This window comes from Marmota monax, unplaced genomic scaffold (assembly GCF_021218885.2).
Source record: "Marmota monax isolate L192 unplaced genomic scaffold, Marmota_monax_Labrador192_F-V1.1 WCK01_AAM20220418_F8-fsc00061, whole genome shotgun sequence".
NCBI lineage: Eukaryota > Metazoa > Chordata > Mammalia > Rodentia > Sciuridae > Marmota > Marmota monax.
The window spans coordinates 15,079,254-15,151,342 of NW_026695230.1; the positions used below are offsets into that span (position 1 = coordinate 15,079,254).

Here is a 72,089-nt window from a genome sequence, read left to right on the forward strand (position 1 = left end):
CTATTTATCATTGATTTCACCCATTCCTTCTCTTGTTTGTAACTAGTGTATTTATTTTGTCTTTGTCTAAATTGTGAGCTCCTTGAAAACAGGTTACATCTAAGCTCCTTGCTTAGCCACTAGTATAGTAACTAAATGTATTTATTTTTCTTCCAGATGGGCAAAGACCAATAAATTTTAATCATATAATATTTAACACTGGTGTTAAAATGGAGCAAAGTTTGAGTATCATAAAATTAGATTAGAGTTAACTGTGGGAATGAAGGAGAGATGAAGTAGTCTGAAGCCAGATTACAAAGGGCCTTTTATACCAAACTAAGGAATTCAGATGCTATTCAGTTAGGGGAGAGCTAATGAAAAATTTTTAAAATATTTTATAGATGTTGATGTACCTTTATTTTTTTATTTATATGTGGTGCTGAGGATTGAACCCAGTGCCTCACACATGCTAGGTGTACCACTAAGCCACAACCTCAGCCCCGAGCTAATGAAATTTTAACACTAATATCTGTGTCAAGAATGAATCAGTAGAAGGAATAAATGAGAGTAGCCTCAAATTGCAAGCAATGGGACATTAGTAGGAATGAATTTTTAGGGGTAGCCATACCAATCTAACAGGCTCCCCAAAAGAAGATTGGGTGTCTGGGAGTGGTGAAAAATAAGACCAATGAAAGAGGAACAGAATATGAAGGACTTGAAAGCCAAGTAAAAGCATATGACTTGAGATCCCTGGTTTCTAATGCCTGTTTCCCTCCTTGGGGAACACCCCTTTTCTTTTCTGGAATGCAGTTTCCTTTTCCTAAGGTTTTCTTCAACAATAATGTTAATTTTCTATAATGCTCTGACCTGATATAGAGATTCTCAACCCTTGACTGCACGTTAGAAATTCAGCAGATTAGACAAAGGGGAATGAAAAGAAGGAAGGGGGGTTGGGAATAGGAAAGACAATAGAATGAATCAGACATAACTTTCCTATGTTCATACATGAATATATGGCCAGTGAAACTCCACATTATGTACAACCACAAGAATGGGATCCTAATTAGAATAAGTTACACTGTATGTTTGTACAATATGTCAAAATACACTCTACTGTCATGTATACCTAAAAAGAAAAAAAGAAAGAAATACATGGAGACCTTTAAATACTATTGATTTCTAGATTCTGGATTTCAGATATTCGTACTTGTCTGAACTTGATTGTCTGACCTTAGATGCAGTCCCCAAGTGATTCTACTGTACAGCCAAGGTTGAGTTCAACAGATGTAGAAAACAGTGAAGCATCAAGATTATTAAATATAGTAATGATATGTTGGGAGGGAATGTTTTAGGGAAGACTAACATGAGTATATAGACTAGAGGGAAAAGACTGGAGCAAGCAAACAAGGATTTTTCAATAATTCAGGAAAAAAACTTCTAAGGCCTGGATAAGCATGCATGCAATAACACTATAGGGAAGAAGATGAGTGAAAGAAACATTTAGAGAAAAGAAAAGTAATACCAGAACTCAATAGTAGATTGAATATTAAACCTGATCAAAAGGAAAGAGAAAATATAAAGTCAAATTTCTAGCATAATACATTGTGAAACAGCTGGTTACTCATGATTATTGACAATATGATAACCAACATTAACTACTATGTCAGGGTCTTCTCTGTGTGCTTTATCTCATTTAATCTTTACAACTCTATAGATACCATCATCATTACCATTTTATAAATTCAAAAACTGAAGACAAGAAAGCAATTAAAGAAGTTGCTCAACGTTACACAGCAAGTTGTAGAGAAGATATTCCACCTCAGTGGGTCTGACTCCTTTTCCTTAAAATAGGAAGATGATCCGCTACATATTGAATCTGGTGAATTTGAACAAGCAACTAAGAAAAAGCAAAATGGCTACAAAGAAGTCCAGACAAGAACATAAATGACTGAATCAAGTTAGATTTGACTATAGAAAATAATCTTTTTCTTCAATGATAGGGATCAAACCCAGGGCCTCCTCACATATGCAAGGCAAATGCTCTACCACTGAGCTACATACCCAGCTCCAAGAGGAAAACATACAAGAGGCTCCTATCCTGCTATACTGTTGCCCTGTGTGAATTTCAGGCCCATTATTGCCACTTCTTAAGACTTTTTCTGAAAAGATGGAAATCTGGATTCATATATACAATCTCCTAATACTTAAATGTCAATTAATTCAAGCGTCAACACTACTGGGTTGTGAGCGCAATAGCGCTCATCTGTAATACCAGTGGCTGGTGTGGCTGAAGCAGGAGGATAGTAAGTTGAAAGCCAGCCTCAGTAACTCAGAAAGACCCGGTCTCTAAACAAAACAATAAAAAGGGATGGGGATGTGACTTACTGGTTCAAACTGGTTTTGTACTGGGTTCAATCCCCAGTACAAAAACAAAAAACACTAATGTGGCCCAAACTAAATATGGCTGCAGATTTGCCTCTCTGATCAATAAGCTGTTAGAAATTCAGTATTGGATTTAGATTGGAAGATGTATGATTAGGGAATCCTTCAGCACAGAGGATAGAAATGCTGTAGAAGTAGTATGCACTGGAATAACTACCAGCATATAACATTTGTTAAAACAATGCAAAAATATATGTTAACAAGACAGGACTCTTTCATGTTTTTTCTTTTTTTTTTTTTTTAGCCTTATAGAAAGCTGACAAAATAGAAGTGTAAAACTAGCAGTTGGAAGTATGTTTAGTTCAGTTTTCTATGAACTAAATTTTTAAATTCCAGACAATGACTTGAATTTTCAGGTATCCAACATGTGATGGAAACATTTGAAATTGTGAAAATATTTTTATCCCCACTGATTGAAAGGTAAATAAAAAATTGTGTTTTATCTACATTTTTACTTTTTCTTTGCTACTTTGGGTTACTCCTTCCCAGTCCAGTTTCTCACAAACACTCATATTTTAAAAGCCTATAGCAGAGGGATTTACTAGTAGCAAACATTAAAGATTAAGTAAAATCTTTTTCATTTTTAATCATTCAGTTTCAAGTTCCTTAATTATTAGAACATTCAGGTTTTAGGGCTAAGTAACTACTCACTTTGATGTCTAGGTTACTATAGTGTTTCTGAAGCCCATTCTCACTATCAGATAAATGTATTCATTATCAGATATGAGGAATGTAAACCAGTTGTGTAAAAATACACATATGAAAGTATTTTTTGCAACTGCAAAATCCTACCAAAAAGTATAAACAAATATTATTCTGGTATTATTTTGAAGCTAGAAGTATCCTGAAATTATAACATGAAACCTTTTGTATTTGAAACAAAATTTGCATCTTTCCCAAAAATGTTTCCTTTTTTTTTTAACACACAACTAAGTTTATGAATAAAAATGCTTTTTTCTGGTTCTTAAAAATAAAGTGAAATTGATTTAATAGCAATAATTATAGTAACAATAAGGTGGGGAATTTTTCCTATTCCATAGCAAAAATCTAAAAATGCAGAATTGTGTCAAAAACCTTCAGAACCACACCACTCCCTTCTATTATCAGATGTTATGAAAACGGTATTCAGGACTAGGTACTTGGAACACCTAGAGCTGTTTTGACATGTCAAACCTAAGTTTGGGTCTTTGAAAATCCTGCCCTCCATTGGACACTAAGTCATTCACGATAACACACAGTTTTTCTTTTGATTACATTGTATCAAGAACTGTGCTCAAAATGGAGAAGGGGACATTTCTGTTGTTAAAATATATAGAAACATGACTCCATTTTTGTAAAGCTAACATGTCGCAAACGGTGGAACACTTACCCTCTCCTTTAATATATTACCTGAGAAATATAAATAGTTCAACCTGCCAGCTTTGAAAAGCCTAACCCTGTGTCTTAACGTGGACTTTATATAAAATGGAAATAAAACTGCTAACAGTTTTCACTGTGCTTTAAAGAAAAAAACAAAAACCAAGAGTGAGCAATTTAAAACCCTCCAAGCGCCCCGCGCTCTACCAACACTTCATCAGAACAAGTCTGGCATATTCTGAGCATTCCTCGGTGACCGGTGACCGGACGTTCCTTTGCGGAAAGCTGTTTCTAACCAGAGGTACCAGGACAATAAGCCCCTTCCTTTCATCTCTTTCTCATTCACTTTGTAGACGGCAGGCCAATAAAGAGCTTAATGTTTTCTTTCCGCACTGGGGCTTTTCGCTTTCGTCTCCTCTCCTCAGCCCTATCCCCGGATCCCCCACCCCTAAGCCTGCCGAAACCGAGGACCTGAAGACAGGTAGCGATTCCCCGCGCGGCGCCCCGGGGGCGCCAGGCCTCAACGCTGCAGGCTGGTCCCAGGACGCCTGGCCCGCGCTGGTCAATCTCAGCTCCCTAGGGGCGCCAGGGAAATCAGTGCTCAGACACGCCACGGACAGGGGTTGGGTGAGGTAGGAAAATCGTGCGTTTTCTTCCCAGGTTGCAGCAGCAAAAACGAGGAGGGAAAAGAATCGTGTACAACTCGAGCTCGGGATCCGGATTCTGGGAACAAAGAGCCTATGCAGGAAGACGAGGCAACCACACCAACGCACTCAAAAGGGCTCTCCAGCTTTTACGCAAGCGGCCCGCAACTCAACAACGCTCGGCTCCCCTTACGCCACTGGCTTGGTCCCAGAGCCTTCGCGAATAAGGCTTTGCGCACTGCGGCGGGGCTGCGCCGCAACCGAGCTTGGCCCTCTGGCTCCTCCCCGCCGCCCTGCGCGGATTGGTGGCAGATGGCAGCAAGGCTGCTGATTGGGTGGCGAAGGAGCCATTCGGGGCGGCTCTGGTGGGTTCGGCTGCCCCAGAGTGATAAGTTCGGCTTCTGACACGCCTCAGCGCCAGCAGCGAGTCGGAGCTCTATGGAGGTGGCGGCTGGTACCGGGTGGTGGCTGCAGCAGGGACTCCTCTGAGCTGAGAGTTTCAAGCCGTCCCCGACTCCTTCCTCCCCCTTCCCTCCCCCTTTTTTGTTTTCCGTTCCCCTTCCCCCTCCCTTCCCCGTCCCCGACGACCGGATCCTGAGGAGGCAGCAGCTGGTGGCAGCTGCTGAGTTCTCGGTGAAGGTGAGTGGAGTCGCCGCCGCCGAGCGGAGCGCTCTAAAATGGCCGCCGTCCCCGGCCGCTTCTTCTCGAGTGGTACAAAATGGCGGCCGCAGGCGGAACCGGGCGGGGCGACCCTATTTTAGTGTTTCCTCTGCACTTGGGGCACCTGGAAATTCCTGGCTTTTGCTCTCCTTTGCCGTTTCTGATGGAGTAGAAGAAAAACTGCAGCTTGACTACGCTTCGTGTCGGGTGTTGGCAGGGTGCGCCGACGTAGGCCAGGCGGGCCGAGGCACGGTGTGCTTGGGCGGCGGGCGAGCGTGGCGCGGGCGCGGGCGCGCGCCGTGGCGGGAGGGCGATGGGCCGCTGGAAGGGCCCAGCCGTTGGCGCGGGACCAGCGACGCGCAGGAGTCCCGGAGCCCGGCCTCCCGGCGGGGCGAAGTTAAACGGGGCCTGTCGGCCGGCTGCCCTTCGTGGGGGGAGGCAGAGGGTGAGGGCTTGGGCCCCTTTGTCGGCCCGCGGAGGCAATGGCGAGGCGGCTGTCAGTCTCGGGGGATTTATGGGTGGGAGGGGGCCTACCCAGAGGCGGCGGGTGGGCCGGAGGCCGCCTTCCTGCCCCGAGAACAAAGAGCCGGGCGCTGAGCCGGCGGGGGCGGCCTCCGCCGCTGCTCCCGCCGAGGGACCCACGGCCTCGCGAGGCGCCTGTCGGTAGCACTTACCTAACTCCAGCTGGGGTGGGAGGAATCCGCTGCCCTATTGTTCCCAGTAAGGGAAAACGGGGCGGAGGTTTTGCTGCCATGTTGTGGCCCTGGTCTTCCGTCTGCCGAGTGCCTGCACGCCTGGGCCGTCGGCGAGTCTTAACACAACATGCCTTCTGCGAGAAGGGACGGGCCGTGAGGAAAGCAGCGGAGCCGCCTTAGGCCTTGTCCAGGCGGTGCGGCTCGCCACCGAGGCAGCACAATTATGAGAGCAGACATTTCCCATCTAGTGCTCTAGGTGTTGATAAGTTATCTTTTAAGTTTTAAAGATAGTAGCATGTGGCTTGGTTTTGAGCAGTTTGAGTTCTTGTGTGTCTTCGAGGGCTGGTCTTGCGTCCTTGAGCAGCCGGCAGTTTCTTAAACAACAAAAAAAAATTCTGCCCATTTGTTTTTTGAGTACGTTCTATTTTTAGTGTTATGAGACCTGCAATGCAGTGAAAGTTAAATCAGCTGCAGTGCCAGGATCTGAAATAATTTATTGAATGAAGGTTTATAGATCTGTGTGTTAGAAGTGTCTAATTTTGATGCTCTTTCTCATTCTAGGTTTTTCATTTCTACCATCCCCTCCCTTCCCCACCCTATCCATTAATATTATTCTTTTGAAGATTCTTCGTTGTCAAGCCGCCAAAGTGGAGAGTGCGATTGCAGAAGGGGGTGCTTCTCGTTTCAGGTATGTGTAGATTTCTTTAGGGGGATGGTTTGGAAAAGTGATCACAAAATAAGAAGTTACTACACTAAATAATTCTGACTTAACATGCTACAATTTTTAAAGTTCTTAAGTTTGTTGTTTTTTGTTTTTGTTTTATGACAGTTTTCTCAAAGAATAAATGCAATTATTAGTGTTTTCTCAAGGCCCAAGTTCATCTGTGGTGTAATTTCTGAAGTATTTTTTAAAAAATAACCTTTATTCCTTTAGAATGAGGCATGATTGGTATAATGAAGAAAAAAAATTTTTTTTTTTAAATAGTGCTTCTTCGGGCGGAGGAGGAAGTAGGGGTGCACCTCAGCACTATCCCAAGACTGCTGGCAACAGGTATGGTAAACATGTAAAAACATCAACTTAATAGTAGATTAACTCTTGATCATCCCTTAAATAGATCATCTAATGTGAGTTGGGACTCTGAAACTGCTTATTCTTGGGTTATTTTTAATGATGTTATTTTTTGAGATCAGTTATTATTCATGCAAGGTGTTTTATATGGAATATGATCACAAGATATTAGTGTTCTCAAGGTGTGGCTCCTGGACCACCTGCATTAACATCATCTGAGAATATATACTGGAAATGAAAATTCTTAGGCACTACCCCAAACCTGCTAAAGCAAAACTGGGAGTGGGCCCAGCAATCTGTTTTATGAAGCCCTGTGAATGATTCTGATATACCATACTATTTGAGAATCAATGATTTCCAGAGTTACTTTGTGGTGGGGCAAGTAGAGAAAGCATAGCATAGATTTTTCTGTTTGGTAGAGTTTCTGATCAGTGTGAGATTTGGTGTGTAACTGGCTGCTGTTTCACATTTTCTTGATTTATGAGTCTCTTTTTTGACGTTAATCAGCGAGTTCCTGGGGAAAACCCCAGGGCAAAACGCTCAGAAATGGATTCCTGCACGAAGCACTAGACGAGATGACAACTCCGCAGCAAACAACTCCGCAAATGAAAAAGAACGACATGATGCAATCTTCAGGAAAGTAAGAGGGTAAGTTTTAAATCTGCTTTCATAAGAAGACGTATAGATTAGCTGTATTTACATAGTGTATATGTTATACTATTCATAAGGTAATGTTCGTGCCCATACCTTATTTTTTCTAAATGTTTATTTTTTTAGTTGTAGTTGGACACAGTACCTTTATTTTATTTATTTATTTTATGTGGTGCTGAGGATCGAACCCAGGGCCTCGTACGTGCTAGGTGAGCGCTCTACCACTGAGCCACAACCCCAGCCCAAGAATATATTTTAGTGAATGTTAATGTTCACAGTATCCCAAATAGTCTTAAACTGAAGAGAATCACGTCAGTATTTGTACTGTTGGTTCTAGTCAGTTGGTTATAGCCATAAGCCTGTTGTCCTGGCATTTGCATCTTGGCTTAGTGTGTAACCCCATTATAGTAGGGAGTATAACTATAGAAGCTAATGGTCTCTATTTAGTCCCTGATAATGAGAGGCCTTTGTGCTCTTAGTTTTGAAAAAGGTTTGTTGTCAGACAGCTGGGAACCCCCAATTTGACAGATACTATAGTCTAAATAACAGTGACAAGGAAGAACCTTTATTCTGTTTGCTGATATTTCAAATGTGATTCTTTTTTCCCCAGCATACTCAATAAGCTTACTCCTGAAAAGTTTGACAAGCTATGCCTTGAGCTCCTCAATGTGGGTGTAGAGTCTAAACTCATCCTTAAAGGGGTCATACTGCTGGTAAGTTTTAAATGTTGGAAACTTGGGAAGACAAAAATATTAACCCTAGGTTGTTTTTTTGTTTGTTTTTACCTTTAATCATATCATAACCCTGAGGTCTGAGTTAGATGGACATGTGTTTCTGAATGCTGATAGTAATAAAAACAGAACTATTAGCTTTGTCATGAGATTTAAGAGTGAAGTTTAAATTGTTTATACTGTGTTCAAAGGGGCTATCAGCAAGCTATTTGTTTTCCTTTTGTAGAAATTAATTGTATGATAGCAAAAGATTATTAGTGCCTTTTTCCACACATACACACACCCCAGTACCACCACCACCCCTTTGAACCTCTGGCCTCATATGTGCTAGGCAAGTGCTCTACCACTGAGCTACATCCCCAGCCTTCCAGTGTCTTTTCCAACTTGGTGGTAGGGGAAGGAATGAGAATACATGAGGTCTTTTTAACAATAAAAGAAGCAAAGAGAAATAAATAATCTGTCATGAAATTTAAGACTACCCCCAAAAAATGGTCATAAAAGGACTTGTTTGAAAAGCTGCCAGTTGATTTATTTATTTTTATAAATGACTTTCTCTGTAGATTGTGGACAAAGCCCTAGAAGAGCCAAAGTATAGCTCACTGTATGCTCAGCTATGTCTGCGATTGGCAGAAGATGCACCAAACTTTGATGGCCCAGCAGCAGAGGGTCAGCCGGGACAGAAGCAAAGCACAGTATGTGGTGACTTTTATTTGCTTATTTTAAAATTGATTTGAAAGATATCATTAATAAAGCCTGTGCCTTTTATTTTCAGACATTCAGACGCCTCCTAATTTCCAAATTACAAGATGAATTTGAAAACCGAACCAGAAATGTTGATGGTAAGAATTTGTTTATATTTGAGGGCTGGGATGTAACTCAATGTAGAGTGCTTCTTTAGCATAAGCAAGGGTCTGTGTTTGATCCCCTGCACCACACCAAAAAATTATATTTGATACTAATTACGTACAGTATATTTTCAACCTAATTCTAAGTGTTGGCTTTATTCTTTTCCCCCTTTAGTCTATGATAAGCGTGAAAATCCCCTCCTCCCTGAGGAGGAGGAACAGAGAGCCATTGCTAAGATCAAGATGTTGGGGAACATCAAATTCATTGGAGAACTTGGCAAGCTTGATCTTATTCATGAATCTATCCTTCATAAGTGCATCAAAACAGTAAGTATTACTGGGAATTTACACTTAAATTAAGATAATCAATGAGAGCATCTTTGGGAGGAATTGAGTCAATTATAATTGTTTTGTGCCATCTTAGAAAGTAGATTCAGTGGGGCTATGGCTCAGCAGTGGAGCACTCGCCTAGCATGTGTGAGGCCCTGGGTTTGATCTTCAGCCCCACTTAAAAATAAATAAGGTGTTGTGTCCAACTACAACTAAAAAACAAGTTAGTGGATGGTTAGTGAAATATTTAGATGGCCAACAAAACTAAATGCCGTAGAACAATATTTAATATGAAAATATGGCATGTGTTTTATAAAGTAGATGTTGAACTGATTGCCCACATCAGAACTGCTTCTTTTGAAGGGATTGCCTTGAAACAAAACTGTACTAGATGCTATAGGAACTATGAATGGATCAGTGCAAAGCGAACTACTACATAACCCAGAATAACTAAAATTTTGTCAACATGTGGCCTTTCATTCTTTTGGTAGCTTTTGGAAAAGAAGAAGAGAGTCCAACTCAAAGATATGGGAGAGGATTTGGAGTGCCTCTGTCAGATAATGAGGACAGTGGGACCCAGATTAGACCATGAACGAGCTAAGGTGTGTACGTTGCTGATGAAAGCAGTATATGTACTTTATTTTTTGACATTAAAGGGGGTTGCCATGGTCATTTACCTTGGTGATACTTTAGGAGTCTTAAAAGCCTAAGACAGTACACATTTATTTTAGTTCTTTCAATTACGTATTTTTCTCTTTTATCAGTCCTTAATGGATCAGTACTTTGCCCGAATGTGCTCCTTGATGTTAAGTAAGGAATTGCCAGCGAGGATTCGTTTCCTGCTGCAGGTAAAACTGGTTTGTTTGAATACGTTGTTAAAGCTGAGTTTTTCTGTTCAGGAATATGAAAATGAAATTTACACTTTTAAATTACAGGATACCGTAGAGTTGCGAGAACACCACTGGGTTCCTCGCAAGGCTTTTCTTGACAATGGACCAAAGACGATCAATCAAATCCGTCAAGATGCAGTAAAAGTAAGATGATATGTGTGTATTTAATCAAGTAGACTTGAAGTATTTTTATAGTAGCACAGGGACACAAACCCTCTTATTTGAGATTGTCAGTGGGAAGTTCTTACAGAAACATAGCAGTCTAACATTCTATAGGTTTTTCTGTTTTCCCCAATATTAATTTTAGTTTTCAGTAAAATAGTGTTCAAAAATGAAAGTACTTATTCACCTCATTTTCAAAGGATCTAGGAGTGTTTATCCCTGCTCCTATGGCTCAAGGGATGAGAAATGACTTCTTTCTGGAGGCACCGTTCATGCCACCCAGGATGAAAATGGATAGGGACCCACTTGGAGGGCTTGCTGATATGTTTGGACAAATGCCAGGTAATTTTTGAACAGAAGTTTGGTTAAACTAAAAAATTAGTCTAAATTTTTTAATAGTGGAGTTTTTAAGAGTTGCCCATGTGTGTGTTTTAAGGTAGTGGAATTGGTACTGGTCCAGGAGTTATCCAGGATAGATTTTCACCCACCATGGGACGTCATCGTTCAAATCAACTCTTCAATGGCCATGGGGGACACATCATGCCTCCCACACAATCACAGTTTGGAGAGATGGGAGGCAAGTTTATGAAAAGCCAGGTAAGAAGGCATTAGGAAACAAGTGTTAATATTGCAATGTCAACTTATTTTGCTTCTTTATATAAAGATACAGCTATTTTAGGTGTCCTTTCTAAACTAAATTTACATCCTTGGCAGTTATTTCAAATTGAGTGAAATATTTATTAAGATTAGTAAAGTCACATTACTTTGATAGTTAGGCTAGATTTTTATTCTTCCCTGTTTCATCTTTTACTTTCTCTGGGCAAATTCAATTAAGCTTTCCCTATGGCTTGGCTCATCCCTTTGGTACTTGATTACCATAATTTGTGGACCCCCTTTTTATCTAGACTTTCTTTCTCCCTTTCTGAAATAGGGGCTAAGCCAGCTCTACCATAACCAGAGTCAGGGACTCTTATCACAGCTGCAAGGACAGTCGAAGGATATGCCACCTCGGTTTTCTAAGAAAGGACAGCTTAATGCAGATGAGGTACATTTGCCTATGTTACTTATATATGGTAGTTTGTCGATTCAGAAAATCTATTGCCCGATGATTATAAAAAGACGCGTTATTAAGAGGACTTATGCTGGAGTTCTTTTCTTTTTTTCTCTCTTTTTCTGTCTTTCTTTTTCTTTCTTTGAATGTCCAGCGTCCTATGAGCGAAGATTATGAGATATGAGGGCAAGACTTTATTAGTTAGGGTGAGGAAAATGGTTGTCAGTATGTTGTTCCTCGTTTCCTTTTAAGTAGAGTGATTTAAGAACAAAGCAAGATGTTTTCTGAACTTCATTTAATATGCTGGGTTTTTATTTTAATAATGCTAATCCTAGGAGAATTCCAGTGGAAATGTAAGGTTTATGACAATATCTTATTTTTCCGTGGATCAGGTCTTCAATTTTCTTAGTTTGTTTTTAAGAAACATTTCTGCCCTAGATTATATCATGTCTATAGAATTAATTTTAGGATATTAGAGTGTTAAATTTAACGTTAGCCAACTATATGTATTAACTTGGGTGTCTGGTATGGTTTGTTTTTAATTCCAGATTAGCTTGAGGCCTGCTCAGTCGTTCTTAATGAATAAAAATCAAGTGCCAAAGCTTCAGCCCCAGATAACCATGATTCCTCCTAGTGCACAACCACCACGCACTCAAACACCACCTCTGGGACAGGTATGAGCCCTGTAGTATGACATCATTCTTCCTTTTTAACTTCATGTTTTCTTCCACTAATGTCACATGTTCCTTTTATCTGTCATGTTGCTTATCTTTTAGACACCTCAGCTTGGTCTCAAAACTAATCCACCACTTATCCAGGAAAAGCCTGCCAAGACTAGCAAAAAGCCACCACCGTCAAAGGAAGAACTACTTAAACTAACTGTAAGCATCTAGTGATTGTATAAATAATCTTTAGTTCTTGGGGTATATTTGGAATAGAGAAAACAAACAGTAATTGGATTGTATTCTTTTTAGGAAACTGTTGTAACAGAGTATTTGAACAGTGGAAATGCAAATGAGGCTGTTAATGGTGTAAGAGAAATGAGAGCTCCTAAACACTTTCTTCCTGAGATGTTAAGCAAAGTAATAATCCTGTCACTAGATAGAAGTGATGAAGATAAAGAAAAAGCAAGTTCTTTGATCAGTTTACTCAAACAGGAAGGGATAGCCACAAGTGACAACTTCATGCAGGTAGAATACTTTTCCTGATTGTGTAATAAGAACTCTCCACTCATTGAAAACTGTAACAAACTGACTGTTGTGTGTTCCTTCTAAGGCTTTCCTGAACGTATTGGACCAGTGCCCCAAACTGGAGGTTGACATCCCCTTGGTGAAATCATATTTAGCACAGTTTGCAGCTCGTGCCATCATTTCAGAGCTGGTGAGCATTTCAGAACTAGCTCAACCACTGGAGAGTGGCACCCATTTCCCACTCTTCTTACTTTGTCTTCAGCAATTAGCTAAATTACAAGATCGAGAATGGTTAACAGAACTTTTTCAACAAAGCAAGGTCAATATGCAGAAAATGCTCCCAGGTAAGAGAATGCTAGTTTGTTAATACTAAACCTAGAGGTTCTTGGTAACTTGAGTGGATTTATATGGATCAGACAACTTTACCTTTCCAAGTAATAATAAACATTTCCCTGGATACATCTTAAGATCTTATTTTAAAAGGGGATTATTATATCTTTTTACTTGATCCATGTATTAAGAGTTCATTTTGCGGTTGTGGGGTTGTAGCTCAGTGGTAGAGCACTTTCTAAACAGGCCAGTTGGATAAAGTGAACTGCTACTCAATGATGTGAATGATTTTATCTCTTCAGAAATTGATCAGAATAAGGACCGCATGTTGGAGATTTTGGAAGGAAAGGGACTGAGTTTCTTATTTCCACTTCTCAAATTGGAGAAGGAACTTTTGAAGCAAATAAAGTTGGATCCATCCCCTCAAACCATATATAAATGGATTAAAGATAACATTTCTCCCAAACTTCATGTAGATAAAGGATTTGTGAACATCTTAATGACTAGGTAAGATGAGTGGCCTTCTATAAACAGTAAAATCCATGTTTTATTTGCTAGAGAATAAGTCTGCGAGGCAGGGAGCTAAAAGTTGTCTGTTTCTTGAGCCAAAAAACTCACTTTGTGGTTCTAAAAAGGCTTCTTTTTGTCCAGCTTCTTACAGTATATTTCTAGTGAAGTAAGCCCACCTAGCGACGAAACAGATTCTTCCTCTGCTCCTTCCAAAGAACAGTTAGAGCAGGAAAAACAACTGCTTCTTTCTTTCAAGCCAGTGATGCAGAAATTCCTTCATGATCATGTGGATCTACAGGTCAGTGCCCTGTATGCTCTGCAGGTGCACTGTTACAACAGCAATTTCCCAAAAGGTGAGATGACAGGTGTTAAAGGAATGAGGAGTTCAGGGGCAGTGCATGATGAGATAGCCCACTAAGTGGGGATTTTGGGTTTTTTTTTTTTAGGCATGTTACTCCGCTTCTTTGTTCACTTCTATGACATGGAAATTATTGAAGAAGAAGCTTTCCTGGCTTGGAAAGAAGATATAACCCAAGAGTTTCCAGGAAAAGGCAAGGCTTTGTTCCAGGTAAATTTTTAATTTGGTTTGGGGTTTCTTGGTTTTTGTTTTTCCAGTTTCGTTGGTAGTATTTCAATGAGTAGTGTGCTAGCGCGCGTGCGCTCGCTCGCTCTCACTCTCTTGTAGCCACACAAAATACCTGTATTTTATTTGTGTTTATGTAATGCCAAGGATTGAACCCAGTGCCTCAAATGTGCAAGGCAAATGCTCTACCAGCTGAGCTACAACCCCAGCCCCCACTAGTTCTCTTTTTAAACTAAAATACAGGCAAAAGATAGTCCTGAAAGTTTCTTAATCCGCACATATCATTTTGTACTGTTCAAAGCTATTAAAAGTGGGCAGTTAGCAGCATGAAGTAAAGCTAGGAGGTGAAATTATGCTTAAATCCTAGTGGTTTTATAAGATGTTGAATTAGAGGTGATTGACAAAACTTTTTGGTATTAAAAGTACTTAAACAATTTTGGTGATTGGAAGTTTAATTTATTCTATCTGTAAGTAAAGAATTTAGTATAAAGGTTCTGGTTTAGTAGTTTTCCAAGGGACCAGCCTTTGGGAAACTTACCTTACTCCTAAGGGTTACAGAGTAGCCTCACAGGGATCATCTTGAGACTAAAAAGATTTCCTGAAATATAAGTGGACAAATGTCATACTAACCTTGAATTAAAACTTAAGGCTGATTTACACAGTACATTTGCAGCTGTTTGCAGTAATCAAAATGTGGTTTAAGACTTTTGCCCTTGGGTAAATGTTTGGTTTTGGTTATGTCTTGAACCTGCTGTTGAATAATAATTACAAATCTAATTTACAGGTGAATCAGTGGCTAACCTGGCTAGAAACTGCTGAAGAAGAAGAATCAGAGGAAGAAGCTGACTAAAGAACCAGCCAAAGCCTTAAATTGTGCAAAACATACTGTTGCTATGATGTAACTGCATTTGACCTAACCACTGCGAAAATTCATTCCGCTGTAATGTTTTCACGATATTTAAAGCAGAAGCACGTCAGTTAGGATTTCCTTCTGCATAAGGTTTTTTTGTAGTGTAATGTCTTAATCATAGTCTACCATCAAATATTTTAGGAGTATCTTTAATGTTTAGATAGTATATTAGCAGCATGCAATAATTACATCATAAGTTCTCAAGCAGAGGCAGTCTATTGCAAGGACCTTCTTTGCTGCCAGTTATCATAGGCTGTTTTAAGTTAGAAAACTGAATAGCAACACTGAATACTGTAGAAATGCACTTTGCTCAGTAATACTTGAGTTGTTGCAATATTTGATTATCCATTTGGTTGTTACAGAAAAATTCTTAACTGTAATTGATGGTTGTTGCCGTAATAGTATATTGCCTGTATTTCTACCTCTAGTAATGGGCTTTATGTGCTAGATTTTAATATCCTTGAGCCTGGGCAAGTGCACAAGTCTTTTTAAAAGAAACATGGTTTACTTGCACAAAACTGATCAGTTTTGAGAGATCGTTAATGCCCTTGAAGTGGTTTTTGTGGGTGTGAAACAAATGGTGAGAATTTGAATTGGTCCCTCTTATTATAGTATTGAAATTAAGTCTACTTAATTTATCAAGTCATGTTCATGCCCTGATTTTATATACTTGTATCTATCAATAAACATTGTGATACTTGATGTACTTTTATGTGACTTTCAGTAGCACCTGCAGCTTTGTGGGGAATTGTTAGCTTTTGAGGGTTAGAAGATGCATCTCAGTTTGAAGATTTAGGAACTTTTAAACGCAATCTATTTTTTTATGATAGGACACAAAATGAGTAATTTTTCAGGTCAGTTTATTAGAATTATATAGAACTATCAACAGTTTCTGTAATCAAAGACCATAAGTCTCATGAATTTAGAAGAATGTTGCTATCTATGCATAGCAACCAAAACTGATATCTTCTCATCAGGCTGAAGTAGGTTGATAATCTGTTCTCAGGAAGATTTCACATCCCCTCTTGAAAAATCTATTGTCCCAGTAAAATTATCTGGCTTCTTTATTCAACTAAATGTTCATCATGGGGGTTAAGATGTATTTTTCAGAAACTCCTTAAGGATTTACCCATGCTCCCAAGCCTTGGAAGATTTTTCACAATCCTGGGCCTAATGTTAAAACTTGGGCAGGGACACTTCTGCCACCTGAGAAGAATAACCTGGTCTTGGTTTACAGAAACCTTCAAGGCAGGCAGTAGTACATCATGCTAATGGGCACTGTTGAAAGAGGCCCCACCTACTAGAAAGGGGTGATAGGTAAAGCCAATATTTTTGTGTTCCGTTGGGATCAGAAAGGCTAACCCTTTGTGGGAATGGTCATCACTAAAATTCTAACAATTTATAGCTTTTGGTGGCTATCAGAGCAAAAATGGTAGGTGAACACAACCTACTTTAGATTTCAGAAGACTTGAAGGGTGCTCCGATAAAATTGTGTTATTCTTAGCCATCTGCTCAGTGTTACATGCCAAGGGTGAAAATTGATTAACTCAGCAAAGGTAGCACGTGGTTAGAGGTAATGTGTTGGCCACTGGGTTCATTTTATAGCCATAAATAATCCAATTTGGCCAGGGACTAGCATATACAGAGACTTAGAAATCTTGTTCCAAATTTCTGATGTTGTATTCACCTCCTTTTCTCCCAATCTCAAACCTCAATACCCTTTGTACCTCTACTCTCAGGGTCACCAGTAACTCAAATGTTCTGCAGTAGATTTTTGATCATCCCACTCATTCCCACCACTACATCCCTTTTATAGCATAAATGCCCCACTGTTAAAGTGTGACAAGCCTCTTACAAGGCTCAGGAGTTTGTACCAAATTCTTGATTGGGAAGAAAAAAAAAACAGGACAACTAAGTAGAAAGTAAGTTTACTGGAACCCAAGTAACCAAAATGGAGCCTAGAGAACCAGGCTTAAATATGAATAGCAACTAAGGGAAGGAAGTTAGGCAGCCCAAGCCACAGAAATTGGGGCAGATTTTTAACTAGCCCATTAGTCCTTGCAGCTTCCCTTACAAGTATCTTGAATGAATTCTCCCGGAGACAGAAGCCCCAGTGTCAGAACCCCAGGCAGAAGCTCATAGTTGCTAGTGGACTGTGTTAGTGTCATGCCTCCACCCTTCACTACCTTGGCTTCCTGTAGCAGAGCCAGAATATGGCTTTTGGGGTCCCTGTTAAATAGGTGTTGACTTCCTCCAAGGCTTACAGTGTGGGAGAAAAACTTTGGAAGAAATTTGGGTGGGTAGTAATTAGAACTGCCCATTCTCAGGCCCCTCTGTACTCCACTGCCTGATACCCCTGCTCTCAGCTTTCTCCTGTCTCCGGAGAGGACCATCTCCCTTCCACTGTCCACCAAAAGAGCATTTTCCATCCACAGTTTTGAATGAGAGGACACACTTCAAAATCTGTGGGAGGGGGCAGCAGGGGCCAGCTATGATTCTCAGCTGTCCAGTGAGGCCAGGAGAGAGACCAGGATTTACAAACGTCCCTACTCACCTCACTGGCTTTAGAAGCAATCTTCCAAGGAAAAGCAACCAAAGAGATGCCCAAGCATGGAGTGGATTGGTAGAAACAGAACACAGAGCTACATGGGCTACTTAGACCAAGACATCTGGTTTAGGAGGATAGGCAGGAGCCCCATGACCCTGAAGAGACCTGACTCCTGCGCCCTCTGCTTTGTAGCCTTGCGGGTGAGAGACCACTTGGCAGGTGAGATTCAAGGTTCTCGTCCTATACATCCCAAAGGAAAGCAAGAACCCCTGTTACAATTACTCTCAGAAATGTCTTGGGATGTAGACAAATGTCAGTGGAAGACCTAGGATTTTAGGTTTTGGGTAAGCCCGAATCTTTCTGGTTAAACAGCTCGTTGAAATTGGAGCTGGTTTCTAAGTGTGGTGAAAACAAAACAAAACATGGCTCCTTCTAGGTACTTCCCTAAGCTTCCTCTAGCTCCCACCAGCCTCTTGATCTGGAAATGCCCTACCTTTCCACACCCCTCCCCTACTTGATGACATCACCTTCTTTAAGCCCAAGTGAAAAATGTGATGGTGCCCTCTAGCAAGGGCACATTTGTCAGGCTATAGATCCTTGCTACTCAAAGTCTAGGCTTTGATCTAGTACACTTGGAAGTTTGTTAGAAATACAAAGTAATAGCTGGTCTCCCTCCACACCTACTGGATCAGAATCCCCAGGTGATCCAGTAGCCCCTTAGAGTTTGATGAGTTCTGATCCACAAGACAACCTAGGCCTGCCACAGTGGTCCACTTTATGCATTGAATGTAGCCTTGCGGCTTTGCCACTGCAACTGATTTTTTAAATGGATGTCTTTCTTTCTCTTTCTCTCTCCCTGCTCCTCCCAAACCTCTTCCCCTCTGTAAGTAATCTCCAGGGAAATAGGATTACCTTTCTCCCCCATCCTAGGCAGATTTATCTGTCCTTGAGTACACACCCACCATAGGAATGAAATTCCAGACTTTGAGGATGGCACCAGAAGATCTCAGAAATGACTACCTTCCAAATTAACAAGTGAATTACAACTCCAATAGAGGACATGTGGAATATAGCTTTTGAGTCACCTCTTTAAAGGCCCCTGTTCCTGCTGATGAGGAGAATCACAGCCTCTGGGACAGGAGTCCCTGTGTTTCTCCTTTGCTAACAAAGCAGTAAACCTTCATTTTCCTTTTTCTCAAAACTGTGTCCTCGTTATTGAATTGGCATCGGGGACAAGGACCAAGCTTTCAGCCACAGGCCCTCTTACTGACTGCCAAGGATTATCTTCCCAGCTAAGTTGACCCTATGTCTCAGCTTCTACTTCAATTTAGAAGCAAATTCTCTACTCTTGTATCTTCCTACCATCCAAAGTATTGACATGCCAAGTAGTGTACCTGAGACATGACTTCCTTCTCTTTATAAGGATGACAGGTTCCAGCTCTTTCCAAAGACAAAACCTCCTTAGGCATGGACTCCATTCCCTAGAGCCAGATCACAGCAAAGCATCTGCACCCTCACCACAGAGAACCAGGGCTCACTGGCCCCAGCACAACTGTCCTGTGGCCCACCCCCACCCTCCCAGCTCAGGGGACAACTGAGAACTTCAAAGCAGCCTTGAAGAGGTATTTTTTTTTTTTTTGAGAGAATTTTAATACTTATTTTTTTTAGTTTTTGGCGGACACAACATCTTTTGTTTGTATGTGGTGCTGAGGATCGAACCCGGGCCGCACGCATGCCAGGCGAGCGCGCTACCGCTTGAGCCACATCCCCAGCCCCCAGAGGTATTTTGTTTTTGTTTTTAAATATTTGTTTTAGCTGTAGTTGGACACAATATGTATTTTTATGTGGTGCTGTGGCTCAAACCCAGTGCCTAACGCATGCTAGGCAAGTGCTCTACAGCTGAGCCACAACCCTAGCCCCTGAAGAGGGTGGGGGGTTGGGACAAGATCAGCTGTTTGCAATGTGAGATTCCAGAAGTTCGAGTCCCTGGCTCTTCCTAGAGAACAAGAGGATGGAAACCTGTGTTCTGCAATTTCTGTGAACCACGAAAAAGGCTATGCAAGGCACTGCTAGAGAGTTCAGAAGAGGACCTCCAAGAGGATTGTGGGCCGCTGTGGCAGGGCTTTTATGTCTACTAGACCAGCCCCAGCCCTGGTCCCTCACACAATTGTTCATGGTCAAGGAGTGTAGCAGGGCTCCAGTCTCCCCCTTCCTTGGCCCTCAGATGCCCCCTTCACACTGCCTTAGCTGCTACTCCAAGCTGGAAGCAGCAGGAGGTGAGATAAGCCAGGAGCATGTCTGAAGGTTCCAGCGGCCAGGACAATGGGCAGTGGTTAGGCAGGAAATGAAGTCTCCCCTTCTTTCCAGTTAAGGAAATGGAGCACTAGCTCCCATGGGAGAAATCAAAGCAGTATTGTTTCAAAGAACAAAACAGTTCAGAAGAGAACAAAGTTTTTGGCATTGACTCCTCTCTGGAGAGGATACTATCATATACACCACCCCACTTGGATGAATGCAGCCTGTCTGGCGGGGATTAACGACCAATGTACATGTTCATTTATGAGAATTATGCTCAAGGGTAGGGATCTTTCAGTGTCTTTTAATACTCCATACCTTCACAACTGTCAAAATGAGAACAAAATCTGGCCAGCAATGAGAGCCGGTTTCTAAGCTGGGAAGCAGGAGAGTCTGCCAGTGCATTTGCTCAGACGCCATATCTGTGAAGGGCCCTTGGACTCATGCCACGTGGTTGCCATTGACATGATTTCCAATTTGCTGGAAGGGTAGAAGAGAAGGATGGAGCTACCAGAGACGGAAGAGCCTAGAATCTAGTCCCTTTCCACAACTTCCACTTTTAGATACAAAGTTAAATTTTAGGAACAAAATATAGACATTAGCGTCTATTTCTTGCCAGGTCTTATGGCTTGGCCATTGGAAAATTTATGAAAAAATGCATAAACCCTGTCCTTAGGTACACTGTGTGATGGGAATATATACACAGAACATTTTCTGGGGCCTGACATTGATCAAATTATATTGTTACATTGTTTGCATGTACGAATATGTAACAATAAATCCCTCCATTATGTACAACTATAATGTACCAATATAAAATGTGGGGCTGGGGCTGGGGCTCAGAGGGAAAGCTCTTGCCTGGCATGTATAAGGCACTAGATTCAATCCTCAGCACCACATAAAAATAAATAGGTAAAAATGAAGACATGTTGTCCACCTACAACTACAAAATTTAAAGAAAAAAAAACTGGAAATGTGACAGGGGTTCACTTGATGCCTTGACTATACCTCTTATGGCTTTGAAACTTACATGATTTTTCTTTTCCCAATCTGTTTTCCCCTAAATTTCTCCTCCTTCATCTTTTCCCCCCAACCTTCTCCTTCCTGATCTCCCCTTTGATCTTCTTTTCCCTGATATTCTTTTCCTAAACTTATTCTCCCTCATCTTCTTTTCTCTGATTTTCTCCTTCCTAATCTCGTTTTCTTTGAATTACCTCTATAAAAGCCCCCTGTTTCTGCAGACAGACAGAATCACAGCCTTGGGGACAGGAATCCCCTGTGTTTCTCCTTTAGCAAAAGCAATAAGATGTCTTTTTCTTTTTTTCTTAAAACTGTGTCCTTGTTATTGGATTGGTATCAGGGACAGGGAACAAGCTTTCAGCAACAGAAAGAGAAAAAATAATTTCCAAGGATAGTGTGAGGGCATGCAGGGCAGAGACACACTTTAGTTTTTATGGCAGTGCATGACGATAACCAATGTCAGATTATAATCCTGGGTTAAATCTCCAGGTAGGTTTAAATGCTTCCCTCAGAAGTGTCATATGTGGGAAGAAGAGAAATGAAATTGAGAAAGAGTACACAGCAATCCTTCAGCAGGAGTATAGGTATGTTATTTTTACATTTTATTACATCACATATTCTGAACCCATTTATCATGGTAACATTTAAGAATGAATGAAGCCATATCTTTGACAATACTGAGTCTTCTGATTGAAATGCACTTTCCTGTCACCAACTGCGCCTCACTCCCCACATCCAGTTAAAGGATGTAATTACCTTCTTAAATCAGTAGTGGGAAACAGTTTCTGTGATTTGTCACCAAAAGCTTCTGATTGCCAAAGGGCATAGCTTATCTAACTCTGGACCATTTTGTGATGGAGTAACTTTGGGGAGTAGGGTGTGCTGGAAAACACTCTGGGAACCACATTGGATTAGAGATCCAATTAGAGTTTTGGAAGATAGAATGGACAAGAAGGTGAATTCAAATTAAGGTGACTTCTGGGAGAGACAACTGAAAACCCAGTCCCCTTATTCTGTATATTCACAAGTGTTCTTTACTAGTCAGCTGGGGGATCCATGAACAAATACAGATTTGCCTCCGGAATGTTACAGTAGTTGCAATTCTAGGATTGATCAATCATATCAAGACAAATGCATAAAATGTTATTATTTTCCAAAACTCAATATTTTCAACATGAAAAATGTTACCAAAACATTTCTTGTATAAAGCAGAATAAAGAAAAGCCAAAAAAAAAAAAAAAAAAAAAAAGCCAAAATTTAGACTTGAAATAGCGGACATTTTGTTTTCATATACTCAAAACAGAAATACCTCAAGTTACTAATGCAGTTGGGATAGAGACACACTATTTAAAATTCTCTTGAAAAATGCTGGAATGTCAAAAGATTGCTAACGACTTTATTTTTATTTGCTAATTTATTTGTACTGGGGATTGAACCCAGAACATTTTTGTCACTGAGCTACATCCTCCAATTTTTAAAAGTTTTGAGACAGAGCTGGATGTGGTGATTTCATGCCTGTAATCCCACTGGCTCTGGAGGCTGAGGTTGGAAGAATGTGAGTTCAAAGCCAGTCTCAGCAAAAGCAAGGTGTTCAGCAACTCAATGAGACCCTGTCTCCAAATAAAATACAAAATAGGGCTGGGGATGTGGCTCAGTGGTTGAGTGCCCCAGAGTCCAATCCCCAGTACCAGAGAATCTTGCCAAATTGTTAAGGATTTTGATAAATTGCTGAGGCTGGCCTCAAACTTGCAATCATCCTGCCTCAATCTCCCAAATACTGGGATCATAGGCATGTGTCACTATGCCTGACAATAACCTTTATTTATATAGATAGGTTGAAAGTGAAACATTTTGTCACACCAATGTGTTAGGGTGGCTGAAAGCTGTGGCAACCTTCCCACCACCAGAGTCTGATGTGAAGTGAGAGTATTTGAGGGAGGCTGAGCTGCTCATTCACTTGACCACACTTCATAAGGTACACTGAGATTTTGCATGTGGTTTGCCTTTGGCATTTGCCCTCTCCTGTGTTCCTATGCTGTATGAGAAGCATTACCAGCAAGCTGATCCAACACACCCAAAGCCAGAGCACCAGAAGCTACCTTTAGAAGGCTGCAGTAAGCAAAGTCTCCGAAATCCAGTTCGTTGATCTTATTCTCTTTCAAGAGGTCTTTCTTGCCTCTGATGGCTACTTATACTCCCAGGGATGAAAACAATTCATTAGTGGAATCTAAACAATGGACACCTTAAAAGCCCCAGCAAAAAATCATATTTCCTGAAGATTCTAACGAATTTTTCTCAAAGGGAACTAGGAAGAATTAAGAATTTTTTTAAGGACGACCTTAAGAAAGAATAACTGGCATAGTCTCCGTTTGATCCAGACAAGTTGAGCAGGATAAACAAAGCCCTTCAGAACTGATTTGATCACATGGGCACTGTTTTATTGAGAATTTATATTGTGCTCATCAATTAGTGTACCTTAAGTTGTAATCTTTACACCAATCCTATGAGTTAGGTGTAGTGTTTTGCTATAATGAAATAACTAAGTTGTCTGCTAAGAACACCTGTTATAAAAATAGCAATTTCAGGGGGAAGGGGTTTAAAGTTTCAAATTCAGAATAAAATGGTTTTGTTTTTATGCAGCATTCCTGGACTCCATCATCCCTGCTCCTTATTCTACACCGCCTTCTCTGCAGACATTGACCCACTAGAAGATGGAAGGCTGATCCACGTGCATAGAGAGGCTGTGGTACCAGAGGATGGGCTGCTGAGTTCTAGGGGCAGCAGGAGTGGAGCCTTCCACTTCGTCAGAGGAGCACTTTCCACTTCTGGGTCATTCCTGTAAGTGGTCTGCCTCAAGCTGCAGCCCACAAGGAAGCAGTACCTGGAGAAACATCAGTCTCTTCTGGTGTGGGCAGGACGGTGAGGAACATTACTGCTTTGCTTACCTAGGGACAAGGGGGAGGGGTGGGGGGTGGAGGCAGATCTTCCCATACAGAAGAGTTTGTACTCAAAAGGTACCTCTGTAATCAAAACCTGGAAGAGGGGGTGAATCACTGGAGAAACCACCATATACATTAGGTAGAGTCTTCCAAGGAGGCCCAACAATGTTCATTAAGTTACTAAAGTGAGCCGGAAGTTCATTGAGCCTGAAGTGATGGGAGTTGTCAGTTGGGAAATGCTGTTTTTTTTTTTTTTTTTTTGTTGTTGTTGTTGTTAGGGGGGATTGAATTCAGGGGCACTTGACCACTGAGCCACATCTCCAGCCCTATTTTGTATTTTATTTAGAAACAGGGTCTTACCGAGTTGCTTAATGCCTCGCAGTTGCTGAGGCTGGCTTTGAATTTTTTTTTTTTTTTTAAATATTTTTTAGTTTTCGGTGGACACAACATCTTTACCGCTTGAGTCACCTCCCCAGCCCTGGCTTTGAATTTTTGATTCTCCTGGCTAAGAAACATTAGTCATCAGTCTCTGTAATTCCAAACCACTGGGATTACAGGTGTGCACTACTGGGCACTGCTGGGAAATGCTTAATTTAGATGGATTCTTGTCATTTGGGGATTAATCCACCTCAGGTAGTATGGGCACATTGGAAAACACAGGCAGACAACAGAAGATCTGGATCCTAAATCTGAATGTCACTGGTACTAGCTGCACCACCTGCATGCATGTCACTGAACCTGAGGCTCTGCAGGGCACCCCCTGCCTGTAAGGACCTCCTTGACTCACAGCTTGTCCTGAGAGCTGCAGGAAGCCTCTTTGGTGCTACCATACCCCATGACATCAGCAGCCAGTCCCTCACATCAGAACGACTCCTCTTCATGAAGTTTTTGAGGACAAGATGAATTGAATGTACGATGAATTGAAATGCATTCTGCTCTCATGTACAACTAAGAAGAACAAATAAAACATTAAAAAAAAAAACAATAATGGTAGAATTTAAATACTGACTGTACCTAACTATACCACTTTTGAAGAAGTCAGGATGCTTCCTGACAGCACTAAAACTCACCAGGGATTATCTCTGTAATTTCAATACCTTAGTGTTTAATACTTGTGGATTATAGTAATTAAACTTTTTTTTTAAACAGTTACATAAAATATTATTATTATTGGCAATAGGGATTGAATCGAGGGTGCTTACCCACTGAGCCACATCCTCAGCCCTTTTTATCTTTTATTTTGAGATAGGGAATCACTAAGTTGCTGAGGGCCTCACTAAATTGTTGAGGCTGGCTTTGAACGCACAATCCTCCTGAGCTGCTGGGATTACAGGCATGTGTTACCATGCCCAGCATAAAATATTATTCTTAAACTGTTAGTTACTGAATAACAAAAAAATTACAGAGACACAGTTTTCTCGAAAAAAATCTGTAAAGAATTAGAGGAAACTACCTTTTGGTGTAATACAGGTTTCTCAAAATTATCTGTGTAATTTATTTATGTTAATTTTCATACACAAATGTTATCAAGCAAAAATTGGACACAAAGTTACACACAAAAGTTGGTAAAAGAATTTATTATGTGGCTTGGGAGGTCTTTGCATTCTAACAGAAAAGCATGTTTTCACACCTCATTTAACCTAACAAAGTATCTATTTGTGACTTTACTGCATGGCTGCAGCACTATACCATAAACACCTGACTTTCACATGTACTTCGGTGCAATTATACAGTAGACACCTCTTTTTCCAGGAAATAAAAATATTCTCATTCTAAACTCAAAAGGGGACAAAGACATTAAAAATGAACAATTTAAAGTTTCTGCACCACTTCATAAAAGACTGCAATAAAAATCAAAACAGTATGCTGCTTCACATACAAAGAAGAGACATCTGCCACAGTCCAGTCAAACCTTTGTAGGAATGATTTAACATCTGGGTTTATGTTTACTGCACTTTCACATATGACAGGTGGAACTGTACCACGATGAAGAATACTCTCATTTGCACAAGAGGTTCAAATACTGGACTCCAGCACAGGAAATGTCTCTTGGGGCTTAGTAATATACAAACGGGTAGAAAAAAAATTGCCTTAAGAAAAATTTCACAATTGTTTGACCAAACATCTGAAACGTTTTTATCACAGCTTTCATATATTAAAAAAAAAGTCTCCTCCAGAGATGAAGCTCCTTTATGAAACAACCTAGTCGCTATCATCTGACCCATGTTCTGAGCCTCGATCCGAGGCCTCGTTGTTGGATCCCTCTGGCTCGGATTCGTTGCCAGAGCCTTGCCCGGAACCCTCGTTGTCAGACCCTCGCTCCGACTCCCGCTCCGACTCCGCACTGGGAGAGGCTGCGCGGGAGTCGTCGTTCTCTGAGGCCGCCGAGGGGCTTCTCCCAGACTGCGCAGACTCGTTGTCGGACTGTTCAGAACCCGAAGGCCTTCTCTTTCTGGATGGTTGGTCGCTGTCGGAATCCTCATCTGACTGCTGTCTGCGGGGCCTGCGGGGACTGCCCGCCTCACTGCCAGACTTGTTGGGGTTCTCATCAGAGTCGCTCTCGGATGAGGCGCGTCTCTTTGGCCGTTCATCCTCATCAGAGTCGCTGTTGCTGTTGCTGTTCCTGGGGTGTCTGCAGGAGAACAATGCAGGTTAGACACTGAAGCCTCTGGCCATCTCAGCTCAGCTCAGGCTCAGCTTAGGCTCTGATGATTGGAGAATGCGTTTTTTACAAAATAAGGACACTGGCTCACGGCAGGCACTTTTTGTGGGAATTTTCCCAATTTCATACACAAAGGAAAAGGAAGGGATTTGTTAATCTTATAAATAAATTAATAGCCACCAAGGTAAAAACCAGGATCTCAAATGGCTGTCAAGATTCTGAAGTCCGAAGGACTCCCTGTCCTATGTACCATCTGAACTAACAGACACCTAAAGAAGAGTGAAGTCACTATTTTCTTCTGTCCTGGGATTTCTATCCTAGATCCCCTGAACCATGATGAGACTTTATTCAAGACAGGAAGCTGGACTAAGCAGATCCTGCAGCTTATCTACCTTTGCTCCCAAGCTTCACCTCTCCCCCCATGGTCAGCTGATACATGAAAAGGAAAAGGAACTGGGAGTCTTGGCTTGGCTTCCTGGAATCACGCAGATAGCTACTGGAGAGAAAGAAGGCACACTTCTCCAGCATTGTCAGTCCTACAAAGTTCAGTCTAGGAAGGTCAAACATATTATTCTCTTCAGAAACTAAGACATCCTACAGAGTAAAGAAAGGCTCTTTGCACCTAAATCTGAAAGAAGAAACCAGACACACATTATATAACCCAGGTCACTCTAAGAAAACATGAAGAATGACTGAAAAAGGGATAGTGTACACTCATTCTAAGTCCACAGGTCCTGGGGCTGGGGCTGGAGCCTAGTGGCAGAGCACTTTCCTAGCATGTGTGAGGCACTGGGTTCGATCCTCAAAATAAACACATAAAATAAAGGCATGCTGTCCATCTACAACTATGGGGAAAAAAAAAGTCCATAGGTCCTCTATGATCTATTTCACTTCAATCCATTTGACTAAATACACAAACACATTTGATGATGGTCAGGATAAAGTTTAACTGACTCAAGTGCCTCAAATACATTTGGCCTTGATCTCAGGCATAGGCCTAGCAGCAGCAGCTCAGCCTCACATTGGACAGACCTTTCTACCTTCACATTTTAACAGACTCATTCTTCAAAAACCACACATTTCATTCCACTGATCATGCATGTAGCAGACCAGGATGACACTGTGGGAGAAAGGGCCAAGCAGTGCATTAGGGAAAGCAATCCAAATTTGTTCACCAAGTGTCTTCAGAGCAGCACTTCAAATCCTTACAGATGGATTTCTATACATTTCTACCCTATGAGGCTAGTCCCTCAGCAGTACCCTTATTCCCCTCAACATGTTAACTTCTCACTTTTGCCTCACCTCTAAGTCTCAACATCCTTTCTGTTATAAAAAATATTTCTTAACAACTTCCATCATCAACTCCAGATTAGATATGGTCCCTAGAGCAATAAATTCATCAGGTGGGCTGTGAGCTGAAGTCCTGTCTAAGCACCATAGGGTAAGCCCTCCAAGGACCAGAGTTGAATCACCACTGCCCTGAGCAGGGGAGGAAACAAATAACCTGAAGCTCCCCATCTGCACACGGCCAAGACCAGGCTGCTACTACAGTCAGTCAGTCAGTGGCAGAGCAGCAAAATTAAAGTTCATTTAGGAGGATGTTACCTAGGAAATACCAGCTAATATCCAGGAAGAAGTAAGATTTCAAAGATTTCTTCTATGAGGGAGAAACACATAAAAGGATAAAATGACAGGGTTGGGATTAGAGGTCAGCTACGGTTTCTTCATGTTGTAAGATTCTAAGAAGCTGGAAAAAGACATTTTGGCACAATGACCACTCCTAGTTATCTGTTTCCCCCATTTTTTCAAAAGTCTCTTTTCCCTCATATTAAAAAAAGAAAAAGAAAAGTGTATTTTCCCTAATCCAGACAGGGTATTTAACAACCACTTCTGATTTTACCACATCAGTAGGAGACTTTACAAGGAAAATATTCTTACCCCTCATCAGCAATTTTTAGCTTATCCTCATCTGAAGAATCATCACTTGATGATATTATGGCTTTAGATTTTATTTTCCCCTTCATTGAAGGAGGCAGACGTTCTGGCTTGGGCTAAAGAAAGAATGTCAAACATAATAAATTAGTCAAGACTCTTTTACATTAATTAGGACATCTTATTAAATTGGGCTTGCATAATAATGATATAATCACAAAGCTACCAATAAACTTAAAAAAAAGATCTGTACTTGAAGAAGCTGCAAGGAGAGAATAATTCCAATGTGCTGAGATTTTCTGTTTTATCGGGGGTGGGAATTAAAAAGAAAAAAAAAAAAAAGGAAAAAAGAGGATTATGAACTTACAGTCTTCTTCTTCTCTGCTCTTGGTGGACGGCGCTTCTTTGGTCTGGGCCCATTTTCTGTTTCATCATCATCTGAGCCCTCTTCTCCCTTTGGAGGTCTTAAACAGTGAACACCAAGAGCTTGTCAAGAGGCACTCATGCCTGTGAAGTCTACGACTACTTGTTATCAAGTACTACTCCCTACATGGGTGCTGACCTCAGCCATACTGCACACTTAAAGGCAGAGGTGACAATTTACTCTTGGTGCACCTGTCTCAGTCTGCAAAATCATATTTATGCAATGTTTGGGACTTAGTCACTGCTGAGCTCCCCCCTCATCAATCTACATTTGAATCCTGCCCTTGGTGGAGTCATTGAGAATGGGAGAAAACATCCAGGCTCCAGAGCTCCACATCTTTCCCCTCCTTTTCCCTCCCAACTACTGACTCCAGGCCTGCTACTAATGTCCTTATCACAGCTCCAATTATCCAGGTCGGTGTCTCAATGAATTCACCAGGTTCTTGCCCATGTGTCATCAGCTAAGGGCCAGGAAGGGCAGGTCTAGGTAATATAGCTGAGTGGAGGTTCCCAGATAGGAAAGTGCCATGAGAAAGGAACGGTACTGCTCAGAAGGCACCCTTGATCTTACAGCAAATGACACTGGGTGGTTTAAAGGGCACTTTCATACACGTTCACATTTTGTACACTGAGCAAGACATTGGGTGGTTTAAAGGGCACTTTCATACACATTCACATTTTGTGCTCTGAGCAAAACCATGAGGTGGCCATCACTGCTACTGTTTTACAGAGAGAAACCTGAGATTCAGTTGACTTGCCAAGATTGACATGAATGAGTGTAAATATAATCCACATCTTCTCCTTCTATATCACATACATTTTCCAATAAGTATTCTAATTTTAAAGTCACAAAACAAGTGATGACTAATTTGTAGCTCTCAGAAAAATGTAATGGAAATTAAGCACTCGGAGGATTCTGAAATGGGGTCTGTTTTAGGATTAAAGTTGAGAGTGGGGGCACAAAAGTTCCACTGTTAGGGAAGATTAAGTGGTTCATAAATTCTCCACATACTCAGAAGATGAAGGGTCTTTTGCCACTTTTATAAGGCTATTTAAAACACTAATAATGATAGTACCTTCTCCTCTTTTTCTTTTTTCTCTCACCACCCTCTTCCTCTTCTCCTTCTTGTTCACTACCACTGCCCTTTCTTCTCTTCTTCTTTTTGGATATAGGTAGGTCATCATCAGTATCATCATTGACAAATTCATCAAACTCTCCTCCTTTCTTGGAACGCTAAAATCCAAACAAGAAGACAATCAGTTTTTTTCAGGCTGGTGTAGTGGGGCTACAGGTTAGGAAGAGGCCATACAATATTGTTTAAAGTCATTTGGCAAATGAAAGATCTCTTACTAAGCTACATGAAAGAGGCTTGGCTAGGCCATTGTTTGAAAGATTCCTAATGGAAGAATGTTTCAACTGTTAAAAAGTTGCAAAAATCATCAACTCAAGAGGTTACTACAAGGTAAAAGGCATTTAGCTAACCGTGGAATGCATTTTTTTTTTTTTTAAAGAAATGAATCTTTTATAACTTTTTTTTAATATTTATTTCTTAGTTTTCAGTGGACACAACATCTTTATTTTATTTTTACATGGTACTGAGGATCGAACCCAGCACCCTGCGCATGCCAGGCGAGCACGCTACCGCTTGAGCCACATCCCTAGCCCAGTGGAATGCATTTCTAAATACGAATATTCAAATTAAGATGAAATTATGTCCTTGATATATGCACTGTAAGTTAAAAATGCATCGAATACACCTAACCCACTGAACATCACTGCTTAGCAACACAGCATGCTGTTACCTTGATTGTTTACCCTTATCATCACTCGACTGACTGGGAGCTGTTTCACTACTGCTGCCCTGCATCTCGATAGAGTATTACACTGCGTATCCCTACCCAGGAAAAAGATTAAAATTCAAAATTCAAAGTATGGTCTCTATTGAACGCTATCATTTTTACATCATTGTGAGTTCAAAATTGTGAGCTGAATGGTTGTTAAGTTAGGAACCAACGTGGCTTAATGGTAGAGCATTGGCCTAGCCTGTGTGAGGCCCTGGGTTCAACCCTCCAGCACCACCAAAAAAAAAAAAAGGGGGCGGGGACAAGTCTATACTAAATGCCATTTAGATAATTCTGTACTGGAAGACTCTAAATAATGGAGAAAGTTAAAGCTAAGAACCAAGTAGAGAGTAAATTTAACCAATTGTCTTCATTTCTAAAAGCCAAAAAACAGAGACTGATGTCATTAGTAATGGCAGGAATACTGTCTTACCCGTCCACCACCTCCACCTCTTTTCTTCTCTTTTGTTGCTTCAGTCTCACCAGTAAACATAAGAATATTTTTGGTCTTCTCCACATACTGGGCCCGCTGTTCTAAAAGCTTTTTTTGCTCTTCCTTTTCTCTGAGACGTTTCTCTTCCTATGAGGAAAAAAAAAAAAAAACCCAAAATGTTCTTAAGATGAAAAAGCTCATGCATGATTATAGTCCTAAACAGAGGACTTTTTTTTTTCTTTAAACAAAGCACATATATGCACAAAATGTTTTAATACTAGCATAAATGAACAATAGATACCTGTTCTTTAAGAAGTTTCTGCCTTAGTAGCTCCTTTTCTTGCTCTTGCTTGGCCCGCAACTCCCGTTCCTCTTCATCCTGTTTGCGTGCCCGGGCCACGTGGTACTGGGCCTGGCTCAGTAAATCAGAGCATTGCCTACAACGTTCAGATTTAGAGAAACATGAACATACTATAGATTATTTAAAACTTTGAGCATTTGTTTTCCTTACATGCATTTTAAAAATTTGAAGCAGAAAGATTGGCTGAAGTTGCACAGCTAAAAAGATTTCCAACATTAACTTCACATATGACTCAAAAGATAGGAATCATATCTTGATTCTAGTGACAGAGCTAACATTAGTGAAATAGCATTTTTTCTCCAGAACCCATGTACTTGTACTAAATCAATTTTGCTAAATTTCCTGAAAGGAAAAAGCAAAAAAGCCTTAGCACAGGTTTGGGCATCCCCATGAAGAGTACAAAAAGACTTACTTTTGGGAGGATGGGAACCCTGTTCACTACTGTGACAATCTCTCAGTCCACACCAATATCACTAAAATGGGTGACCGCTCGATGCCTTCCATATAAAACATTACCTGGCTTCTGTAGCAGCGAGGGCCAAATCGAATCTCATTTTATCTCCCACTTTACTTAAGTAACTGAAGTATCTAAATGAAGTGAGAAAATAATTTGCTTTAAAAAAGATTCTAATGAAACAAGACCCTCTATATTTCTATAAAAACAGTCTGAGAAAAGGTTTATGTATTTCCCAACTTATATGAATTATTTAATGCATAAAAAGCCTATCATTTCAATAGGAAAATATACACATTTCTCATTTTTTTAAAAAAGCTCATCAATATGCCATTCAGTATGTTTAATAAAACATAAGTTTATCCAAAATAATCAAAGATTTATTTAATATTATCAGAAAATCCATAATTACCCCCAAAACCATGCAAGGAATGTTTGATACACTCTACATTTACTAAATATGTCATATGGAGATAAGAGTACTTAGGCCATGAAAGCACCTATACTTTATCAGATACCAAAACAAAAAAAGAATGTATACACAATTGGGATAAAACCTGAAGGAATGTCAATTTTTAATTTCATCACTAACTGAATTACTAAATAAATAATACAAGGTTAAACAAAGTTTTAGATGAGATAAATAAATCTATTAAGCAATATTTAAGAGATAAGATCTTATTCAATCTTAACAAAAATTAACATCATCCTAAAAAGACACACTATTGTAAAAAATAAAAAACAACGTAAGTGCAGTCTAAAAATTTCGCATTTAAAATGCTAGATCACATTATTGTCAGATTAATGAGCAATCTAGGGCAAGCGTGCAAAGCTAGCCCCCAGCTACATGATATAAATCTGGCAGGATAAGGGCTACAGTTTGGTGCCCCCTGGTGGTAAGTATCTGCTTTGGTTTAAATATTGGCAGAATGATTCTAATGGAGTTATTTACTTATTTATTTTTGGTACTGGGGATTGAACTCAGGGGCACTCAACCACTGAGCCACTTCCCAAGCCCTATTTTTAAATTTTATTTAGAGACGGGGTCTCACTGAGTTGCTCAGCGCTGTTGCTGAGGCTAGCTTTGAACTCGTGATCCTCCTGCCTCAGCCTTCGGAGCAGCTAGGATTACAGGCTTATGTCACTGCGCCCAGCTTTGGAGTTATTATTATTTTTTTGTGGTGCTGGGGATTGAACCCAGGGCCTTATGCATGCCAGGCAAGCACTCTACCAACTGAGGTATACCCCAGCCCTGGAGTTATTTTTTGAAGAAAGTGATTTTCAGCATTTTTTTGAGACAAATAGTTTTTTTTGTGTGTGTATATGTGGTACCAGCAATAGAACCCAGGGCCTCACACAGTGTTCTACCACTGAGTCACATCCCCAGCTTTTGTTTATTTTTATTTTGATACAGATTCTCAATAAATTGTCCAGGATGATTCAAAATTGCAATCCTCCTACCGGGTCTCTGAGTAGCTGCAATTTTAGGTATGTGCCACTGAACCTTGTAAGACAAACAGTTTTAAAGTGACAAATCATTTCAAAAGTGGGTTCTATAAAATCTTACCTATGTGCAAGCTCCAGTTCTTTCACAGCATTAAGTACTTCCTTCAGATTACTTTTTTCATCTTTCAGGACAGAGGTAGCTAATCTTTGCAACACCAATGCCACATTAAACATAAGAACTGTATCACTGGGTGCTACATGTCTAGCCTGTAAACAAAAAGAAAGCAGATTATCTCATATGATCTAATGACATGAAGAGTTTTAATCAAATAAGTGTGCTAGTACATTTACACACACAAACATACACACAAAATGCAATACAGCATAGGAATGGACAAGAGTAATAGTGAATTCTCCCTATTACCTTCAGTAGAGTCTGTTTGCATTCCTGTAACTTGCCACATTTGAAGAGGGCCCGGGCCAAATAGAGCACAACTTCAGTATTTTGATGTTTATAAAACTTTCTAAGGCAGTTTTCATACTTAAAAAAGAAAGAAAGAAAAGAAAAAGTTAATTAAAAATACAACAGATCAAGTGATATTTTCATTTTGTAGCAAAATTTTAAGCCATTTTAAAGCTCTGTGAAAATGTATTCTTCTCTGGTTAATTTTAGAGAATAATTTGAGAAATCATTTTTTTTTTTTTTTTACATTCATCAGGAAACATTTTCACAACATAAAAATCTGATCACAGAAAAATAAATCTATTAACTTCCTTCTCTCCCTCTCCCTTCCTTTTCTCTTCTTTTTCTCCCAGTGTTAGGGACAGAATTCAGGGCCTCACATATGCTAAGGAAGCACTCTACCACTAAACCACATCCCTAGCCCTGGAAACTCTTTTTCATATGTTTAGCAATACTACCTACAATCTATTTATTGGCTACTTAATAGAAGTTATATACCTGGATCCTTTCAGTTATAGTCTCTAGCGCCTTTCTTTAGATTTGTGGAACCTACCAGAAAGGAGCATAAGGAGTCTTATAGTTCTGTTTGTTAATTTGTTGGTAAAACCAATACAACAATACTAGTGTTCATTGTGACATGAACATGGCTCTTTTTGACCATGGAATACATCTTGTCAAAGGTAAATGACAAGATAATTTCAAGGAAAATGGTTAGTTCCCCCCCAACTCTCCCTAGTGATTTATTTGTGTTTATAAAGGGAAATATTATCATTTTGAGATAGGAAGTCTTAAAAAGTCTTAAAAAAACCTCTGAGATTACCATATGCAATCTGGGTTCTGTTACTCTGTAGTAGTATCTAGAAAAATTGTATCTAGAAAAAAGTTGTATCTAGAAAAAAAGGTAAACCACTTCCCAAAGCCTATGCTTATACTAGTTTATTCTGCCTTTTATAAGAAGCTTGTTCTTTCTGATCATATATTATGAGCATAAGAGTCTTTTTACTTTTTAATGTTATAGATGCTGAGTACAACTTTTATTTCAAGTTCAAGCACTCAACAAATATGATATGCATAAAAAATTCTACAGGCATGACACTCTATCCCCATAATTTTGTCTTTTTCAAAAGAAGTCATCTAAGATGAGTATAGTGCCTATAATCCCAGCTACTCAGGAGGCTTAATTGGGAGGATCACTTGCCCGAGCCCAGAAATTTAAGATTATCTTGGGCAACACAGAGACCCCCATCTCAAAATACATATATAAGTAAATGAATAAATAAAGTAGGTCATTTAACCTTTTTGAAACTCAGTTCAGTTCAACAACTGAACTAATATTAAATCTACTTTTCCTGGATACGTAAAGAGTATGCTAGGAATGTTAGTGCCAAATACTGGATCCTTACAAAATTCTATGTGGTTAAGGTACAATTATCTCCCTTTCATAGATAGGAAAACCAGGTCAAAGAAAATGTTCTTTGCCCAAGGCATGTAATTAGTGGCGGAACCAGGACTCACATCTATCAGGACATCAAAGTTTGGCCTTATCATTATATAATTATAAACCTCTGAACAAAGTATCAGAAGAGAATTCATGCAGCTCCACAAGAGGGCCAGAATGGTTAAGGAATTCTGTTTATCAATGAATATGACATGAAGATATATTGAAAGATAAGACATTACCATCTGAACAGCACTGATATACTGCTTTTGCTCCACATAGATGTGTGCTAAGTTCAACCACACATCACTGATATCTGCTGTTGCTTCTCTTACTTGCGCAAATACATCACGAGCTTCACGGAAATATCCTTTGTGGGCCAAAACAGCTCCTAAAGTTATAAAAAGGCTCACATTCAAAAATTTTCTAACCATAGCCAGAAAAACAACTAAAAGCGCAATTTTATTTATTTATTTTTATATATATTTGGTACTGTAGATTGAATCAGGGGTACTCGACCACTGAGCCACATCCCCAGCCCCCTTTTTTGTATTTTTTATTTAGAGACAGGGTCTCACCGAGTTGCTTAGTGCTTTGCCATTGCTGAGGCTGGCTAAAAGCACAATTTTAAAACAACTACATAGTTAGAGAGAAAAACCCGATTTACAAACATGCCTCCAAAAGCATTTACTTCACAAATCATTATGGATACCCAAGTCTTTTAAATTACCTATGCCATTAGCAGCATACAGATTCTTTGCATCATTTCTGAGAACTTGTTTATAGATGGCCAGGGCACGATCTTGATGACGCTTTTCCTGTAAGAAGAAACAAGCGTTATTAAAAAAATTTAACCAAAATGCAGAATCTCAGTTTTGCTTAAAAAGATAAAACAGATTACCTTTTCTCGGTCTCGGGTGGGCTGATGCAAAGTTTGGAGCCACACATTGCCAAGGGCTAGCATAGAGTAAGTGTCACTCTGTGTGGAGGGCTGTTTTAATATCCTCTCAAATTTCTTCTGGCCTGGACCCCATTCTTGTTTTGCCAAATGAAGATTACCAATCAAAGACCAAGCATCTGGATGATCCTGAAACACACATGTATAAAGAAACAAAATCGGTAACTTAATGAGCAAGATCAACCATCTTTCCATGATAGCTAACAAATAAATGATGTGTTATAACTTTCAAATAGAGTTGAGACTCGTTAGTGAGTTGCAAAATTAGCTTAATGTATAGTTATCAGTATAAAAAGTGTAACAGAAAGGAAAACAGTAAAAATATCACTATACTGCCCATTGGTGAGGGCAAATGATGATTTGCAAAACTTTCAGTTGTTTGTTTACACATACATTACATGTGTACTAGACAGTAATGTGAAATCTATTTCTGATTGGCTACAACCAAAATTAAATTAAATTAAACCAAAAAAATTAGAATTTTTTAATAACGCTTGTTTCTTCTTACAGCAAAAGCGTCATCAAGATCGTGTTCTGGCCATCTGCAAACGAGTTCTCAGAAATAATGCAAAGAATCTGTATGCTGCTAATGGCATATGTAATTAATTTAGATGACCTCTAAAGTTCCATTTAAAATGCTAAGATACTATAAACTTTTCTCATAAGGTGTAACTAAATCCTTATATGTGAAGAAAGTAGAGAGGATAAGAGATACCTGAGCTATGTCATATGTTGATGTACAGGTGAAAGGATAGAATGGAGATAATAGAAGGAACAAGAAGGGACATAGAAGAGATCTATATAAATAACGTAGTCCCCATTATTATATGATTAATCATGCAACCTATACTCTTCAATATCTTATATAAATAAGTGGAAAGAAAAAAAAACACCAAAAAAAAAAAAAAAAAAAGCAAAACAAAACAAAAAAAACCCCAGAAGGATGCCAAGGTTATTAGAAACACGAGTCATTAAAAGGAAAAACTGAGCTAGGCATAGTAGCACATGCTTGTAATTCCAGCTATTTGGGAAGCTGAAGCAGGAGGATTGCAAGTTTGAAGTCAGCCTGCGTGATTTAGTAAGATTCTGTCTCAAAAGCAAAAAATAAGAAGGGCTGAGAAAGTAGCTCGGTGGTAGAACGCTTGCCTAGCATGCACAAGGTCCTAAGTAGAATCCCTAGTACAGAGAATAAAGAGAGGAGAGAGAGAAAGGAAGGGAGGGAGGGACGGAGGGAAAGAGAGAAATAAAGAAAAGCAGGGTATAAAGTGAAAATAATTATTTCTCGAGAGTCAGTATTATTAACCTGATTAATCTGAAGAGCTTCCTTAAACCAATCTGAAGCCTCATAAAAGTTTCCTTTATCTCTGGCCATGGCTCCTAGACGCAAATAGCCTGAAAAAATACATTTGAAAGTTTTTATGTTCAAAATATTAGCCATAAATGATCATAACTTTAAAGTCATACTTTTGAGAAAATTGTGTTTGTTAATACATCCATATAAGGAATAGAAAGTCTCATAGGTGAAGAAACATCAAACATCAACCTAATGAGTTATAATTTTGGAATCAAGTGTCATGTTTGAAATCTAAGATTCATCTCTTCCAGTTCATTCCAAAAGCTAGCTCCCTGCTGCAAGTCCTTACCTCAAGCCAAGATATTTTAAAAGTTCTGTTTCCAATTTCTCTGCAATGTATACTACTACCAGTTACTTTTTCTTAAAAAGCTACTTGTCATATGAAAAGTAGTGAATAGCTACTAGAGACCATCAGTTAGAAGGCCTGAGTTCTGACGTTGGTTCTTCCACTTAAAAATATAGTTCCATACAAATTTAAGTTGTTTTCTCTGGAAAATTTCTCCTCAAGAAACAATAATGTGCCAGGTGCAGTAGTGGCACATGCCTGTGATCCCAGTAGCTCAGGTGGCTCAGGCAGAAAGATTGTGAGTTCAAAGCCAGCCTCAGCAATTTAGCAAGGCCCTAAGCAATTCAGTGAGACCCTGTCTCTAATAAAACATAAAAAAAGGCTACGGATGTGGCTCAGTGGTTAAGCGCCCCTGGGCTCAATCCCTAGTATCAAAAAACAAAACAAAACAAAAAAACAATAATGGCTATTACCTATCAAATCAATTTAAATTTAATCTGTTATTCAACTAAAATATTATTTATTTTTGAGCTGGGGATACAGCTTAGTTGGTAGAGTGCTTGCCTCGCATGCACAAGGCCCTAGGTTGGATCCCCAGCGCCACATACACATACACACTTACATATAAAAAGAAAAGAAGGGCTGGGTTATGGCTCAGCAGTAGCGCACTTGCTTGGCATGCGTGAGGCACTGGGTTCAATTCTCAGCACCACATATAAATTAAAATAAATAAATAAATAAAGGTTTATCAACAACTTAAAAAAAAAATTTGTTTAATGGACTGGAGTTGTGGCTCAGTGGTATAGTGCTTGTCCCGCATGTGTGAGGCCCTGAGTTCAATCCTGCGCACCACATAAAGATCCATTGACGTCTAAAAAAAATTTTTTTTAAAAATCTTATTTATTCTAAATCACTTTTGCATCCATGATGGCGACAGATGCAAAAAAAAAAAAAAAAAAAAAGCTTCTGATCTGACTAGAATCAAAACATGTTTTAGGTACTTTTAAATAAAGTACAGAAGTCCCCATTATCCTTGAAGGATTCATTCCAAGTCCCCCAATAAATGCTAGAAACTATAGATAGTAATGAACACTATAATTACTGTTTTTTCTGATATATATAGAGAGAATTTATCTGATAAAGTTCAACTTATAAATTAAGATAGTAAGCCAGGCGCGGTGGTGCATGCCTGTAATCTCAGCATCACAGGAGGCCGAGACAGGAGGATTACAAATTCAAAGCCAGCCTCAGCAACAGCAAGGCACTTAGCAACTCAGTGAGACCCTGTGTCTAAATAAAATATAAAAATAGGGCTGGGAATGTGGCTCAGTGGTTAAGTGCCCCTAAGTTCAATCCCCAGTACCAAAAAAAAAAAATTTTAGTAAAAGATAAACAATAGAACAATTACAACAATATACTGTAATGAAAGTTATATGAATATGATCTTTCTCTAAAAATCTCTTATTGTACTATATAGATCTTAGTAACCTCAGCATACAATTTATTAATTTTTCTTCCTTATTAACTGATATGGCTACTAAGTTACTAACAGATGGGTAATATATAGAGCATTGATACACTGGACAAAGGGATGATTCATATCCTGGGCTAGATGGAGTAGGATAGGACAAGATTTCATCACATTACTTAGAATGGTGTACAATTTAGAACTTATAAACTGTTTAATTCTGGAATTTTCTGTTTAACATTTTGGGACAACAGTTGAACTGTGGGCAAATAAAACTGAGGAGAGTGAAACTATGGATAAGGAGGGACTACTATATGTTATTGTAAATTATTTTTTAATTATAAACTTTGAATATTTTACAATGTCTAAGTTGTAAAAACTCAAAGTAGGACATTTGAGTAATAATTGTTTCAAGGAAAACCACTTCTCTTACTCTTATAAACACTGTAAAAATGTTGATATGAAATCAAAGGATAGTTACAAATGTAAATCCACTATCAAAATATGCCAAGGAGTTATAAAAGCTTAACAAAGGTAGCAGACCCACTGAACATAGCCTAATCATTGAATATAGTTCAAGTAAATTTTGTTGTTTCTTTTGTTTTCTAGGATAAATGTAAGTGAAGCTGTACTTTTTTTTTAAGGCCACAGATCTGCTCTGAACAAAAAGGGACATCAGAACATTCAAAATATAATTTTCCCCAATTAAGTTTTTGCTGCTATTGTGGGAATTTTATTACATAAGCAAATTTAAAAATTCTTACAGTCAACATAATTAGGATGCTCTCGTAAGATGTTTTTATATAGTTTTTCTGCTTCATGGAATTCACACATAGCCTCATACAGCCTGGCTAAATTGTATGATGTGGTAACAGAAATGGCATTATAATAATGTTCATCATGCTCAGCTTCTGCCTTTGCACGATCCAATGATGCCAAAAAATATTTCTGTGAGGAAGAAAAATTACATTGTTAAAAGATTTGATACATCTATAAAATATGCATTCAACTTGATCAAGTATAAAAGAAGGGAAGATTTCAATTTTCCTACCTTTGCCTCCCCTAGGTTTCCAAGTCTAAAATGGAGGGCACCAACGTTATTTAGAATCTCAGGAGGAACATCAGCCTGCACTTTCTCTTGAAGGATTCGTGTTGCTGTTCCATAGGCTGAAAGGGCACCCTGTATTTTTGCAGTGGACAAAATACGGTATGTGTGCAAATCAAAAAGAAATAGTACACCATGTTTTCAAAAAACACATATAGAAGATGAAAAGCATGACTACAATACCTGTATATCAGTCTGTTCCAAGATTTGTGCCAATTCAATCCAAGCTTCAACATCATCGGGATATTGTTCTGTGACCTTCTTCAAATGGCCCTGGGATAAAGAGAGCATCATATTAGTGCTGTAAAAGTAATAAATGGAGGCTAACTTAGCTAACTTAAGTCAACTGCTTTTTTATCTAAAGCAGAACAAGCTCATTTAACAAAACTGCTTCTACTGTAACTCTACTAGCAAAAACAATAAATGAGCCAGGCATAGTGGTGCACACCTATAATCCCAGTGGTTCAGGAGACTGAGGCAGGAGGACTGAAAGTTCAAAGCCAGCCTCATCAACTTAGCAAAGTCCTAAGCAAGATCCTTTCTCTAAGTAAAATATAAAAAGGATTGGGGATGTGACTCAGTGATTAAGTGCCCCTGGGTTCAATCCCCGGTACCAAACAAAACAAAACAAAACAAGAAATAAGGACTTTGTCAAGGTTTTTAAAAATTTACCTTGGCAATATCTCGTTTTTCTTGATCTTCTGAGGCAGCATAGAGAGAACCCAGAATTTTCATAGTTTCATAATTATTAGGATAAGCTTTCAAAACTTTCTCAAAACATTGAGATGCATTTTCTTTGTCACCTCGATAAATATACATTTGTCCCAAGCCAAAAAATGGCAGCACAAAAGAGGATGAGGCAAACTGTGTGGCTTGATAGTAGTACTGAAAAGCTTGGTCATAATCTTCCTAAAAACAAATAAGACCACAAAAAAAGGTTAAAAAGAGCTGAAAAACTATAAATGCAAGAACTAGATATTTAGAGATGTTATAAAATTATATTACCTGAACGTGGAATGATCTGGCCAGCTGATAGCAACTTTCTGCTTGCATAGCCTCCACTTCTGTATTATGGAATGCATGAAGAGCCAGGTGCTGGACTTTACTATAATCCTGAATAACAGAGATTAAGTTGGATTAGCTGCTCTATAAATCATAACATTTCATTTATCTATATAACACATTTCCATCTTCTCCCTAAATAGTTGTCTGTTAGTACTATAACCATTATAGCCTAAAGCTTAATTGTAATTCATATGAAAGTACAGTGTACTTCTATAGCCAGTGTAAAACCTACAATTAGTAGCCATGTACACTTAGGCTATTAATTATGTCTCAGTTTGCTCATCCACAAAATGGGGAGATTATTTATTTCAGAGAATTGTTGTGAAGATTACAGAATACTTGGAATGCATTTTTTAAAGTGCTTAGGATTTAGTAAGCAATGCTTAAATGCATATTGATAACAACATAGTAGCTCTTACCAATAAGATTTGATACATTTTTGTGAGCTTTTATCTAAATTGCTATTTAACTGGTTTAAAGTTCTTAGTATAATTTAGTACCTGGTTTCAATATGGTAGGTTAAATTTTCATGTTCACTTTATAAAAACTCTGTCAACAAAATCTTGGTTATATATTTTAATATACCTAAAATATCATTGCTTCTACAGAATTAGTGGCAACTTAAAAAATGTATCACAGTAAACTTGCAAACATAAAAATGTCAATGACTCCTTGTTACCCACATAAGTACATCCAAATTCTACTACACAAATGCCTCACTCTCTGGATCCAATGCATTGCCGGTCAAAAAGTCCACCACATGCTATGCTCTCACTGAACTAAAATGCCAAGACTATTTTTAAGAAGTCTATCTTTCTCTTTTCAACTGCTTAATGCTCACCTCCTAAAAACCTAATTTGAGAGCTTTTCCGTTGTGGTGAAAACCCTTCATAATCACTTGATCATTTCCTCATTTTTCTACCATTAGTGGGCAGAGACCTTTACTTTTACATTTACATTTGCTTACTCAACTGTGTTTTCTATGAAACTTAACTCCTTGAGTGCAGAAACCATGTCTCACTCATCTCCACATTCATATCACAGTGTCACACACAGTATAAATGTCAATAAATATTAAGTAAATGAATGAATAAACAAATATATCCAAGCCCAAGTAACTAATATAAACTAATTTAGAAAAAACTCTTTTGACATTTTCAATTTTTTTTTCCAAGTTAAAAAAAAATAAGGAATCAACTACATTCAGGAAAACAAAAATCAGGATTTAAAAATAAATGATTCCTCCTACCTTTTTGAAGAAAAAATGATTTGCCAAGTGGTTTAATACCATAGGGTTGCTAGGATCAATAGTATAGGCCCTGGAAAGAAGCTGGACACCATTTTTGATGGAATCAGCCTAAAAGAAAACATTGCAATAGAGTGGAGTGGAAACATTACTTAATTAGCACTTATTCAAAATTTTCTTTATACCCTCAAAAAAATAAGGTTGTATAATCCTAAATTCAGACACCAAGATACAACTCTTATTATAGTTAGTCTTTACCAAGAATGACAAATTTCAATCAATGAGTCACCAAATTGTTAGAATTTAGTTTTCTTAACAAAACTTAAATGATAAGTTACACCTATAATCCCAGCTATCTGGGAGGTTAAGGCAGGAAAACTATAAGCTTAAGGCAGGCCTGGGCAACTTAGCAAGATCCTATCTCAAAAATAAAAAATAAAAAAGTTGGGGATGTAGCTTAGTTTTAGAGCAATTTAGTCCCCAGTACTGAAAAAAATCAAACAAACCAACTAACTGTAATTATAAAAGCACCCTCACTGTAAAGAATTCCCTATTCTCTGACACTAGATTCATATAATAAATATATTTGCTATTATTGTTTTAAATAGTTCATACTGATCTCCAAGGGCAAATATTAGAAAATATTCCCCAAACCTATTTTTCAACACCTTTAATGAACTTTTTATTTATTGAGCTATATACTTTATATGCTATATTGAGCAAATTGTGTTATTTTGCCATTGCAACAAGAAAGATCAGCTTCTTGTGAATTTTAAATATCTATGTTGCATTTGCAATGAAATCCCCCTTTTAATCCTCAATATTCTGCCACCCAGGGGGTTGCCCCATTTTTTCCTCTTTTTATTCTCTTGTTCAGTTCTTGAGATTTATCTGCTTTTTAGTTCCTGCCTCAGCTGTCTTTTTGGTGTGACAGCCATATCTATGGATAACACAACAATGATTTTGCTTCTCTTCCCCTACTAAAAAAATGGAAATTTTATAGCCTGTGTGATTTCAGGAAGGAAAGCTCCCTTCCCCTCCTCCACAATCCCATTATTGATTTTCATCAGTCAAGAGAATCTATTCCCCATTTCTGGAGACTGGTTTAAAGCAGAGGTTCTCAACTAGGAACAATGTCATTTTTGGTTCTCTCAAGTGGAGAGATGCTACAATAGTGCTGATGCTGAAAAACACTGGTGACCTTATTTTGGACAGTAATAAATAAGAAACATGATGGGGGAACTTCTCAATATAAGATAGAGATTCTCTAAGAAATACTTTTATCCTTTCCATTTTCTCCTCCAATGTAATAACAAGATGCCTGGAAAGGTGGCAGCCATCTTATGAGATGACAGACATGATGAAGAAAGGCCACACACACTGGGCTGGGGTTGTGGCTCAGTAGTAGAGCACTTGCCTAGCATGTGAGAGGCAATAGGTTCAGTGTGCATATAAATAAATTAAAAAAAATTGCTTAAACATTTCTACTTATGAGTTGCAAAATTCCCCAAATTAGCCTCAGTATAGCTACACTACAAAATTGCTTGGCCTATCACACTAAGGAAAGGTGGCCATACATTAAGGAAAGGTGGATAGAAAGATATTTTTAAAACTCTGGGTTTGATGACACTGAAGTGCCATATCTGAGAGCTTAGACATTTGGTTTAAAACCCTTATGTTTTCAAGTTGCTGAACTGTTTTTTTTTTGTTGTTGTTGTGGTTGTTACTTGCAACTGAAAGCATTCCAAACTGATACACAGGTCTACAATCCTTATCGGAAATTCAAAAACAATTTAAAAAAAAATACCCAGGTTTTTGTAATCGTGGAGCAAATTCATTTGATGGGAACCCTTTACCTGAATTGTGAGGCTATCGTATTAGTATGAAAAGTAACCATTTTGCCACAGAAATATGTGTGCTTTGGGGGCAGTGCCCCAATAACTTAAGTATTATATATTATGCAGTATAAGTACCATATTAACCTTTCTATAATCAAAAGTCTTGATTTCTAAGGCATATCTGCCCTGGGAACTTTAAAATACAAGACTGTAGATTAGACAATGAGTCAAAAATATCTCCCCTACATACCTCTTTATTGTTGAGTTCTAGAACAGCCAGGCCAACCAATGCTCCGACACATTTGGAATTGAGTTCTAAGGCTCTGCTGAATGCTAGACGGGCTTTCTCTAATTTGTTAAGTTTCACAAAGCAATGGCCCATTCCTAAACGAACTTCAGCTAAAAATAAAATAAAGTCATTCAATTTGTCAAATTAAGCATTTTTAGAGTTCAATTACAAGAATGCTTAAACATTTTCTACTTATGAGTTGCAAAATTCCCCAAATGAGCCTCAGTATAGCTACACTACAAAATTGCTTGGCCTACCACAAATTGATTTCACTAGAGGTTAGATTGTAACACTCTCTACCTCTCTCACCTCTTTCTATCATTGAACAGAACATCTATAATAATATTGGTATTATTCTTTCTCCTAACACCCCTGCTATATTTTACCTTCATCAACATGCCTCACTCAATTTCAAATTCTTGAAGAGCAATATTTAAAAAGAGAAAAATTTCATTAAGACTTCAAATACTGTGTCCAATTCCACATACATACCATCATTCCCTTCAGATCTATGCTTATATGTGCTATCTCATTTCAAGACCATTCAGAACACAAACAATTCCTACCTAAGGCCAACCTCTATGATACACAGTCACTGGGGCCACTGCTTCACCAACCCTTCCCTATTTTTCCTGCATAAAATATATTTTCCTTCTCTACTGGATCATCCTCATTCACATACAAGCATCATTCCCTCAATTTTTTTTTTTTTTTTTTTTTTACAGTGCTGAGGATTGAAACAGGGCTTTGCATAGGCTAGGCAAGCACTCCACCAACTAAGCTATATTTCCATCCCTATAAACATCCTTTGTTGAATCAATTTCCTTTTCCAGTTATCAATTTATTTCTGTTCTTCCCTTGGGAGCAAAATTCCTTGAAACACACAACAACTGCTGTCTCTAATTCCTTTCCTTCCATTTTTCTCTTGAACTCACTCCAGTGAGGTGCTTGCTCCCACCATTCCAGAAAAAACTGCTTTTATCAAGGTCATTAATGATCTAAATGCTCTTTAATCCAAAGATCATTTCTCTGCCCCTATTTTATTTGGCCTAACAATATACCTATTCTTTCTGAAAATGTTTTATACTGGCTTCAAGGACACTGCACTTACCTTGTTTTCCTCCTATACATCTAGCTTCTCCTTCTCGGGTCCCTTTGCCAATTCTTTCTCGTTTTCCTCACCTCTAAATATCAGAGTGTTCTAGAGCTCCACCCAGGACCTCTTTTCTGTCTCCATTCACTCCTCTGGTAATTTCATGTAGTCTCATAGCTTATACACCATCTATATGTTGATGACTTTCAAATTCATTACTTCAGCCCAGACTTTTTTCCTGAACTCTTGAGGGTCTGATCTCTTCCCTTGTTGCCCCTTCAAACTTGACACTTCAAACTTTTCATGTCTAAAACTAGCTCCCCTTGCACTATTTTTCCAAATGTAGTAAAATGTAACTACATTCTTCCTACTGCTTATTCAAGAGTTATCTTTGCTTCTTACTCTTGTCTTTACACATCACATCTACTCTATCAGCTCTCCCTTCAAATTACACCTAGAATCTGACTACTTGTACCTTTGCCACTATTAGCACTCAGATGAGCCACAATCACACATGACCTGGATGACTGTGATAACCTTCTCCCTAGTCGTTCTACTTCTGTCATCGCCTACTCACCCACATACCACTCTAGACTCAATTCAGAAGCTCAAATGACTCTTTTTAACTCTAAGTCAGATTATGCTTTTCTTCTGCTCAAAGTTTTCCAATAGCTTTTTATCTGTTACATTAAAAACTGATAATAATCTAGGATGCCCTACATGATTAGTATTAAGTTGTATCATTGATCCCATTTCTTACTATCCTCTCCCCCCATCCCGCAGATATTACTGTTTCTCAATCTTCCTTCAGTACCTTTGTAACTCGTATGTTCCTCTGGGAATGATACTCTCCCATATATCTGCATGGCTCTTAAGTTTTCTTAGGTCTTTACACAAACGTTACTATCTATGATGAATTTCCCTGATCACCTTTTTTACCAACTCCCAATGCTTCTCATAGGCCTTTTTTGCTTTATTCTTCTTTTCAGCCTTTGGCAATATCTTACATAGTATACATTTTCCTCATTTTTTCCCCACTGGAAGTAAATTACATAGGGGTAGGGACTTTGGTCTCTAGTTCATTGCTACATTTCCAGGGTTAAGAACAGTGCTAACATGTGTTGGTACTCAGTAAATATCTGCTAAATGAATAACATTTTGCAAAGTGTCATGGTTTGGATGTGAGGTGTCCCCCAAAAGCTCATGTGGGAGATAATGCAAAATTCAGAGGAGAAATGACTGGACTGTAAGAGTCTTAATCCAATCAGCAAATTAATCCCCTGATAGGGATTTAACTGAGGGGTAACTGAAGTGGTAGGGTTTGGCTGGAGGAGGTGGGAATCGGGGCATGGCTTTGGGGTATATATTTGTATCCAGCCAGTAGAGTTTCTCTCAGCTTCTTGATCATCATGTGAGCTGCTTCCCTTCACCACACTCTTCTGCCATGATGTCCTGTCTCACCTTGAGTCCCAAAGAATGGAGTCTGCTGTCTATGGACTGAGATCTTTAAAACTGTGCGCCCCCAGATAAACCTTTCCTCCTCTACAATTCTGCTGGTTGGGTCATTTAGTCACAGTGGCAAAAAAAAGGTTGACTAGGGCTGGGGTTGTGGCTCAGTGGCAGAGCATTTGCCTCGCACAGGTGAGGCAGTGGGTTCGATCCTCAGCACCACATAAAAATCAATAAATGAAATAAAATATTATGTTCATGTGTAACTAAAAAAAATTTTTTTAAAAAGGCTGATTAAAACAGAAATAAAAGTTGTATAGGGCAAAAGATCATAATATGATCCATTATCCAGCTATTAAATCAAAGATGACACTAAGAAAAAATAATCTTTCAGGAGGCTGAGGCTCTAAGGAACTTAGCAAGACCCAGTCTCAAAATAAAAAATGAAAAGGATTGGGGATGTGGCTCAGTGGTTAAGTACCCCTGGGTTAAACCACTGGTTGCCCCCCACCTCCCAAAAGAGAAAAAATATCTTGATTCTGTCATTTTAATACTCCAATAGTACCTTTTCACAACTGACTTCATAAGAAACTATCAAATTATCAGTATTTCAAGTTGGGCCATATACAGATTAGACCTAAAATAAAGTTTTTCTTTTACCTGGGCATCCTGGATTAGTACGTAATGCCTTCTTATAGTAAGCAAGAGCTCCTCTGTAATCCTTTTTGTTGAATGAAATGCAAGCTTTACCTATAATGATTTCAAAAAAAAATAAACATGCACTGCCTGATTAATACAAATTTACCTCACTTTATACTAACTACTTAAATTTAATACATCTTTCAGTAAGAAATACTTAAAAATAATGAACACGATTTCACATTAAAAACTTGTTTTCCATTTGGGTATATTAATTTATGTCGAAGACAGGATGTTCTGTCTTTATATTAAATGTTATAATGGAATAATTGCAACAACTTGAGTTGTCTAAGTATAGATTATTGACTTTCTGGAAGCAAATAAATTACTTTTAACTGGTATGTATTTTATTTTTGCAATTGTAACAATAATCTATTGTAGATCATTTTATTTTTAACAGGATAAAGCTCTTCTACTTTGCTATCCTGCTCAGTTATTAAGGTGCTATTACAAAGAGATACAGTCTAGACATATGCTGAAAAAATTAGATTCCTAAGATGGTTGCAAAGATCACTCACCAAGAAGGGCTGGGATGTTATTTGGAGATTGGTTGAGTACAAAATGAAATTGTGCATCAGCTTGATCCATTTTGTCACCTTCAAGTAGACAGAAGCAGGCTCTTCCCAACAAATGGTTCTATAAAATAATGTATCACCTTAGACTTTACTAAGGGCAAACAATAATTTACCATAAATATACAAATAAAAATGAAAACCACATAGGAAGGAAGTAGAGTATAATACAAATTTCTCTCTCAACTGTAATGTTCAAGCTACCAGTAAACAGTTCTTCATTACAAAATGAGAAATTATCCCAAAATGTAAAACCTCTGTGCCAATAACAATGACAAACAACTATATTCAAGATTCCTTAAAATATGGTTGAATTTTACCTGGAAATGTTAGAATTATTGATTCAACATAGGAGGACGTTTTACATACCAAATTTGTCTATATTACTTCAACAGTAAGTATAAGGATTGAAGGAATTCCAATTTTAATGAGGAACCCTTCTTCTTCTTTTTTTTTTTGATTATATCAACATGGTTATTTTAAGAAACATTCTTTCAAAAACATCTGCTGCCTATCACACACATTTTGCTTTCATATGGTAGTTTTATCCTTTCAGAAATTTCAAGAAATTTGATTTGCTTTACCTGATCATACATAATAATTTTATCAGCCATTGTATACAGCAAGGTTGCCTGTGTAATAAGATCCTTCTTATTATCCTTGTTCTTTTCTTTTCGAGCCTGTTGTACATAATAGGCTGCTAGTGTATCCAGGCAAGTCATCTGGTCTTTTTCATGGTCTCTATAGTCCAAATTACCATCTATACGTGCTGCTTCCAACAACTTTACAAACTCTTCTGTTTTTCCTTGCTTGTAGTATTCCAGCTATAAGGTAAAGGATCAAATTAGAATCATTAAAGCATAAGCCCATATTAAAAAAAAAAAACTACACAAATATTTATAGCAGCTTTATTTGTAACAGCAAAATACTTGAAACAATCCAAATGTTGACTAATAAGTGAATAAATAAACAAATTGTAGTATAGTTGTACAAAAAACACTATTCTGCCTCAAAAAGAAGTAAACAACATGGATACATCTCAAACCAATTATGTTGAGAAGAAAGCCAGAGCAACAACAAAAAAGTACATATTGTGTGATTACATTTCCATATATTCTAGAAAATGCACACTAAATTTTAGCAAAATAAAAGAGATAAGGTTTGCCTGTCACTAGGGGGTTGGAGTACTATTAACTTAAATGAATTTTGCCTTTATCTTTATACATACTAATTTACCAGCAGAGTAGCATATCACTTAAGAAACTAGTCTTATTGTTCAATAAATGATAATTTATTTCCATACAGATGATATAAATCATTTACTTATCATGTACCCAAATTGGCTATTGCTACATCTGAAAACAGAAAACACATATTTTCCCAGTCAACAAATAAAAACTATTTGCTACATGAACACTGACCGCCAAAGCAATCCATATGTGCAGTTGTGTGTGTTCCTGTTTCAGAATACTGATAACTTCATCTCCCTCCGGTAACTGATCGAAGTCAAGTTCGATGACCTAAAACACAAAATGTAGGTTTTATCTCTTATTTTTATTTTTTAAATTCCTATTTTTCTTTTCAGTTTTTCCTGACTATATATCAACACACATATACAGAGGATACTCATTTTCAACAAGGTTTAGCCAACAAACAGTTTTTATAAACATAGATTAATTGTACAAATTAATGGGTTTCAGTGACAATTTCATACATGCACATATATCTTGCATTGATAATGTTCACCCTCCCTTCTACTCTTTCTTAACCTCCCTTATTTCCCCTTTCCTCCTGCTCCCCCTTCCCAATTCCATAAAAGTCCCTCTTCTACTTTCAAGTATTTTTTTTTTTAAAGTTTAGTTTCCACATTTGAGAGAAAACATATGTCTGTGTTTTGGCCAATATGTATTAATATTTAGGGAGCACAGGACAAGCAAACTACTAACACGTTAAAGTAAAAGTCTAGAGAAACAAAGAACACTGGTAATTGTCTCCAAATACTAGAACTATAAAATGCTACAAATGCTTTGTTTACTCAAAAGTAACAAAACAAAACCCTATTTCATCTATAAATCCAAGTAAAGTGCTGATAAGCACCCTGAAGAATGATGCCATAGGTCCACTGACACCTTGGAGAAACATGACTCTAGAGGCCATGCAAAGTTGAATGCCACTGTACACATAAATCATGGAAGCAGCATTTGTGTGTCACAACCATTACTGAATGTGGGAACAAAAATAATAATAGAAAAATGTTCTGGAACTAGATGGAGGTAATAGTTTCACAACTTTGGGAATATATACAAAAGAAAACTGGATTTTATAAGTGAATTATATCTCGATATTATACCTCAAACCAACCAACCAAAGTAAGTACATGCAATATCCAAGAAGATTGAACATCAAAGCTGAGATTTACTCAGACAAACCAAAGGCCACCCATGAATGAGGCAGTGTAAGGGAAAGGGGGTTAATTCCATCAGCACGCTGTAGTGGCTAAGTTTACTTCGCACATAATGTACCACGACATACTCGAGTTTCTAATGCATAAGAGGCAACTTGCTATATATTCCTAGGAGTTCGAGTAGCAGGTGGATCACGGTGACATCAGCGCCCACCTCTGTAATCTGTGAGGTGCTTCAGTTTATTGGGCACTCTCACGCCCCTGCGCCGGTGAATCGGGGAAAAAAATAAGAGTACTGTCAAATAAAAACAGGTTGGAGAGGAACTTTCAAGAACTCCTCCTCCAGTAACCTGCCAGGATGCAGCGCAGGGGCGAGGGAAGGTGATCAGGGCTTTGGCTGGGGATTTCGATCGAGGCTCCTGCGGGAGAAGGGTGTGCCCTCTTCGGAAACGAAGTCTAGCGAAGTCGGTGGGGGTCATAGTCCAAGTTCACGACCCCCACCCCTTCCACACTGGACACCTACCTCGTCAGTGTCCCGGAGGGGAATCTCGATAGAGCCCCGCGACATGATGAGATCCAAAGGCGAGCGGGAATAGCGCTCGCAGCTCCGCAGCCGGCAGTCCTCGCTTCTGGCTCGTCCAGGAGATAGCGACCGCCCAGGAGCTGGTCGTGACTGCCGCCCCGCGGCGTTGTCGGAGCTCGGGCCTCTCCTTCCCGTCAGCCACTAAAACAACGAACAGCAGACGGCGACCGGTCACTTCCGGGGGCCCCGCCCCCTGCCCCGGAAGCACTGCCCGCGGGGGCGTGTCCGACGCGAGCTCCGCCTATGGCTCTGTTGTTTCCCTCTTCGGAATTATAGCTCGGAGGATGTTGGCGTGTCCGCAGCAGCCGGCCCAAGAGCCTGCGGGACCTTCAGGGCTCTGCGGCTTTGGAGTCTGAGCCTGGCGCTGGCGCGGGTCCCAGCCAAAGCCCGGAAGGCGTAGCCGCTCCGCCCAGCGGTGGGCGGGGCCTCCGACTGACGTGTCATCTGGAGGCGGGGCCTGGCCAGCCTTGTTTTTTTTCTCTAGATTGTTGAGCACGATTCCATTCAGTCGTTCATCTCACCCAATCATTAGTTCATCGTCCGACAGCTTCTGCGTGCGAGTCATACCCCCCATGGTGACCAGTTTAAATAGGCTGCAATGAATTCTGTAATCACGGGATAATACATGTAATCCTTTTTAATAGTTTTTTGAAGTATAGAGGATCTATTAGATTTGTGATTTTAATAAAATTGTGGAAGAACCTTATTAAATCTGTAATCAATATTTTGATTAAAGTATAGCATTTGATTAAATTCGTTTATAATCAGTGTTTTTACTAAATCGGAGAAGAATCTCATTGAGAGTATGAGTTTTACTTCCCAACTTTTTCTCAGATCCATGCCCTCCTCTTCACCATCTCTTCACCATCTAAACCACTATCGTTACTCATCTAGATTACTACAGTCGCATTCTTTTGTACCCAATACTTTATCTTTTCTGGCCCTGAGCTCCAATCTAGCTTCAACTGTGTTACACATTAGGATTTAAAAATATCTATCTGATTTTGTTTTTTTCTCCCAGCTTAAAACTTTGTTAAATTTATGTTTTGATTTATTGGTTGTGTAACTATTTTAATGTGTGTGGGTAATGTTGTTCAATACAAATACAATGCTAATAATGGGTAATTTAAAATTTTCTAGTGGCCACATTACAAGAGTGAAAAGCAGATGAAAAAAATTTTAGTATATTTTTTTAACCCAATGTATCAAAGATATTATCATTTCAAATGATAAACACTATAAAATTTGAGATAATTTACATTTTTTTTCCAGTATGTACGTAATACTGGTTTACTTCACCTTTAGAAAACAGCCCTTGCTGCTTATTTTAAAAAGGGACATGTTTTTCTTTTCCTCTTCTTCCTCTCCCTGTCACTAACCTTTTCCCATCCTGGAGCAAGTTATCTTTCTTTGAGTGCATACCCACCATAGGAAAGAGATGTCACCAGAAGACCTAAGAAGTGGCTATCTCACAAATTAACAAATGAATTTCAATACACCATCAGGGACTGGACCTCTGTCAAAACACACCTGGAGCGCAGCTTTTGAGAAAGAGCTTCCTTAAAAGCCCTCTGTTCTCATTTTTGGGCAGAACCACAGTCTCTGGGACTGGATTCCCCTGTGCTTCTCTATAACTAGCAAAGCAATAAACCTTTTTCCTTTTTATCAAAACTGTATTCTCATTATTAAATTGGCAATTTAATAATACTCAATTCATTTGCTTACTCTTAATTAGGTCTATATTTAAATTTGCTAAAATTTACAGTTGAAGAAAGATCTACATACATTAGTTTTTCTACAATTTCAATTAATTAAAAATTAAAAAATTTAAACTCAATTCTCAATTGGATGAGTCATATTTCAAGCACTCAACAGCCCCATGTGGTTAGTGAATACTGTGTTGGATAACAAAGAACAGTATTTCTTTATTTTATTTTATTTTGTGTGTGTGTGTGTGTGTGTTGCTGAGGATCGAACCCGGGGCCTCGCACGTGCTAGGGGAACGCTCTACTGCTGAGCCACAACCCTAGCCCCAGAACAGTATTTCTAGAAATATGTTTAATACATTTTTAAGGTTTATAAAGTGAGCATTAAAAACATAGTAGTGGGGCTGGGGATGTGGCTCAAGTGGTAGCGCGCTCGCCTGGCATTCGTGAGGCACTGGGTTCAATTCTCAGCACCACATAAAAATAAAGATATTTTTTAAAAATGGTCAAGTTGGTAAATTAAAAACAAAAATAAAAACATAGTAGTGATTGTTTTTCTCTGTGCCCCCAAAACATTGCTGGTATTAAAGACCCTACTGATATGTTTGGTCTTTCAGCTTCTGAAAACCAAAGGCATCTTAACTTACAATGCAGAACACTATGATTGAATAGTAGAGGAGCTCAATTTAGATTGGGATTTGGAAGGAGGGACATTTAAGTTGCAACAGGGAAAATTAGCAAGATTTTGTTAGGTAAAGGTTACAGGGGAATATATTTTAGTCAGTCAGAGAAGACAGCACTCTGGTGAAGACATTTCTGATCTTGAAAACCCACGTGGCTAGAACAGAAAAAGTGAGGGAAGCGGTTGCAGTGGCACATGCCTGCAATCCCAGCTACTCAGGTTGAAGCAGGAGGACTGCCCGTTCAAGGTCAGTCTGGGCAATTTGTCTCAAAACAAATATTTTAAAAAGGCTGGGGATGTAGCTCAGTAATAGAGTGTCACTGTATTCAATCCCCAGTACTAAAAAAAAAAATGAATTAATTTAAAAATAAATAAATAAAAACGAGAGGAGAATATCATGAGGAGAAATTGAAAACAAGAAATACTCTGACCATGCTGGGTTTTATCCATAAAGCAAAACGGACAATTTGTACTGCTTCCAATGTAAATTAAATGTAGATATCACGCCCCATAGTTAGGAAACACAAATACTTGGTGCTCTGAAATAAGCCTTAAAAGAACAGTAATTCACTATTTATTGTATCCAAAGTGAGTGAAATAGTATTTCCCATATGTTACTGACTCTTTAAAGTAAAACAATTTAATTGCTGACTTTGAAAATGCAAAAGTCAGAAGATATGAAATAATTTGGGGGTGCAGGCAAGTATATAAGAAAACTGCCTTTTTCCTAGCAGAATCCAACTAATTATAAGACTGTAATCTGGGTGCTTGGAGTGTTTGTGTGTGTGTATGTGTGTGTGTGTGTGTGTGTGTGTGTGTCTGCTGCGCCACCAGCACGCTAGCTTCATACTAGAGGTTCTAAGCATAGAAGTTAACTAGTGAGATCAAAATTAATACACATAAACTCAATTTACCTTTTTCTTTGACCAGGTCTGAAACAGCTCCCCCTCTGGCTCCTGCCTCGAGCCACCCAGTGGGATAGCGAGGTTTATACAAGAGACTTGCAGGAGAGAGAGAGAGAGAGAGAGAGAGAGAGCGCACACCAGAGGATAGCCTTTTATTGGGGAACAAGAAATTCAGGGGAAAATTCCATCCAATGAAGGTCGAGGGGGACAGCACTCCAAGGTCAGGGTCAGTGAATGGTCTCAGGGTCAATGGTCAGTCACACCCCCACACGGATGGGCTCTCGCACCTAGAAAGGGTGGGGATTAGTTCTGACACAGTTTAGCAGGAACGCCTCACACCCAGTCAGGGAGGTGCCCAATCACTTGAGAGAAGGGCTTCCCACGTGTGTGTGTGTGTGTGTGTGTGTGTGTGTGTGTATGTATGTATGTATTTTAAAGCCTGAACTTGCTTATAAACTTTTTTGGGGGGAGAGGGTGGTACTGGGGATTGAACTCAGGGGCAACCACTGAGCCACATCCCCAGCCCTATTTTGTATTTTATTTAGAGACAGGGTCTCACTGAGTTGCTTAGCATCTTGCTATTGACGAGGCTGGTTTTGAACTCTAGATCCTCCTGACTCAGGCTCCGGAGCCTCTGGGATTACAGGCATGGACTGATTTTTTAATTTTGAGACAGGATCTCACTAAGTTGCTTAGAGCCTTGGCTAAGGCTGCCTTTGAACTTGACATAAGGTTTTATCTTAGATGCTATGTGACTGAAGAGATTTAAGTGATGTGTTTATGTCAATGAGAGGATGAGAGAGAACTGATTTTGTGGTTCTAAAAGATTATTCTGACAATGGGGTAGAAAATGGATTACAAAGTGAGAGGATGTAGGCAGATCACTTGGGAAACCACTGTTGCAGCGACAGAATAAATAGCTAGGTATAGGTTTAAAGAAATGGATATAGAAAGAAATGAATGGGTTTAAGCTGTATCTCAGCCTATCCATTGATTGATCAATCAGTAATCACAAGGACTTGCCAAGGTATCAATATAGGGGTAACTGAAAAAGTAGTGTTGAGAAAAACTTTAAAAATCTCTGGTATAAACAACTGGTTAAATATATGCCATTTCCTATGGTAGAAAAGACTAGTGGAGGAGCACATTTGGACGATGATGGATCATTAGTTGAGTTTTAGATGTGTTGTTCACACTGTCTCTGGGACATCCTACTAAATTCATAGCGAAGTCATCTAATAATTTGATTAACAGGCAGTGAGGGCTTTGCTAAGGCTAACCAGATAGTGGTGGGTGAGAGCCGAAGGTTGTCCATATTCTAGTGACTTGTGTTTTAACTCCCACATGGAGACAGACTTTAGGCCTATCCTGGAACCCTTAAAAGACCACACCCTAAGTGAAAGGGGAAGCTAGAAACAGCCCCACTGTTACAAATATTGCAGTGACGCAAAAAAAAAAAAAAAAAAAAAAAAACAAGATAGAAAAGAAAAATAAAAAATCTTGAAACTGGGTGGGCAAGGCAAACTTTTACCCCTGCCAGAAGAGTGAGCTACCAGAACCAGGCTAGCAAGTAGCTGGGCAGGCAGGCCTTGTGCTCACATCTCTAATCTAAGCTGCCCTTCACTCTGATTGGAGGAGTTTGGGGTTACAATTTATGGGAATGGCTAGTTTTAAAATTGGGGGTGGACAAAGGGAAGGGCTGTAATTAAAATAGCTACAGTTGGATCCAATGAAGGCTATATTCTGGAAATGGACCACTGGACTTCTATTTCTCATACTACCAAAAGAGATGCCAGTCTGGCTCCTGGGTATTCCAGTTAAAGATGTGCATAGGTCTGTATCTCAGGTAGGTTCCATGTTGGACATTTACCTGTTTGTCTGGGAGTCTCCAAGGCACGAGATTAGTATAGAAATTATCCCAAAATGTGACATTCTTGGCATGCCTAGTCTGGTGGCCTAACCTCTTTGGTTGATCCTTACATCCTCTGGTAGCAATTACATAATAGTAACTAACAGGTAGTGAATGTTTGTGTCAGATTTTACATGCCCAAACTCATTGAATCTTTAAAACAACCCTATGCAGTAAACACAGCACCATCTATGGATGGTGTGGTGTGACCAGGATGGGAGAAGGGTAGTCCTATCTGTCTCCTAGGATTGGTTTAAAAATAAGATGAAGTGGGTGGGGAGTAAAAGGGGGTTGGCACATGCTGGTAATACTAGCAACTCAGGAGGCTGAGGCAGGAGAATTGCAAGTTCCAGGCCAGCCTCAGCAAGTTAGTGAGGCTCTAAGCAATTTAGTGAGACCCTATCACAAAGTAAAGAAAAAAAAAAAGAAAAAAAAAAGCATAAAAAGGGCTGGTTATGTGGCTCAGTGGGTAAGCTCCTCTGAGTTCAATTGTTCAATTACAGGTACCTAAATAAATAAATAAATTAAGTGTTGGGTGTGTTAGGTCAGTGCTTATCTGTGTCTGCTTTGGATGCTGCCACCATCTATTATATCCCTTGGGGTTTTCTCACTTCAAGTGGGACACAGACTCTCAAATTCATTTCTTCCTCACTTTCTTCTTGTCCCCACAGATAAGATCTGACAAGAATTTCTTATTGTCTCCAAAAATAGTTTGGCATTCCAAACTATATTTAATTTGGAAGATTAGTATTTATCACAGCATATTTATCCCTTTCTCTTTAAAATACACTCTGTGTGTGTGTGTGTGTGTGTGTGTGTCTGTTCGTCTGTCTGTCTTTCTTTCCCTCTGACTCTGACCTTCTGGAAGAGATACTTTCTGAATACTCCCCTCTTCTAGGGTGAGGACCCTAGACAGCCTAGACAGTGTTCAGTAGATAAAGATTTTTAATTGCTTTTTAAAAACTATAATTGAAAGCATAGAAAAGGACTTTTATTTCCAAAGACAAATGTACTCATGGAATTTGCATGTTATTACATCCTATAGATGAAGCTTTCTACTTAAATGTTTAAAGAAATAATTTGAAGATATTTTCAGGACCTCAAAAAGAGAAGATTTCTCTTCACATGCATTTCTAAAAATTATGAAGTATTTTAAATTTAAGGAAAGATGGGTTATTTTGACTGAATTAGCCTAGACTTTATGTATTAAAAAACCAATGTTTATAAAATGATTTTAGACCTATTTAAAAATAGTTTTTCCTGATTCTTTGTCTCCATTTATGTATGTTATAAACATGCTCCTGCATCTTGGGACTTCCTGGGGCCAAGAAAGTTAACATGCTTTCCAGTGAGAATTTTTTTAACTTACCCCTGGAGTGATTTTATGCCTAAAGAAGTATAACAATTTAAGAAATTTCTTTCCCAACTATCCTATCTGCTTGCCCCTTCAATTAGTGTGGAAAATCAACTTGACTATGTTTATAGTTTGGTCAAATTAATGGTTTAAACAGTGTACCTAAACTTAGCCAACTTATCAGTGTGTTTTGACTGAGGAGGTGTCAAGGCCAGGTCATACTGACATGTACCCTGGAGGACAGGCTGCTCCCACACAAGAGACCTGCTTACAAAGGCTTTTTTTCTTTCTTTTTCTTTTTTAATAAAGTCTTGGGATCAAAATTTCAACACTATTTTTATTTTCATTCCTTTTGTTTGAGAAAATTGTTTTCCAATGTTAATAGCATTTTAAAATAACTTTATTTTATGATAAGATAAAGAAAGAGCTTTTCAAGTTTTGGAGAGATTTTTCTTTTCCTTTTCTGTTTCCTAGATAGGACTGTTCTTTAGAACAAACTTTTTCAAACTTTATTGTAATAAGCGTCACCTAGAGAATAAGTTAAAACTCAGATTTCTAGGCCCCAGTGTCTGATTTGGTAGGCATGAAGTGAAGTGGATAATTTGCATTTCTGCTGAGTTCCCAGATGATGCTGTTTCTGCTGGTCCAGGGACCACATTTTGAGAACCTGTTGAGAGAACGTGTGATTAGAGAAGCCTAGAGTTAGACCTTAGAAAGAAAAGCTATAATTTCTTGAGCACTTAAGCTGTGCTAGGCACTGTGCAAATCACTTATACACATTCTGTTTAATCCATACCTCAATCCTACAAGTTGGGGGTGATTATTACTTCTTTTTAAAAATTAATTAATTAATTTGTTCTAATTTGTCATACATTACAGCAGAATGCATTTTAATTCATATTATAGAAGTGGAGTACAATTTTTCATTTCTCTCTTTGTACACAAAATAGTCACACCATTCGTGTCTTTATACTTGTACCTAGGGTAATGATGTCCATCTCATTCCACCATCTTTCCTATCCCCATGCCCCCTCCCTTCCCCTCTTTCCCTTTGCCCTATCCCAAATTCCTTCATTCCTCCCATGCTCCCCGACTCACCCCATTATGGACCAGCATCCACTTATCAGGGAAAACATTTGGCCTTTGGCATTTTGGGATTGGTTTACTTCACTTAGCATGATATTCTCCAACTCCATCCATTTACCTGCAAATGCCATAAATTTATTCTGTTTTAATGCTGAGTAATATTCCATTGTGTATATATACCAGTTTCTTTATCCATTCATCTATTGAAGGGCATCTAGGTTGGTTCCACAGTTTATCTATTGTGAATTGTGCTGCTATAAACATTGATGTGTCTGCATCACTGTAGTATGTTGTTTTTAAGTCCTTTGGGTATAGACTGAGGAATGGGATAGCTGGGTCAAATGGTGGTTCCATTCCAAGCTTTCTAAGGAATCTCTATCCTGCTTTCCAGATTATTTGCATCAATTTGCAGTTCCACCAGCAAATGTGTGCCTTTTCCTCCACATCCTCGCCAACACTTATTGTTGCTTGTATTCTTTTTTTTTTTTTTTTTTTGTGGTGCTGGGGATTGAACCCAAGGCCTTGTACATGCAAGGCAAGCACTCCACCAACTGAGTTATATCCCCAGCCCTTGCTTGTATTCTTAATAACTGCCATTCTGACTGGAGTGAGATGAAATCTTAGTTTTGACTCGCATTTCTCTAATCGCTAGAGATGTTGAATATTTTTCATTTATTTGTTGAACTCAAACTTCTGAGAAGTGTCTGTTCAGCTTTTAGCCCATTTATTGAGTTGTTTGTCTTTGACTTTTTGGTGTTAAGGCTTTTTTTTTTTTTTTTGAGTTCTTTATATACCCTAGAGATTAGTGCTCTATCTGATGTGCGTGTTGTAAAAATTTGCTCCCATTCTGTAGGCTCTCTGTTCACCTCACTGATCGTTTCTTTTGCTGGGAATGATTACTACTTCTTTATAGATCAAGGAACTGAAGCTCAGGAAGTTAATTGAATCATCCAAGATCACATAGTTAGTAAGTTGCAGCTAGTAAGTAACTTTTGTTGTTGTTGTTGTTGTTCTGAACCCAAGCTATTTCCATTAAAATGTTTTTTGTTTGTTTTTGCACCAGAGATTGAACCCAGGGCACTTAACTATTGAGCCACATCCTAAGCCCATTTTTGCATTTTCTTCTTTTTTTTTTTACAGTGCTGGGGATTGAACTCAGGGTCTTGTGCTTGTGAGGCAAACATTCTACCAACTAAGCCCCCTTTTTTGCATTTTATTTAGAGACCGGCGAACAGTTCTGCTCTCTCAAATGTTGAAGTTTGAACATTAGAGAAGCACGCCAGGGCAAGCATTTAAAGCAGAGTTTATTTAAAAAGGGGTAACATAGACTTCTCCCAGGAGGGAGAAGGGAGCCATAGTATCCTGGATCCCATGAAGTGAGGTGTTCTGCCCTTTTTGTGTGTCCTAGGCTTCCTTTGTTCTCCTACCCTCTTCCACTAATCTTTCTCCCTCCTGTGTATGTAACTAGGAATGCTGGGTGGTGTGGCCAAAAGATGGGAAACAGGTGGGCTGAAGGGGGAAGGGCAGGATGAAGTAGCCAAGGACACATTAACAACCTTACAGCTCCCTGTGGGAGGGGAAATTCCTGGGACTGGTTACTTTGGCAACAGGTTGGAGCAGGGGGACCTTCTTGATAAGGGTGGAGAAAGGGCTCTGAAGGAATCCCTCTGGGGACAGTTTCCAACTTGCCAGACTCACTCAAAATTGGCCTCCTTGATCCGACCCGATTGGATTTACCTATCCATACTGACTGCCTGTCTAATTCTGGCTTCACAGGGTCTCGATCAGGCCCTCGATAAGTTGCTGAGCATGGCTTTGAATTTTCCATCCTCTTGCCACAGCCTCCCAAGCCACTGGGATTACAGGCACTTGCCACCATGCCTGGCTAAAATGTGCTTTTTGAGTCTGAATTAAAGTTCTATACCTGGTTCCTTTTGTGTGCTGGAATACGTTCTCTAACAGCCCCAAACCCTGGCTCTTTGGCTTCTGTCCCCACCCCCATCAGAGAGAGGCACTCAAAGCTTCAATGAACAAGAACTTATTGGGGGACAGCTAGAGTGACCAACCATTTGTCATAGATGGGACCATTCACCTAGGACCATGCAGTTTCCTAGGGTAAAATTTTCATTTTTAAACATTCTCAGACAAACTGGGAATGTTTGGTCACCTGAGGGCAGCTCAAGCCATTTCAAATTCTTCATAATGAGGGGAACCTCCTTTCCATAGTTTTGCACTTCTGTTCTTCCTCCAGAGAGTTGAAGATGGCAAACCTTCCACCAGTCTCCAAGCCATCTTCATTTCCCTCAGAATTTCTTCATGCAACATCATTTCTATTGCCCTCCTCTATGTCAGGAGGTTTTCTAAATGAATACTAACTAAACCTATCTTCATGAGAGTCCTAAGAGGTAAGCAGTGTTCTAACTCCTATTTTGCAGGTAAGAAAGTGGAAACACAGCCTAGTATCTTGCCCAGGGTCACAGTTAACCCATGCAGTAGGGCTCCAAATCCATGCTCTGAACCTCTGCTCCTTACTGCTCCTCACTCGTCAACATGGCTGAATCGAGCACCTACAGTGTACTGGGTGACAAGATTCTGAAGAGACACATGGTTCTGGTCATTGTGGTTCTGGTCATTGTGGGAAAAAAAAACCCTTTTTTCCCCCTCCCTCCTTATATTCTCTAAAATGTCACTAAAATCTATGTGGGCTGTTTCCTCCACATCAATCAATTCCGTAGTGGACACCAGAATTAAGGGCTCAGTAACACAGACCGTTCCCCTACCACCACTTCAGATGCCAATCCCAAGGCCCAGGTTGGTGGCCCGTACTTTCAACCAACTGGCTATAAATTGGGAGTTCACATGACCCCCTTCTCCAGTTCCATTGATTTGTTAAAGTAGATCACAGATCTCAGAGAGACACTTAATGGTCACTGGCTTATTATATGAATAAAGAATATGATAAAGGAGAGAGATGAAGATACAGATGAAGAGATGCATAGGTGTGGGGGAAGGGTTTGGGTCCTCTGTGCCCTCCCAGCAGCTCCATGCATTCAGAAATCTCAAAAGTCTTTGAACCCTACAGTTTAGGACTTTTATGGAGGCATCATCATGTAGGCATGATCAATTACCAACTCAATCTCCCACTCCTCTCCCCTTCCCAGAGGATGGGGATAAAGCTCAAAGTTCCGTGCTCCTAATCATGCCTTCATCTTGCTGGTGACCAGCTCCCATGCAAGAGCCCACCCAAAGTCACCTCATACCCAACTTAGATTCCTACTTAGACAAATTTATTAACAATTCCCCTTAAGGCTTCTGACTTTTATATTCATTTCAGAAAAGGTGTCACCTTTCTTAGATTAGTAATAGGCTAATCCACATTTTTTTAAAGACTGCTTTTTCTTTTAATTTTTTTTTAGTTGTAGATAGACACAATATCTTTATTTTATTTATTTTTATGTGGTGCTCAGGATTGAACCCAGTGTCTCACACATGCTAGGCAAACACTCTACCACTGAGCCATAACCCCAGCTCCTAATCCATATTTTAAGATTTATTTTTTACGTTTGCCTATTTGATTCATCTGGTGTGCATAAGGAGTGAGATAAGAACTCAGAATTGACATCCTTTCAATAGGTGCTAACCAGCTGTGCTGGCACCCTATATATACTAATCTTTCTTTCTTTTTAATATTATTTTTAGTTGTAGTTGGACACAATACCTTTATTTTATTTATTTATTTTTATGTGGTGATGAGGATGGAACCCAGGGCCCCACATGTGCGACGTGAGCCCTCTACCGCTGAGCCCCAGCCCCAGCCCCCTACTATTCTTTCTTTTTCCAAGTGATTTGAGATCTCACCTGTACAGTATATACAGTTCCCTGCACACTTGAGTCTATTTCTGATTTTTCAAAGTACCTTATTGACTGAAGTTTCCAAGTCTGTTTTGGTATAAGTGGAGACTTGGAATGGAGTGGCCAGAGAGAGTGTTGCTAAGACTAGGGAACATTCAAATTGACCTTCGAAGAACAAGAAGTAACCAGGTCTTGTGGAGATGGGAGCAGAAACAATCAAGTTAGAGGGAGCAGCATCTCCAAAGCCTGGGAGGCACACGACAGCTTGGTGACAGCTTGGTGCCTTTGAAAGTACTAAAAAACAAAAACAATCAAACAACAACAACAACAAAAAACCCTCCCGGCATTGTGATCACATTCAATAAAGAAGAGAAGGGTGGGAGATGGGGTTGGATGGACCAGATAGTGTAGGACCTCACAGACCCTAGTAAGGAGTTTGGTTTTGTCCTCAGCACAAAGGGAAGCAGTTAATGAATTTGAAGGAGGGAAGTGACATGCTCACAATGTCATTCTGGGGGCTGGGGCTGTAGCTCAGTGGTAGAGCACTTGCCTAGCATGTGTGAGGCCCTGGGTTCGATCCCCAGCATCATATAAAACTAAATAAACAAAATAAAGGTATTGTGTTTGTCTACAACTAAAAAAGGAAAAAAAAAAAAAACCTAACAATGTCATTCTGGTCATTAGTTGGAGGAGAGGTGGGAAGAGAGAAAGTTGCATGAGGGGCCAAGTCAGAGGTGGTGCCGCTCTGGTGTGGGCAGTGGAAAGGAGAGAATGGTTACTGTCTAGACACATTCTGGAGCAGAATCAACAAGATTTGTTGATGGATAGCTTGGGTGTAGGGTAAGGAATATGAAGGAATCATGGCTGATTCCCAGGAGTCCCCCTTTTCATTTTATGCTTTTCTCAACCACTTATATTATTCACTCATTTTATTCATATATACATTTTAAAATGGGAAAATGGCAATGGATTGAGGAGGGTTAAGGAACTTTAAAAATACCATCTTTGGATTCATTTATATTCTCAAGTCTCAGCAAGTGGTATCATTTACTGAGATAAGGAAGACTTAGAGGGGAAACAGGTTTGGGAGTGAAGGGATGGGGGCCGAGTTTATATCAAGAATGCAGAGTTGAGATGCTAAGGTTGTCTGAGAGATACACAAGCAGAGGACAAACAACCCTTATTGTATGTGGTTCTGGAGCCACAGAGGTCCAGGTGGAGACACCAACCCACCATGAATGCTATTTAGAATCAGAGCAATGATGAGATGATGTAGGAGGAAGAGGGTGCAGAGAGAGAGAAGAGAGCCCTAAAGGGATGCCTACATTAATAGGTGGGTGGAGAAGGAGGAGTGGGTGGGAGACTGGAGAGCAGCCAGAGGCATGGTGGGAAGACAGGAGGGTACCCTCTCCAAATGCACTCCCCAACCCTTTCTGGTTGCCAGTGCTCTTGGAATAGAGGCCAAACCCCTTTCCACCTTAGGTAAGGCCCTGCCCACTTTGAGGGGTGTCCACTCCCTGCTTCAGCTCTCCTAACTCCCAGCTCTGTCACCTTCTTTGGTTCTCACCAGGGTCTTCTAGCCTTTCTGCTAGGAAAGCCAGCCCCAAACCCCTTGTCTCTTGGGTGTGACTCATTCATCCTCAAGTTGCCTCCTTCCCATCTGAGCAGCCTCTCCTTGTTACGGCCCACCCTAACATCTTATTTATTGTCTTCATGATTTATCTCTCTATATTTGTTTATACAGGGCAAAAAGCTCCATTAGGGCAAGGATTGTTTCTTTTTTATTCCTTGTTGTATCCTTAGTTCCAACAGTATCTAGCAAACAGTAGGCATACAATAAACATATGACTCATGAATGAATAAACCCTTTTAATCCTACCGTGGCTCCCTAATGCAATTTTAACCCTTTTCTTTCCTTAAAACAAAACAAGGGCTGTGGCTGTGGCTCAGGGGTAGAGAGCTCACCTAGCATACATGGGGCACTGGGTCCTATCCTCAGCATCACATAAAAATAAAATATTGTGCCCACCTACAACTAAAAAAATAATATTAAAAAATCAAAACAAAACAAAAGCGCAGTTGAGAACTTGAGACTCAGGACCAGCCGGTGATTGTTCAGAGGTTCCAGCACAGTGATCAGCGACGTGGGTGAAAATACCTGCGAGCAGCGTTCCAGCCTGGGACCAGAGGGGCAGGTGCTGGCTAGGGTTGCAGGACTGGGCGCCACGGTGCATGCAGGGTCCCGGCAGAGGGCGACAGAGGCCGTGTTAGCGGGACGGGTCGTCGGGCTGGAAGAAGATGACCTGTTTAGTTCTTCGTGAGCCGAGGTGGCGCTTTTGCTGGCCTTCCTCTAGGTGCAGATTTCCACCGCAGAGTCCCGGGAAGCTTCTTCCCGTGCCCCCCTGTTGGAAAGGGCTAAAGGAGGAGTCCCTCCCAGGACCGGGGAAGAGGTGGTGCCGACGGGGCGAAGGAAGGTTGGGGTGGAATGAGGAGTGCAAATGGGATTTTTTAGATTGGCTGCAGGGGACAGGGGACAAAACTCCTAGAGACTGTTCTGCAAAGCAGGAAATAAGGTGGCGCCAGGCAGGGAGTGGGAAGGATCACAGGCAGACAGCACCTTGGGGAAAATAGGTCATTATTATCCAGTCCCCCATACATTGTCAGAAATGTCTTTGTATGTTTCTTATGCTCTCTGAATTGATTTTCTTTCTGTTCTCCTTTTTTGGTTGCTATTTGTTAGTAAAAGTGTTTTTCGTTTGTTTGTTTTTTTAATTTCCAAACTATCGTCTGTGCCTCTGGGAAAAGGGATTTTGCACGGGCACTGGCCCTGGGGCCAGTGGGGGCACAAAACCCCTGGGGCCAGCAAGGTGGTAGCAGCAGAGAATAGAGTGAAAGGCTCCACTTTGAGACGACCCTTAGTTCAGGCATACGATCTTTCAACTAATACATACATACTTCACATAAAGTAACAAGCACACACAACATACACGAATGTATGTACACATCTCATATGCATGCTCATACAGATACGACACCCCTAACATACACTCATATATGCACAAGTGTACACATCACACTGACACACACAATATAATCACCAACACTGATAAAGAGTTTTTTATTTCTAATTATTTATTTTTGTGCTGCACTGGGGATTGAATCTAGGGATACCAGTGAGTACATCCCTAGTCCATTTTGAAACAGGTTCTTGCTGAGTTGCTCAGGCTGGCCTCAAGACTTGTGATCCTTCTGCCTTAGTCTCCTGAGTAGCTGTGTGAACCAAGTTCTGATGATGAAAGGTCTTGGTGGTGGATATTATTGTTGTCTCTCCAGTAGTCATTTGAGGTTTTCTCTCCCCCAAACCCATGCCATTGCATACAGCAGCAGAGTGGTTAAAGTCTTGTACACAATCAACTCTTATTTTCAAGGGTAGGTTCCCACTGGCCTAAATCAGTTGACATAATCCTAATCCCTGGGCTACTGTGATTGTTTTAGGAGTGGGCACACCATTGTACTGATCCATTAGATGTGAATAAGGAAGCATGTAGCAGCCATCCTGTTACCCCAAGAAAAGTCCAGTTTAAAAAGCTAATGGGGAGATGCAGGTACAAGATTTACAAAGACTCCCAAACATGATTAACCTGTGCCAGAAGTCTTTACTGCTTCTGGACTTTAGATTTGATCAGACCAATGAATTGTTACAATTGCTTATGGCATTTGGGTTGGAGTTTCTGTTTCTTATATCTGAAGACCTCAAAGTGAATCAACTCCTCCCAGAACTCTTGTGAGAGGTCTGGGATGGCCTCACCTCTTCTTTAATAAGTCTGTTATTAAAGAAGCTGTTCCTTCTCCTCTTCCTTTAGCCTCTTGGTTTTTGATGTGACCACAATGCACCTTGGCACAGTTCTTGGAGTTTTACACATATAGCAGAGAAGCAGAAAATGGAATTTAAAATCAAGACCAATTGTAGCTTCTTTGCCTTATAAGGAAAGTGACACAATTCAATTTTATGCAGGAATAAATCTCTAAATGGATCTTATTTCTTGTAGAGGCTGGGATGAGATGCAAGCCAATGGTTCTGAATTACAAAGAGCAGGAAAACTTGGCTGATGATATGTTTGCATACACACACACACACACACACACTCATTTAACCCCTCTTAGTACCCTAAAGAGGGCACATTACTAACTCCATTTTATAGGTAAGGAATGAAGGAGTGTCACCCGCTCAGCCACAAAGAGGTGAAGCTCAGCTTCCATATCAGGAGTCTTTGGTTCTAAGGCGTGGTTGCCTTTTCCCATGGCTACTTCCTACATGTGATTTAATCTGGGTGGGCTTCTTGAGGAAAAGGGTAATGAAGAGGGTCAAAGGAAGTTATTCTAGTATGTTTATTTAACTTTTCATGGGTGTGGTGGAGCAAATAGGGAGAAAAGTGAACCTCTTACACCAGATGCTGATTGTGGTAGAAAGGAGGAGCAAAGTGAGTCTTGGAGAGCCAACTTCTGCTGGGAGGCAGTATAGCATAGTAGCTGGGCATCCAAGTGCAGAGCCTGGCCAGTATGGGTTCAGGTCCCAGTACAATGGTGCATTATTTCTATAACCTCTTTTCCTTACCACATGGGCTCATCTCTTCAACATGACAGTTTTCTTTCATCAAAGTCAGCAAGCTGAGAAGGAGAAAGAGGGAGAGGGGGAGGGAGAGAGAGAAACTGAAAGTCAGGGTCCTAGTCTAATCTCAATAGTGATACACCATCATTTTTGTCATATTCTTTTTTTAAAATAATTTTTTATTGTGGGTTGTTCAAAACATTACAAATTTCTTGACATATCATATTCCACACTTTGATTCAAGTGGGTTATGAACTCCCACCTTCACCCCATACACAGATTGCAGAATCACATCAGTTACACATCCATTGATTTACATATTGCCATACTAGTGTCTGTTGTGCTCCGCTGCCTTTCCCATCATCCACCCTCCCCCCTCCCCACCTCTCCCCTCCCCTCCCCTCCTCTCTCTCTACCCCCTCCACTGTATAACCCTGAGGGTCTCCTTCCATTACCATGCAATTTCCCTTCTCTCTCCCTTTCCCTCCCACCTCTCATCCCTGTTAAATGTTAATCTTCTTCTCCTGCTCTTCGTCCCTACTCTGATCTTAGTTACTCTCCTTATATCAAAGAAGACATTTGGCATTTGTTTTTTAGGGATTGGCTAGCTTCACTTAGCATAATCTGCTCTAATGCCATCCATTTCCCTGTAAATTCTATGATTTTGTCATTTTTTAATGCAGAGTAATACTCCATTGTGTATAAATGCCACATTTTTTTTATCCATTCGTCTATTGAAGGGCATCTAGGTTGGTTCCACAGTCTTGCTATTGTGAACTGTGCTGCTATGAACATTGATGTAGCAGTGTCCCTGTAGCATGCTCTTTTTAGGTCTTTAGGGAATAGACCAAGAAGGGGAATAGCTGGGTCAAATGGTGGCTCCATTCCCAGCTTTCCAAGAAATCTCCATACTGCTTTCCAAATTGGCTGCACCAATCTGCAGTCCCATCAGCAATGTACAAGTGTAACCTTTTCCCCACATCCTCGCCAGCACTTGTTGTTGTTTGACTTCCTAATGGCTGCCAATCTTACTGGAGTGAGATGGTATCTTAGGGTGGTTTTGATTTGCATTTCTCTGACAGCTAGAGATGTTGAGCATTTTTTCATGTACTTGTTGATTGACTGTATGTCCTCCTCTGAGAAGTGTCTGTTCAGGTCCTTGGCCCATTTGTTGATTGGGTTGTTTGTTCTCTTATTGTCTAATTTTTTGAGTTCTTTGTATACTCTGGATATTAGGGCTCTATCTGAAGTGTGAGGAGTAAAGATTTGTTCCCAGGGTGGAGGCTCCCTATTTACCTCTCTTATTGTTTCTTTTGCTGAGAAAAAACTTTTTAGTTTGAGTAAGTCCCATTTGTTGATTCTAGTTATTAACTTTTGTGCTATGGGTGTCCTATTGAGGAATTTGGAGCCCGACCCCACCGACTGTAGATCGTAGCCAACTTTTTCTTCTATCAGACGGCGCGTCTCTGATTTGATATCAAGCTCCTTGATCCATTTTGAATTCACTTTTGTGCATGGTGAGAGAAAGGGATTCAGTTTCATTTTGTTGCATATGGATTTCCAGTTTTCCCAGCACCATTTGTTGAAGATGCTATCCTTCCTCCATTGCATGCTTTTAGCCCCTTTATCAAATATAAGATAGTTGTAGTTTTGTGGATTGGTTTCTGTGTCCTCTATTCTGTACCATTGGTCCACCCGCCTGTTTTGGTACCAGTACCATGCTGTTTTTGTTACTATTGCTCTGTAGTATAGTTTGAAGTCTGGTATCGCTATACCGCCTGATTCACACTTCCTGCTTAGCATTGTTTTTGCTATTCTGGGTCTTTTATTTTTCCATATGAATTTCATGATTGCTTTCTCTATTTCTACAAGAAATGCCGTTGGGATTTTGATTGGCATTGCATTAAACCTATAGAGAACTTTTGGTAATATCGCCATTTTGATGATGTTAGTTCTGCCTATCCATGAACAGGGTATATTTTTCCGTCTTCTAAGATCTTCTTCTATTTCTCTCTTTAGGGTTCTGTAGTTTTCATTGTATAAGTCTTTCACCTCTTTCGTTAGGTTGATTCCCAAGTATTTTATTTTTTTTGAAGATATTTTGAATGGAGTGGTTGTCCTCATTTCCATTTCAGAGGATTTGTTGCTGATATACAGGAATGCCTTTGATTTATGCGTGTTGATTTTATATCCTGCCACTTTGCTGAATTCATTTATTAGCTCTAATAGTTTCTTTGTAGACCCTTTTGGGTCTGCTAGGTATAGAATCATATCATCTGCAAATAGTGATAATTTAAGTTCTTCTTTTCCTATTTTTATGCCTTTAATTTCTTTCGTCTGTCTAATTGCTCTGGCCAGTGTTTCGAGAACTATGTTGAACAGAAGTGGAGAGAGAGGGCATCCCTGTCTTGTTCCAGATTTTAGAGGGAATGCCTTCAGTTTTTCTCCATTCAGAATGATGCTAGCCTGAGGCTTAGCATAGATTGCTTTTACAATATTGAGGTATGTTCCTGTTACCCCTAGTTTTTCTAGAGTTTTGAACATAAAGGGATGCTGTACTTTGTCGAATGCTTTTTCCGCATCTATCGAGATGATCATATGGTTCTTATTTTTAAGTCTATTGATGTGGTGAATAACATTTATTGATTTCCGTATATTGAACCAGCCTTGCATCCCAGGGATGAATCCTACTTGATCATGGTGTACAATTTTTTTGATATGTTTTTGTATCCGATTCGCCAGAATTTTATTGAGGATTTTTGCATCTAGGTTCATTAGAGATATTGGTCTGTCGTTTTCTTTCTTTGAAGTGTCTTTGTCTGGTTTAGGTATCAGGGTGATGTTGGCCTCATAGAATGAATTTGGAAGTTCTCCCTCCTTTTCTATTTCCTGAAGTAGCTTGAAAAGTATTGGTATTAGTTCTTCTTTAAAGGTTTTGTAAAATTCTGCTGTATACCCATCCGGTCCTGGGCTTTTCTTAGTTGGTAGTCTTTTTATGGTTTCTTCTATTTCCTCAATTGATATTGGTCTGTTTAGGTTTTCTATATCCTCCTGACTCAATCTGGGCAGATCATATGACTTAAGAAATTTATCTATGCCTTCACTATCTTCTAATTTATTGGAGTATAAGGATTCAAAATAGTTTTTGATTATCTTCTGTATTTCTGAAGTGTCTGTTGTGATATTGCCTTTTTCATCCCGTATGCTAGTAATTTGAGTTCTCTCTCTTCTTCTCTTCGCTAGCATCGCTAAGGGTCTGTCGATTTTGTTTATTTTTTCAAAGAACCAACTTTTAGTTTTGTCAATTTTTTCAATTGTTTCTTTTGTTTCGATTTCATTAATTTCAGCTCTGATTTTAATTATTTCTTGCCTTCTACTTCTTTTGCTGTTGTTTTGCTCTTCTTTTTCAAGGATTTTGAGATGAAGTATGAGATCATTTATTTGTTGGTTTTTTCTTTTTTTAAGGAATGAACTCCACGCAATGAATTTTCCTCTTAGAACTGCTTTCAATGTGTCCCATAGATTCCGATATGTTGTGTCTGTGTTTTCATTTATCTCTAAGAATTTTTTAATTTCCTCCTTGATGTCTTCTATAACCCATTGATCATTCAGTAACCTATTGTTCATTCTCCAAGTGATGTATGCTTTTTCCTTCCTTCTTTTATCGTTGATTTTCAGTTTCATTCCATTATGATCAGATAAGATGCATGGTATTATCTCTACTCCTTTATATTGTCTAAGAGTTGCCCTGTGACATAATATATGATCTATTTTTGAGAAGGATCCATGTGCTGCTGAGAAAAAAGTGTAACTGCTTGATGTTGGGTGGTATACTCTATATATGTCAATTAGGTCTAGGTTATTAATAGTGTTATTGAGTTCTATAGTTTCCTTATTCAACTTTTGTTTGGAAGATCTGTCCAGTGGCGAGAGAGGTGTGTTGAAGTCTCCCATGATTATGGTATGGTGGTCTATTAGACTCTTGAACTTGAGAAGAGTTTGTTTGACGAACATAGCTGCACCATTGTTTGGGGCATAAATATTTATGATTGTTATGTCTTGTTGGTGTATGGTTCCCTTAAGCAGTATGTAGTGTCCCTCTTTATCCCTTTTGATTAACTTTGGCTTGAAATCTATTTTATTTGATATGAGTATGGACACTCCTGCTTGTTTCTGAAGTCCATATGAGTGATATGATTTTTCCCAACCTTTCACCTTCAGCCTATGTATGTCTTTTCCTATCAAATGCGTCTCCTGTAGGCAGCATATTGTTGGGTCTTGTTTTGTGATCCA

The 72,089-nt window shown here is 39.4% G+C and overlaps 2 protein-coding genes, 1 non-coding gene and 1 pseudogene across 3 annotated transcripts; 2 read left to right on the plus strand and 2 right to left on the minus strand.

The window, feature by feature from the left end:
• Positions 1–1,627, minus strand: part of LOC124088490 (ubiquitin-like domain-containing CTD phosphatase 1) — a 3,201-nt pseudogene extending 1,574 nt beyond the window's left edge.
• Positions 1,628–4,910: 3,283 nt separating this feature from the next.
• On the plus strand, positions 4,911–15,734 carry Eif4g2 (eukaryotic translation initiation factor 4 gamma 2; the record flags this gene model as incomplete). Its single annotated transcript, XM_046437944.2, has 22 exons — positions 4,911–5,060; positions 6,400–6,464; positions 6,762–6,827; positions 7,353–7,493; positions 8,107–8,209; positions 8,788–8,919; positions 9,000–9,066; positions 9,248–9,399; positions 9,894–10,004; positions 10,167–10,250; positions 10,338–10,436; positions 10,655–10,796; positions 10,891–11,051; positions 11,386–11,499; positions 12,054–12,179; positions 12,282–12,386; positions 12,480–12,695; positions 12,781–13,039; positions 13,328–13,532; positions 13,677–13,888; positions 13,982–14,103; positions 14,903–15,734. Coding segments are annotated over 22 exons (2,898 nt in total), but the record flags the coding sequence as incomplete, so codon positions are not given.
• LOC124088670 (small nucleolar RNA SNORD97) lies at positions 11,553–11,695 on the plus strand. Its single transcript, XR_006850430.1, has one exon. It is a non-coding gene; the product is annotated as a small nucleolar RNA SNORD97 (small nucleolar RNA).
• A 9,657-nt stretch (positions 15,735–25,391) lies between the features above and the next one.
• Positions 25,392–51,877, minus strand: Ctr9 (CTR9 homolog, Paf1/RNA polymerase II complex component). The gene is made up of 25 exons (XM_046438257.2): positions 51,634–51,877; positions 50,128–50,226; positions 49,291–49,530; positions 48,653–48,770; positions 48,096–48,185; positions 44,855–45,003; positions 42,770–42,877; positions 41,461–41,568; positions 41,128–41,364; positions 40,639–40,728; positions 40,402–40,530; positions 40,115–40,298; positions 37,546–37,634; positions 36,186–36,371; positions 36,015–36,102; positions 35,527–35,675; positions 33,808–33,924; positions 33,505–33,650; positions 32,000–32,071; positions 31,424–31,559; positions 31,123–31,269; positions 29,924–30,081; positions 28,792–28,888; positions 28,431–28,543; positions 25,392–26,462 (listed from the first exon to the last, which is right to left on the minus strand). The coding sequence occupies exons 1-25, from the start codon at positions 51,676–51,678 to the stop codon at positions 26,033–26,035; spliced, it is 3,525 nt and encodes a 1,174-aa protein (XP_046294213.1). The 5' UTR covers positions 51,679–51,877; the 3' UTR covers positions 25,392–26,032.
• Between the last annotated feature and the right edge of the window lie 20,212 nt (positions 51,878–72,089).

Excerpts from the sequence above, each read along its gene's own strand:
- Ctr9 (XM_046438257.2), bottom strand. The coding sequence starts at position 51,678 with ATGTCGCGGGGCTCTATCGAGATTCCCCTCCGGGACACTGACGAG. Across the intron at positions 50,227-51,633 it reads CCCTCCGGGACACTGACGAG|GTCATCGAACTTGACTTCGA; the intron begins GTAGGTGTCCAG and ends TTTGTGTTTTAG. Across the intron at positions 28,889-29,923 it reads AAAAAGAAAAAGAGGAGAAG|ACCTCCAAAGGGAGAAGAGG; the intron begins GTACTATCATTA and ends TCACTGTTTAAG.